The 72089-nt window shown below is 34.6% G+C and overlaps 10 non-coding genes across 10 annotated transcripts; all 10 read right to left on the bottom strand.

Moving 5' to 3' along the window:
* Window positions 1–8159: 8159 nt before the first annotated feature.
* On the bottom strand, window positions 8160–8233 carry TRNAN-AUU (transfer RNA asparagine (anticodon AUU)). Its single transcript has one exon. It is a non-coding gene; the product is annotated as a tRNA-Asn (tRNA).
* A 4595-nt stretch (window positions 8234–12828) lies between these two features.
* On the bottom strand, window positions 12829–12902 carry TRNAN-AUU (transfer RNA asparagine (anticodon AUU)). The gene has a single exon. It is a non-coding gene; the product is annotated as a tRNA-Asn (tRNA).
* A 9278-nt stretch (window positions 12903–22180) lies between these two features.
* TRNAN-AUU (transfer RNA asparagine (anticodon AUU)) lies at window positions 22181–22254 on the bottom strand. Its single transcript has one exon. It is a non-coding gene; the product is annotated as a tRNA-Asn (tRNA).
* Window positions 22255–23346: 1092 nt separating this feature from the next.
* On the bottom strand, window positions 23347–23420 carry TRNAN-AUU (transfer RNA asparagine (anticodon AUU)). Its single transcript has one exon. It is a non-coding gene; the product is annotated as a tRNA-Asn (tRNA).
* Window positions 23421–26850: 3430 nt separating this feature from the next.
* Window positions 26851–26924, bottom strand: TRNAN-AUU (transfer RNA asparagine (anticodon AUU)). The gene has a single exon. It is a non-coding gene; the product is annotated as a tRNA-Asn (tRNA).
* Window positions 26925–32691: 5767 nt separating this feature from the next.
* On the bottom strand, window positions 32692–32765 carry TRNAN-AUU (transfer RNA asparagine (anticodon AUU)). The gene has a single exon. It is a non-coding gene; the product is annotated as a tRNA-Asn (tRNA).
* Window positions 32766–42044: 9279 nt separating this feature from the next.
* TRNAN-AUU (transfer RNA asparagine (anticodon AUU)) lies at window positions 42045–42118 on the bottom strand. The gene has a single exon. It is a non-coding gene; the product is annotated as a tRNA-Asn (tRNA).
* An 8109-nt stretch (window positions 42119–50227) lies between these two features.
* On the bottom strand, window positions 50228–50301 carry TRNAN-AUU (transfer RNA asparagine (anticodon AUU)). The gene has a single exon. It is a non-coding gene; the product is annotated as a tRNA-Asn (tRNA).
* A 1096-nt stretch (window positions 50302–51397) lies between these two features.
* On the bottom strand, window positions 51398–51471 carry TRNAN-AUU (transfer RNA asparagine (anticodon AUU)). Its single transcript has one exon. It is a non-coding gene; the product is annotated as a tRNA-Asn (tRNA).
* Window positions 51472–56068: 4597 nt separating this feature from the next.
* On the bottom strand, window positions 56069–56142 carry TRNAN-AUU (transfer RNA asparagine (anticodon AUU)). Its single transcript has one exon. It is a non-coding gene; the product is annotated as a tRNA-Asn (tRNA).
* Between the last annotated feature and the right edge of the window lie 15947 nt (window positions 56143–72089).

Here is a 72089-nt window from a genome sequence, read left to right as displayed (position 1 = left end):
ATTGAACCACCAACCTTTTGGTTAATAGCCGTACACACTAACTGATTGCGCCACAGAGACACTTTGCTAAACGTACATACTGACAAATGCTAATAAGCATTCATCTAAAACGTTTCCTAGAAAAACTTAAAAAAGTCAATAATCTGGAGAGTTTTTGTAAGATGTTTCTTCTATCAACCAACGAAGAAACACATTGGTACTTTCCCATGATGAGTGAGTGCTTCAGGATCTCTTGCACTTACATGTGCAGCAGAGTACAGCAATGGAAGCATGCTGGGCCCATAACCCAGAGGTAGGCAGATTGAAACTATCCTCTGCTATATGCATTTTTTTGTTTGTTAATTAAAGTAATCCAAAACTGGGATTGATATTTTGGCTCTTTTATTTTTACTTAAAGTACAATAACTTTTACCATTTTAATTTGTTTTAATAGTATATTGACAGTATTGTTTTCTTTCAAAAATCCACTTAATTTTCTTTACCCTATTATTAAAATGGTAATTGACAAAAACAAACTACATTGTCACCAGAAGAGCAATACAAAATGTACAAGTGATATATTAAAATCATCTTTCCAGCTTGAATTTCAATGATGCATTGGGGCAACGATTTTGTGAGAAACATCTTCACCCTTAAATAAAGATTTTCTTAATTCCTTACCTGTGTGCTAATTAGATATCACCTTGTTTTCACATTAAACAGACTTCCACATGAGAAAGCAGCAAGGATGCAGTGGCGTTAATGTTTCCTGGTGTCAACCTGTATTATTTCAGTAGACATTGAAATGAGGATGCATCTTGCTGCCTTTCCAATGAAGCAAGTTTAATTTAGTAATAGGTGAAAAACCATCCTTACAAAGGTGTTAATCAGAGACTTGGCTTTGTGGACACTTTTCAGAGAACAAATTTGTTAGCATAAAAATAAAGCCAGAAAATAAAGAGCTGTTTAATCACTCAATTGGATTTTTCTGCCAGCATATTTTTTTTCTCTGCAACCCACTGCTAAATTGTGCTTCCTAGCTGTTTTTATAAAATCACTGAATCAAATCTAACTCTGATAACATCAGAGAAGGCCAGGTACCCTTCACCATAACAGGGGGTTTGAAATTTTGACTTGTCTACTTAAAGATCACCAAAATCTGATAACAAGGTCAATTAGGTCCCTGGGTGGGATTGAACCACCAACCTTTTGGTTAATAGCCATACATACTAACTGATTGCGCCACAGAGACACTTTGCAAAAGTACGTACTGACAAAGGCTAATAAGCATTCATCTAAAACGTTTCCTAGAAAAACTTTAAAAAGTCAATAATCTGGAGAGTTTTTGTAAGATGTTTCTTCCATCAACCAACGAAGAAACACATTGGTACTTTCCCATGATGAGTGAGTGCTTCAGGATCTCTTGCACTTACATGTGCAGCAGAGTACTGCAATGGAAGCATGCTGGGCCCATAACCCAGAGGTAGGCAGATTGAAACTATCCTCTGCTATATGCATTTTTTTTGTTAATTAAAGTAATCCAAAACTGGGATTGATATTTTGTCTCTTTTATTTTTACTTAAAGTACAATAACTTTTACCATTTTAATTTGTTTTAATAGTATATTGACAGTATTGTTTTCTTTCAAAAATCCACTTCATTTTCTTTACCCTATTATTAAAATGGTAATTGACAAAAAAACTACATTGTCACCAGAAGAGCAATACAAAATGTACAAGTGATATATTAAAATCATCTTTCCAGCTTGAATTTCAATGATGCATTGGGGCAACAATTTTGTGAGAAACATCTTCACCCTTAAATAAAGATTTTCGTAATTCCTTACCTGTGTGCTAATTAGATATCACCTTGTTTTCACATTAAACAGACTTCCACATGAGAAAGCAGCAAGGATGCAGTGGCGTTTATGTTTCCTGGTGTCAACCTGTATTATTTCAGTAGACATTGAAATGAGGATGCATCTTGCTGCCTTTCCAATGAAGCAAGTTTAATTTAGTAATAGGTGAAAAACCATCCTTACAAAGGTGTTAATCAGAGACTTGGCTTTGTGGACACTTTTCAGAGAACAAATTTGTTAGCATAAAAATAAAGCCAGAAAATGAAGAGCTGTTTAATCACTCAATTGGATTTTTCTGCCAGCATATTTTTTTTCTCTGCAACCCACTGCTAAATTGTGCTTCCTAGCTGTTTTTTATAAAATCACTGAATCAAATCTAACTCTGATTACATCAGAGAAGGCCAGGTACCCTACACAATAAGAGGGGGTTTGAAATTTTGACTTGTCTACTTAAATATCACCAAAATGTGATCACAAGGTCAATTATGTCCCTGGGTGGGATTGAACCACCAACCTTTTGGTTAATAGCCGAACACACTAACCGATTGCGCCACCGAGACACTTTGCAAACAGTACATACTGACAAAGGCTAATAAGCATACATCTAGAACGTTTCCTAGAAAAACATTAAAAAATCAATAATCTGGAGAGTTTTTGTAAGATGTTTCTTCCATCAACCAATGAATAAACACATTGGTACTTTCCCATGATGAGTGAGTGCTTCAGGATCTCTTGCACTTACATGTGCAGCAGAGTACTGCAATGGAAGCATGCTGGACCCATAACCCAGAGGTAGGCAGATTGAAACTATCCTTTGCTATATGCATTTTTTTTTGTTAATTTAAGTAATCAAAACTGGGATTGATATTTTTGCTCTTTTATTTTTACTTAAAGTACAATAACTTTTACCATTTTAATTTGTTTTAATAGTATATTGACAGTATAGTTTTCTTTCAAAAATCCACTTAATTTTCTTTACCCTATTATTAAAATGGTAATTGACAAAAAAAACTACATTGTCACCAGAAGAGCAATACAAAATGTACAAGTGATATATTAAAATCATCTTTCCAGCTTGAATTTCAATGATGCATTGGGTCAACAATTTTGTGAGAAACATCTTCACCCTTAAATAAAGATTTTCTTAATTCCTTACCTGTGTGCTAATTAGATATCACCTTGTTTTCACATTAAACAGACTTCCACATGAGAAAGCAGCAAGGATGCAGTGGCGTTAATGTTTCCTGGTGTCAACCTGTATTATTTCAGTAGACATTGAAATGAGGATGCATCTTGCTGCCTTTCCAATGAAGCAAGTTTAATTTAGTAATAGGTGAAAAACCATCCCTACAAAGGTGTTAATCAGAGACTTGGCTTTGTGGACACTTTTCAGAGAACAAATTTGTTAGCATAAAAATAAAGCCAGAAAATAAAGAGCTGTTTAATCACGCAATTTGATTTTTTTGCCAGCATATTTCTTTTTCTCTGCAACCCACTGCTAAATTGTGCTTCCTAGATGTTTTTATAAAATCACTGAATCAAATCTAACTCTGATTACATCAGAGAAGGCCAGGTACCCTACACCATAACAGGGGGTATGAAATTTGACTTGTCTACTTAAAGATCACCAAAATCTGATAACAAGGTCAATTAGGTCCCTGGGTGGGATTGAACCACCAACCTTTTAGTTAATAGCCGTACATACTAACTGATTGCGCCACAGAGACACTTTGCAAAAGTTCATACTGACAAAGGCTAATAAGCATTCATCTAAAACGTTTCCTAGAAAAACTTTAAAAAGTCAATAATCTGGAGAGTTTTTGTAAGATGTTTCTTCCATCAACCAACGAAGAAACACATTGGTACTTTCCCATGATGAGTGAGTGCTTCAGGATCTCTTGCACTGACATGGGCAGCAGAGTACTGCAATGGAAGCATGCTGGACCCATAACCCAGAGGTAGGCAGATTGAAACTATCCTTTGCTATATGCATTTTTTTTTGTTAATTTAAGTAATCAAAACTGGGATTGATATTTTTGCTCTTTTATTTTTACTTAAAGTACAAAAACTTTTACCATTTTAATTTGTTTTAATAGTATATTGACAGTATAGTTTTCTTTCAAAAATCCACTTAATTTTCTTTACCCTGTTATTAAAATGGTAATTGACAAAAAAACTACATTGTCACCAGAAGAGCAATACAAAATGTACAAGTGATATATTAAAATCATCTTTCCAGCTTGAATTTCAATGATGCATTGGGGCAACAATTTTGTGAGAAACATCTTCACCCTTAAATAAAGATTTTCGTAATTCCTTACCTGTGTGCTAATTAGATATCACCTTGTTTTCACATTAAACAGACTTCCACATGAGAAAGCAGCAAGGATGCAGTGGCGTTTATGTTTCCTGGTGTCAACCTGTATTATTTCAGTAGACATTGAAATGAGGATGCATCTTGCTGCCTTTCCAATGAAGCAAGTTTAATTTAGTAATAGGTGAAAAACCATCCTTACAAAGGTGTTAATCAGAGACTTGGCTTTGTGGACACTTTTCAGAGAACAAATTTGTTAGCATAAAAATAAAGCCAGAAAATGAAGAGCTGTTTAATCACTCAATTGGATTTTTCTGCCAGCATATTTTTTTTCTCTGCAACCCACTGCTAAATTGTGCTTCCTAGCTGTTTTTTATAAAATCACTGAATCAAATCTAACTCTGATTACATCAGAGAAGGCCAGGTACCCTACACAATAAGAGGGGGTTTGAAATTTTGACTTGTCTACTTAAATATCACCAAAATGTGATCACAAGGTCAATTATGTCCCTGGGTGGGATTGAACCACCAACCTTTTGGTTAATAGCCGAACACACTAACCGATTGCGCCACCGAGACACTTTGCAAACAGTACATACTGACAAAGGCTAATAAGCATACATCTAGAACGTTTCCTAGAAAAACATTAAAAAATCAATAATCTGGAGAGTTTTTGTAAGATGTTTCTTCCATCAACCAATGAATAAACACATTGGTACTTTCCCATGATGAGTGAGTGCTTCAGGATCTCTTGCACTTACATGTGCAGCAGAGTACTGCAATGGAAGCATGCTGGACCCATAACCCAGAGGTAGGCAGATTGAAACTATCCTTTGCTATATGCATTTTTTTTTTGTTAATTTAAGTAATCAAAACTGGGATTGATATTTTTGCTCTTTTATTTTTACTTAAAGTACAATAACTTTTACCATTTTAATTTGTTTTAATAGTATATTGACAGTATAGTTTTCTTTCAAAAATCCACTTAATTTTCTTTACCCTATTATTAAAATGGTAATTGACAAAAAAAACTACATTGTCACCAGAAGAGCAATACAAAATGTACAAGTGATATATTAAAATCATCTTTCCAGCTTGAATTTCAATGATGCATTGGGTCAACAATTTTGTGAGAAACATCTTCACCCTTAAATAAAGATTTTCTTAATTCCTTACCTGTGTGCTAATTAGATATCACCTTGTTTTCACATTAAACAGACTTCCACATGAGAAAGCAGCAAGGATGCAGTGGCGTTAATGTTTCCTGGTGTCAACCTGTATTATTTCAGTAGACATTGAAATGAGGATGCATCTTGCTGCCTTTCCAATGAAGCAAGTTTAATTTAGTAATAGGTGAAAAACCATCCCTACAAAGGTGTTAATCAGAGACTTGGCTTTGTGGACACTTTTCAGAGAACAAATTTGTTAGCATAAAAATAAAGCCAGAAAATAAAGAGCTGTTTAATCACGCAATTTGATTTTTTTGCCAGCATATTTCTTTTTCTCTGCAACCCACTGCTAAATTGTGCTTCCTAGATGTTTTTATAAAATCACTGAATCAAATCTAACTCTGATTACATCAGAGAAGGCCAGGTACCCTACACCATAACAGGGGGTATGAAATTTGACTTGTCTACTTAAAGATCACCAAAATCTGATAACAAGGTCAATTAGGTCCCTGGGTGGGATTGAACCACCAACCTTTTAGTTAATAGCCGTACATACTAACTGATTGCGCCACAGAGACACTTTGCAAAAGTTCATACTGACAAAGGCTAATAAGCATTCATCTAAAACGTTTCCTAGAAAAACTTTAAAAAGTCAATAATCTGGAGAGTTTTTGTAAGATGTTTCTTCCATCAACCAACGAAGAAACACATTGGTACTTTCCCATGATGAGTGAGTGCTTCAGGATCTCTTGCACTTACATGTGCAGCAGAGTACTGCAATGGAAGCATGCTGGGCCCATAACCCAGAGGTAGGCAGATTGAAACTATCCTCTGCTATATGCATTTTTTTTTGTTAATTAAAGTAATCCAAAACTGGGATTGATATTTTGGCTCTTTTATTTTTACTTAAAGTACAATAACTTTTACCATTTTAATTTGTTTTAATAGTATATTGACAGTATTGTTTTCTTTCAAAAATCCACTTCATTTTCTTTACCCTATTATTAAAATGGTAATTGACAAAAACAAACTACATTGTCACCAGAAGAGCAATACAAAATGTACAAGTGATATATTAAAATCATCTTTCCAGCTTGAATTTCAATGATGCATTGGGGCAACGATTTTGTGAGAAACATCTTCACCCTTAAATAAAGATTTTCTTAATTCCTTACCTGTGTGCTAATTAGATATCACCTTGTTTTCATATTAAACAGACTTCCACATGAGAAAGCAGCAAGGATGCAGTGGCGTTAATGTTTCCTGGTGTCAACCTGTATTATTTCAGTAGACATTGAAATGAGGATGCATCTTGCTGCCTTTCCAATGAAGCAAGTTTAATTTAGTAATAGGTGAAAAACCATCCTTACAAAGGTGTTAATCAGAGACTTGGCTTTGTGGACACTTTTCAGAGAACAAATTTGTTAGCATAAAAATAAAGCCAGAAAATAAAGAGCTGTTTAATCACTCAATTGGATTTTTCTGCCAGCATGTTTTTTTTCTCTGCAACCCACTGCTAAATTGTGCTTCCTAGCTGTTTTTATAAAATCACTGAATCAAATCTAACTCTGATTACATCAGAGAAGGCCAAGTACCCTACACCATAACAGGGGGTTTGAAATTTTGACTTGTCTACTTAAAGATCACCAAAATCTGATAACAAGGTCAATTAGGTCCCTGGGTGGGATTGAACCACCAACCTTTTGGTTAATAGCCGTACATACTAACTGATTGCGCCACAGAGACACTTTGCAAAAGTCCATACTGACAAAGGCTAATAAGCATTCATCTAAAACGTTTCCTAGCAAAACTTTAAAAAGTCAATAATCTGGAGAGTTTTTGTAAGATGTTTCTTCCATCAACCAACGAAGAAACACATTGGTACTTTCCCGTGATGAGTGAGTGCTTCAGGATCTCTTGCACTTACATGTGCAGCAGAGTACAGCAATGGAAGCATGCTGGACCCATAACCCAGAGGTAGACAGATTGAAACTATCTTCTGCTGTATGCTTTTTTTGTTGTTAATTAAAGTAATCCAAAACTGGGATTGATATTTTGGCTCTTTTATTTTTACTTAAAGTACAATAACTTTTACCATTTTAATTTGTTTTAATAGTATATTGACAGTATTGTTGTCTTTCAAAAATCCACTTAATTTTCTTTACCCTATTATTAAATGGTAATTGACAAAAACAAACTACATTGTCACCAGAAGAGCAATACAAAATGTACAAGTGATATATTAAAATCATCTTTCCAGCTTGAATTTCAATGATGCATTGGGGCAACGATTTTGTGAGAAACATCTTCACCCTTAAATAAAGATTTTCTTAATTCCTTACCTGTGTGCTAATTAGATATCACCTTGTTTTCACATTAAACAGACTTCCACATGAGAAAGCAGCAAGGATGCAGTGGCGTTAATGTTTCCTGGTGTCAACCTGTATTATTTCAGTAGACATTGAAATGAGGATGCATCTTGCTGCCTTTCCAATGAAGCAAGTTTAATTTAGTAATAGGTGAAAAACCATCCTTACAAAGGTGTTAATCAGAGACTTGGCTTTGTGGACACTTTTCAGAGAACAAATTTGTTAGCATAAAAATAAAGCCAGAAAATAAAGAGCTGTTTAATCACTCAATTGGATTTTTCTGCCAGCATATTTTTTTTCTCTGCAACCCACTGCTAAATTGTGCTTCCTAGCTGTTTTTATAAAATCACTGAATCAAATCTAACTCTGATTACATCAGAGAAGGCCAGGTACCCTACACCATCACACGGGGTTTGAAATTTTGACTTGTCTACTTAAATATCACCAAGATCTGATCACAAGGTTAATTACGTCCCTGGGTGGGATTGAACCACCAACCTTTTGGTTAATAGCCAAACACACTAACCGATTGCGCCACAGAGACACTTTGCAAAAAGTACATACTGACAAAGGCTAATAAGCATACATCTAGAACGTTTCCTAGAAAAACATTAAAAAATCAATAATCTGGAGAGTTTTTGTAAGATGTTTCTTCCATCAACCAACGAATAAACACATTGGTACTTTCCCATGATGAGTGAGTGCTTCAGGATCTCTTGCACTGACATGGGCAGCAGAGTACTGCAATGGAAGCATGCTGGACCCATAACCCAGAGGTAGGCAGATTGAAACTATCCTTTGCTATATGCATTTTTTTTGTTAATTTAAGTAATCAAAACTGGGATTGATATTTTTGCTCTTTTATTTTTACTTAAAGTACAAAAACTTTTACCATTTTAATTTGTTTTAATAGTATATTGACAGTATAGTTTTCTTTCAAAAATCCACTTAATTTTCTTTACCCTGTTATTAAAATGGTAATTGACAAAAAAACTACATTGTCACCAGAAGAGCAATACAAAATGTACAAGTGATATATTAAAATCATCTTTCCAGCTTGAATTTCAATGATGCATTGGGGCAACAATTTTGTGAGAAACATCTTCACCCTTAAATAAAGATTTTCGTAATTCCTTACCTGTGTGCTAATTAGATATCACCTTGTTTTCACATTAAACAGACTTCCACATGAGAAAGCAGCAAGGATGCAGTGGCGTTTATGTTTCCTGGTGTCAACCTGTATTATTTCAGTAGACATTGAAATGAGGATGCATCTTGCTGCCTTTCCAATGAAGCAAGTTTAATTTAGTAATAGGTGAAAAACCATCCTTACAAAGGTGTTAATCAGAGACTTGGCTTTGTGGACACTTTTCAGAGAACAAATTTGTTAGCATAAAAATAAAGCCAGAAAATGAAGAGCTGTTTAATCACTCAATTGGATTTTTCTGCCAGCATATTTTTTTTCTCTGCAACCCACTGCTAAATTGTGCTTCCTAGCTGTTTTTTATAAAATCACTGAATCAAATCTAACTCTGATTACATCAGAGAAGGCCAGGTACCCTACACAATAAGAGGGGGTTTGAAATTTTGACTTGTCTACTTAAATATCACCAAAATGTGATCACAAGGTCAATTATGTCCCTGGGTGGGATTGAACCACCAACCTTTTGGTTAATAGCCGAACACACTAACCGATTGCGCCACCGAGACACTTTGCAAACAGTACATACTGACAAAGGCTAATAAGCATACATCTAGAACGTTTCCTAGAAAAACATTAAAAAATCAATAATCTGGAGAGTTTTTGTAAGATGTTTCTTCCATCAACCAATGAATAAACACATTGGTACTTTCCCATGATGAGTGAGTGCTTCAGGATCTCTTGCACTTACATGTGCAGCAGAGTACTGCAATGGAAGCATGCTGGACCCATAACCCAGAGGTAGGCAGATTGAAACTATCCTTTGCTATATGCATTTTTTTTTGTTAATTTAAGTAATCAAAACTGGGATTGATATTTTTGCTCTTTTATTTTTACTTAAAGTACAATAACTTTTACCATTTTAATTTGTTTTAATAGTATATTGACAGTATAGTTTTCTTTCAAAAATCCACTTAATTTTCTTTACCCTATTATTAAAATGGTAATTGACAAAAAAAACTACATTGTCACCAGAAGAGCAATACAAAATGTACAAGTGATATATTAAAATCATCTTTCCAGCTTGAATTTCAATGATGCATTGGGTCAACAATTTTGTGAGAAACATCTTCACCCTTAAATAAAGATTTTCTTAATTCCTTACCTGTGTGCTAATTAGATATCACCTTGTTTTCACATTAAACAGACTTCCACATGAGAAAGCAGCAAGGATGCAGTGGCGTTAATGTTTCCTGGTGTCAACCTGTATTATTTCAGTAGACATTGAAATGAGGATGCATCTTGCTGCCTTTCCAATGAAGCAAGTTTAATTTAGTAATAGGTGAAAAACCATCCCTACAAAGGTGTTAATCAGAGACTTGGCTTTGTGGACACTTTTCAGAGAACAAATTTGTTAGCATAAAAATAAAGCCAGAAAATAAAGAGCTGTTTAATCACGCAATTTGATTTTTTTGCCAGCATATTTCTTTTTCTCTGCAACCCACTGCTAAATTGTGCTTCCTAGATGTTTTTATAAAATCACTGAATCAAATCTAACTCTGATTACATCAGAGAAGGCCAGGTACCCTACACCATAACAGGGGGTATGAAATTTGACTTGTCTACTTAAAGATCACCAAAATCTGATAACAAGGTCAATTAGGTCCCTGGGTGGGATTGAACCACCAACCTTTTAGTTAATAGCCGTACATACTAACTGATTGCGCCACAGAGACACTTTGCAAAAGTTCATACTGACAAAGGCTAATAAGCATTCATCTAAAACGTTTCCTAGAAAAACTTTAAAAAGTCAATAATCTGGAGAGTTTTTGTAAGATGTTTCTTCCATCAACCAACGAAGAAACACATTGGTACTTTCCCATGATGAGTGAGTGCTTCAGGATCTCTTGCACTTACATGTGCAGCAGAGTACTGCAATGGAAGCATGCTGGGCCCATAACCCAGAGGTAGGCAGATTGAAACTATCCTCTGCTATATGCATTTTTTTTTGTTAATTAAAGTAATCCAAAACTGGGATTGATATTTTGGCTCTTTTATTTTTACTTAAAGTACAATAACTTTTACCATTTTAATTTGTTTTAATAGTATATTGACAGTATTGTTTTCTTTCAAAAATCCACTTCATTTTCTTTACCCTATTATTAAAATGGTAATTGACAAAAACAAACTACATTGTCACCAGAAGAGCAATACAAAATGTACAAGTGATATATTAAAATCATCTTTCCAGCTTGAATTTCAATGATGCATTGGGGCAACGATTTTGTGAGAAACATCTTCACCCTTAAATAAAGATTTTCTTAATTCCTTACCTGTGTGCTAATTAGATATCACCTTGTTTTCATATTAAACAGACTTCCACATGAGAAAGCAGCAAGGATGCAGTGGCGTTAATGTTTCCTGGTGTCAACCTGTATTATTTCAGTAGACATTGAAATGAGGATGCATCTTGCTGCCTTTCCAATGAAGCAAGTTTAATTTAGTAATAGGTGAAAAACCATCCTTACAAAGGTGTTAATCAGAGACTTGGCTTTGTGGACACTTTTCAGAGAACAAATTTGTTAGCATAAAAATAAAGCCAGAAAATAAAGAGCTGTTTAATCACTCAATTGGATTTTTCTGCCAGCATGTTTTTTTTCTCTGCAACCCACTGCTAAATTGTGCTTCCTAGCTGTTTTTATAAAATCACTGAATCAAATCTAACTCTGATTACATCAGAGAAGGCCAAGTACCCTACACCATAACAGGGGGTTTGAAATTTTGACTTGTCTACTTAAAGATCACCAAAATCTGATAACAAGGTCAATTAGGTCCCTGGGTGGGATTGAACCACCAACCTTTTGGTTAATAGCCGTACATACTAACTGATTGCGCCACAGAGACACTTTGCAAAAGTCCATACTGACAAAGGCTAATAAGCATTCATCTAAAACGTTTCCTAGCAAAACTTTAAAAAGTCAATAATCTGGAGAGTTTTTGTAAGATGTTTCTTCCATCAACCAACGAAGAAACACATTGGTACTTTCCCGTGATGAGTGAGTGCTTCAGGATCTCTTGCACTTACATGTGCAGCAGAGTACAGCAATGGAAGCATGCTGGACCCATAACCCAGAGGTAGACAGATTGAAACTATCTTCTGCTGTATGCTTTTTTTGTTGTTAATTAAAGTAATCCAAAACTGGGATTGATATTTTGGCTCTTTTATTTTTACTTAAAGTACAATAACTTTTACCATTTTAATTTGTTTTAATAGTATATTGACAGTATTGTTGTCTTTCAAAAATCCACTTAATTTTCTTTACCCTATTATTAAATGGTAATTGACAAAAACAAACTACATTGTCACCAGAAGAGCAATACAAAATGTACAAGTGATATATTAAAATCATCTTTCCAGCTTGAATTTCAATGATGCATTGGGGCAACGATTTTGTGAGAAACATCTTCACCCTTAAATAAAGATTTTCTTAATTCCTTACCTGTGTGCTAATTAGATATCACCTTGTTTTCACATTAAACAGACTTCCACATGAGAAAGCAGCAAGGATGCAGTGGCGTTAATGTTTCCTGGTGTCAACTTGTATTATTTCAGTAGACATTGAAATGAGGATGCATCTTGCTGCCTTTCCAATGAAGCAAGTTTAATTTAGTAATAGGTGAAAAACCATCCTTACAAAGGTGTTAATCAGAGACTTGGCTTTGTGGACACTTTTCAGAGAACAAATTTGTTAGCATAAAAATAAAGCCAGAAAATGAAGAGCTGTTTAATCACTCAATTGGATTTTTCTGCCAGCATATTTTTTTTCTCTGCAACCCACTGCTAAATTGTGCTTCCTAGCTGTTTTTTATAAAATCACTGTATCAAATCTAACTCTGATTACATCAGAGAAGGCCATGTACCCTACACCATAAGAGGAGGTTTGAAATTTTGACTTGTCTACTTAAATATCACCAAAATCTGATCACAAGGTTAATTACGTCCCTGGGTGGGATTGAACCACCAACCTTTTGGTTAATAGCCAAACACACTAACCGATTGCGCCACAGAGACACTTTGCAAAAAGTACATACTGACAAAGGCTAATAAGCATACATCTAGAACGTTTCCTAGAAAAACATTAAAAAATCAATAATCTGGAGAGTTTTTGTAAGATGTTTCTTCCATCAACCAACGAATAAACACATTGGTACTTTCCCATGATGAGTGAGTGCTTCAGGATCTCTTGCACTTACATGGGCAGCAGAGTACTGCAATGGAAGCATGCTGGGCCCATAACCCAGAGGTAGGCAGATTGAAACTATCCTCTGCTATATGCATTTTTTTTGTTAATTAAAGTAATCCAAAACTGGGATTGATATTATTGCTCTTTTATTTTTACTTAAAGTACAATAACTTTTACCATTTTAATTTGTTTTAATAGTATATTGACAGTATTGTTTTCTTTCAAAAATCCACTTCATTTTCTTTACCCTATTATTAAAATGGTAATTGACAAAAACAAACTACATTGTCACCAGAAGAGCAATACAAAATGTACAAGTGATATATTAAAATCATCTTTCCAGCTTGAATTTCAATGATGCATTGGGGCAACGATTTTGTGAGAAACATCTTCACCCTTAAATAAAGATTTTCTTAATTCCTTACCTGTGTGCTAATTAGATATCACCTTGTTTTCATATTAAACAGACTTCCACATGAGAAAGCAGCAAGGATGCAGTGGCGTTAATGTTTCCTGGTGTCAACTTGTATTATTTCAGTAGACATTGAAATGAGGATGCATCTTGCTGCCTTTCCAATGAAGCAAGTTTAATTTAGTAATAGGTGAAAAACCATCCTTACAAAGGTGTTAATCAGAGACTTGGCTTTGTGGACACTTTTCAGAGAACAAATTTGTTAGCATAAAAATAAAGCCAGAAAATGAAGAGCTATTTAATCACTCAATTGGATTTTTCTGCCAGCATATTTTTTTTCTCTGCAACCCACTGCTAAATTGTGCTTCCTAGCTGTTTTTATAAAATCACTGAATAAAATCTAACTCTGATTACATCAGAGAAGGCCAGGTACCCTACACCATAACAGGGGGTTTGAAATTTTGACTTGTCTACTTAAAGATCACCAAAATCTGATAACAAGGTCAATTAGGTCCCTGGGTGGGATTGAACCACCAATCTTATGGTTAATAGCCGTACATACTAACTGATTGCGCCACAGAGACACTTTGCAAAAGTCCATACTGACAAAGGCTAATAAGCATTCATCTAAAACGTTTCCTAGAAAAACTTTAAAAAGTCAATAATCTGGAGAGTTTTTGTAAGATGTTTCTTCCATCAACCAACGAAGAAACACATTGGTACTTTCCCATGATGAGTGAGTGCTTCAGGATCTCTTGCACTTACATGTGCAGCAGAGTACTACAATGGAAGCATGCTGGGCCCATAACCCAGAGGTAGGCAGATTGAAACTATCCTCTGCTATATGCATTTTTTTTTGTTAATTAAAGTAATCCAAAACTGGGATTGATATTTTGTCTCTTTTATTTTTACTTAAAGTACAATAACTTTTACCATTTTAATTTGTTTTAATAGTATATTGACAGTATTGTTTTCTTTCAAAAATCCACTTCATTTTCTTTATCCTATTATTAAAATGGTAATTGACAAAAACAAACTACATTGTCACCAGAAGAGCAATACAAAATGTACAAGTGATATATTAAAATCATCTTTCCAGCTTGAATTTCAATGATGCATTGGGGCAACGATTTTGTGAGAAACATCTTCACCCTTAAATAAAGATTTTCTTAATTCCTTACCTGTGTGCTAATTAGATATCACCTTGTTTTCACATTAAACAGACTTCCACATGAGAAAGCAGCAAGGGTGCAGTGGCATTAATGTTTCCTGGTGTCAACCTGTATTATTTCTGTAGACATTGAAATGAGGATACATCTTGCTGCCTTTCCAATGAAGCAAGTTTAATTTAGTAATAGGTGAAAAACCATCCCTACAAAGGTGTTAATCAGAGACTTGGCTTTGTGGACACTTTTCAGAGAACAAATTTGTTAGCATAAAAATAAAGCCAGAAAATGAAGAGCTGTTTAATCACGCAATTTGGTTTTTTTGCCAGCATATTTCTTTTTCTCTGCAACCCACTGCTAAATTGTGCTTCCTAGATGTTTTTATAAAATCACTGAATCAAATCTAACTCTGATTACATCAGAGAAGGCCAGGTACCCTACACCATAACAGGGGGTATGAAATTTGACTTGTCTACTTAAAGATCACCAAAATCTGATAACAAGGTCAATTACGTCCCTGGGTGGGATTGAACCACCAACCTTTTGGTTAATAGCCGTACACACTAACTGATTGCGCCACAGAGACACTTTGCTAAAAGTACATACTGACAAATGCTAATAAGCATTCATCTAAAACGTTTCCTAGAAAAACTTAAAAAAGTCAATAATCTGGAGAGTTTTTGTAAGATGTTTCTTCTATCAACCAACGAAGAAACACATTGGTACTTTCCCATGATGAGTGAGTGCTTCAGAATCTCTTGCACTTACATGTGCAGCAGAGTACAGCAATGGAAGCATGCTGGGCCCATAACCCAGAGGTAGGCAGATTGAAACTATCCTCTGCTATATGCATTTTTTTGTTTGTTAATTAAAGTAATCCAAAACTGGGATTGATATTTTGGCTCTTTTATTTTTACTTAAAGTACAATAACTTTTACCATTTTAATTTGTTTTAATAGTATATTGACAGTATTGTTTTCTTTCAAAAATCCACTTAATTTTCTTTACCCTATTATTAAAATGGTAATTGACAAAAACAAACTACATTGTCACCAGAAGAGCAATACAAAATGTACAAGTGATATATTAAAATCATCTTTCCAGCTTGAATTTCAATGATGCATTGGGGCAACGATTTTGTGAGAAACACCTTCACCCTTAAATAAAGATTTTCTTAATTCCTTACCTGTGTGCTAATTAGATATCACCTTGTTTTCACATTAAACAGACTTCCACATGAGAAAGCAGCAAGGATGCAGTGGCGTTAATGTTTCCTGGTGTCAACCTGTATTATTTCAGTAAACATTGAAATGAGGATGCATCTTGCTGCCTTTCCAATGAAGCAAGTTTAATTTAGTAATAGGTGAAAAACCATCCTTACAAAGGTGTTAATCAGAGACTTGGCTTTGTGGACACTTTTCAGAGAACAAATTTGTTAGCATAAAAATAAAGCCAGAAAATAAAGAGCTGTTTAATCACTCAATTGGATTTTTCTGCCAGCATATTTTTTTTCTCTGCAACCCACTGCTAAATTGTGCTTCCTAGCTGTTTTTATAAAATCACTGAATCAAATCTAACTCTGATTACATCAGAGAAGGCCAGGTACCCTACACCATAACAGGGGGTTTGAAATTTTGACTTGTCTACTTAAAGATCACCAAAATCTGATAACAAGGTCAATTAGGTCCCTGGGTGGGATTGAACCACCAACCTTTTGGTTAATAGCCGTACATACTAACTGATTGCGCCACAGAGACACTTTGCAAAAGTCCATACTGACAAAGGCTAATAAGCATTCATCTAAAACGTTTCCTAGAAAAACTTTAAAAAGTCAATAATCTGGAGAGTTTTTGTAAGATGTTTCTTCCATCAACCAACGAAGAAACACATTGGTACTTTCCCATGATGAGTGAGTGCTTCAGGATCTCTTGAACTTACATGTGCAGCAGAGTACTGCAATGGAAGCATGCTGGGCCCATAACCCAGAGGTAAGCAGATTGAAACTATCCTCTGCTATATGCATTTTTTTTTTGTTAATTAAAGTAATCCAAAACTGGGATTGATATTTTGTCTCTTTTATTTTTACTTAAAGTACAATAACTTTTACCATTTTAATTTGTTTTAATAGTATATTGACAGTATTGTTTTCTTTCAAAAATCCACTTCATTTTCTTTACCCTATTATTAAAATGGTAATTGACAAAAACAAACTACATTGTCACCAGAAGAGCAATACAAAATGTACAAGTGATATATTAAAATCATCTTTCCAGCTTGAATTTCAATGATGCATTGGGGCAACGATTTTGTGAGAAACATCTTCACCCTTAAATAAAGATTTTCTTAATTCCTTACCTGTGTGCTAATTAGATATCACCTTGTTTTCATATTAAACAGACTTCCACATGAGAAAGCAGCAAGGATGCAGTGGCGTTAATGTTTCCTGGTGTCAACCTGTATTATTTCAGTAGACATTGAAATGAGGATGCATCTTGCTGCCTTTCCAATGAAGCAAGTTTAATTTAGTAATAGGTGAAAAACCATCCTTACAAAGGTGTTAATCAGAGACTTGGCTTTGTGGACACTTTTCAGAGAACAAATTTGTTAGCATAAAAATAAAGCCAGAAAATGAAGAGCTATTTAATCACTCAATTGGATTTTTCTGCCAGCATATTTTTTTTCTCTGCAACCCACTGCTAAATTGTGCTTCCTAGCTGTTTTTATAAAATCACTGAATCAAATCTAACTCTGATTACATCAGAGAAGGCCAGGTACCCTACACCATAACAGGGGGTTTGAAATTTTGACTTGTCTACTTAAAGATCACCAAAATCTGATAACAAGGTCAATTAGGTCCCTGGGTGGGATTGAACCACCAACCTTATGGTTAATAGCCGTACATACTAACTGATTGCGCCACAGAGACACTTTGCAAAAGTCTATACTGACAAAGGCTAATAAGCATTCATCTAAAACGTTTCCTAGAAAAACTTTAAAAAGTCAATAATCTGGAGAGTTTTTGTAAGATGTTTCTTCCATCAACCAACGAAGAAACACATTGGTACTTTCCCATGATGAGTGAGTGCTTCAGGATCTCTTGCACTTACATGTGCAGCAGAGTACTACAATGGAAGCATGCTGGGCCCATAACCCAGAGGTAGGCAGATTGAAACTATCCTCTGCTATATGCATTTTTTTTTGTTAATTAAAGTAATCCAAAACTGGGATTGATATTTTGTCTCTTTTATTTTTACTTAAAGTACAATAACTTTTACCATTTTAATTTGTTTTAATAGTATATTGACAGTATTGTTTTCTTTCAAAAATCCACTTCATTTTCTTTACCCTATTATTAAAATGGTAATTGACAAAAACAAACTACATTGTCACCAGAAGAGCAATACAAAATGTACAAGTGATATATTAAAATCATCTTTCCAGCTTGAATTTCAATGATGCATTGGGGCAACGATTTTGTGAGAAACATCTTCACCCTTAAATAAAGATTTTCTTAATTCCTTACCTGTGTGCTAATTAGATATCACCTTGTTTTCACATTAAACAGACTTCCACATGAGAAAGCAGCAAGGGTGCAGTGGCATTAATGTTTCCTGGTGTCAACCTGTATTATTTCTGTAGACATTGAAATGAGGATACATCTTGCTGCCTTTCCAATGAAGCAAGTTTAATTTAGTAATAGGTGAAAAACCATCCCTACAAAGGTGTTAATCAGAGACTTGGCTTTGTGGACACTTTTCAGAGAACAAATTTGTTAGCATAAAAATAAAGCCAGAAAATGAAGAGCTGTTTAATCACGCAATTTGGTTTTTTTGCCAGCATATTTCTTTTTCTCTGCAACCCACTGCTAAATTGTGCTTCCTAGATGTTTTTATAAAATCACTGAATCAAATCTAACTCTGATTACATCAGAGAAGGCCAGGTACCCTACACCATAACAGGGGGTATGAAATTTGACTTGTCTACTTAAAGATCACCAAAATCTGATAACAAGGTCAATTACGTCCCTGGGTGGGATTGAACCACCAACCTTTTGGTTAATAGCCGTACACACTAACTGATTGCGCCACAGAGACACTTTGCTAAAAGTACATACTGACAAATGCTAATAAGCATTCATCTAAAACGTTTCCTAGAAAAACTTAAAAAAGTCAATAATCTGGAGAGTTTTTGTAAGATGTTTCTTCTATCAACCAACGAAGAAACACATTGGTACTTTCCCATGATGAGTGAGTGCTTCAGGATCTCTTGCACTTACATGTGCAGCAGAGTACAGCAATGGAAGCATGCTGGGCCCATAACCCAGAGGTAGGCAGATTGAAACTATCCTCTGCTATATGCATTTTTTTGTTTGTTAATTAAAGTAATCCAAAACTGGGATTGATATTTTGGCTCTTTTATTTTTACTTAAAGTACAATAACTTTTACCATTTTAATTTGTTTTAATAGTATATTGACAGTATTGTTTTCTTTCAAAAATCCACTTAATTTTCTTTACCCTATTATTAAAATGGTAATTGACAAAAACAAACTACATTGTCACCAGAAGAGCAATACAAAATGTACAAGTGATATATTAAAATCATCTTTCCAGCTTGAATTTCAATGATGCATTGGGGCAACGATTTTGTGAGAAACACCTTCACCCTTAAATAAAGATTTTCTTAATTCCTTACCTGTGTGCTAATTAGATATCACCTTGTTTTCACATTAAACAGACTTCCACATGAGAAAGCAGCAAGGATGCAGTGGCGTTAATGTTTCCTGGTGTCAACCTGTATTATTTCAGTAAACATTGAAATGAGGATGCATCTTGCTGCCTTTCCAATGAAGCAAGTTTAATTTAGTAATAGGTGAAAAACCATCCTTACAAAGGTGTTAATCAGAGACTAGGCTTTGTGGACACTTTTCAGAGAACAAATTTGTTAGCATAAAAATAAAGCCAGAAAATAAAGAGCTGTTTAATCACTCAATTGGATTTTTCTGACAGCATATTTTTTTTCTCTGCAACCCACTGCTAAATTGTGCTTCCTAGCTGTTTTTATAAAATCACTGAATCAAATCTAACTCTGATTACATCAGAGAAGGCCAGGTACCCTACACCATAACAGGGGGTTTGACATTTTGACTTGTCTACTTAAAGATCACCAAAATCTGATAACAAGGTCAATTAGGTCCCTGGGTGGGATTGAACCACCAACCTTTTGGTTAATAGCCATACATACTAACTGATTGCGCCACAGAGACACTTTGCAAAAGTCCATACTGACAAAGGCTAATAAGCATTCATCTAAAACGTTTCCTAGAAAAACTTTAAAAAGTCAATAATCTGGAGAGTTTTTGTAAGATGTTTCTTCCATCAACCAACGAAGAAACACATTGGTACTTTCCCATGATGAGTGAGTGCTTCAGGATCTCTTGAACTTACATGTGCAGCAGAGTACTGCAATGGAAGCATGCTGGACCCATAACCCAGAGGTAAGCAGATTGAAACTATCTTCTGCTATATGCATTTTTTTTTGTTAATTAAAGTAATCCAAAACTGGGATTGATATTTTGTCTCTTTTATTTTTACTTAAAGTACAATAACTTTTACCATTTTAATTTGTTTTAATAGTATATTGACAGTATTGTTTTCTTTCAAAAATCCACTTCATTTTCTTTACCCTATTATTAAAATGGTAATTGACAAAAACAAACTACATTGTCACCAGAAGAGCAATACAAAATGTACAAGTGATATATTAAAATCATCTTTCCAGCTTGAATTTCAATGATGCATTGGGGCAACGATTTTGTGAGAAACATCTTCACCCTTAAATAAAGATTTTCTTAATTCCTTACCTGTGTGCTAATTAGATATCACCTTGTTTTCATATTAAACAGACTTCCACATGAGAAAGCAGCAAGGATGCAGTGGCGTTAATGTTTCCTGGTGTCAACCTGTATTATTTCAGTAGACATTGAAATGAGGATGCATCTTGCTGCCTTTCCAATGAAGCAAGTTTAATTTAGTAATAGGTGAAAAACCATCCTTACAAAGGTGTTAATCAGAGACTTGGCTTTGTGGACACTTTTCAGAGAACAAATTTGTTAGCATAAAAATAAAGCCAGAAAATAAAGAGCTGTTTAATCACTCAATTGGATTTTTCTGCCAGCATATTTTTTTTCTCTGCAACCCACTGCTAAATTGTGCTTCCTAGATGTTTTTATAAAATCACTGAATCAAATCTAACTCTGTTTACATCAGAGAAGGCCAAGTACCCTACACCATAACAGGGGGTTTGAAATTTTGACTTGTCTACTTAAAGATCACCAAAATCTGATAACAAGGTCAATTAGGTCCCTGGGTGGGATTGAACCACCAACCTTTTGGTTAATAGCCGTACATACTAACTGATTGCGCCACAGAGACACTTTGCAAAAGTCCATACTGACAAAGGCTAATAAGCATTCATCTAAAACGTTTCCTAGCAAAACTTTAAAAAGTCAATAATCTGGAGAATTTTTGTAAGATGTTTCTTCCATCAACCAACGAAGAAACACATTGGTACTTTCCCGTGATGAGTGAGTGCTTCAGGATCTCTTGCACTTACATGTGCAGCAGAGTACAGCAATGGAAGCATGCTGGACCCATAACCCAGAGGTAGGCAGATTGAAACTATCCTCTGCTGTATGCTTTTTTTTTTTGTTAATTAAAGTAATCCAAAACTGGGATTGATATTTTGGCTCTTTTATTTTTACTTAAAGTACAATAACTTTTACCATTTTAATTTGTTTTAATAGTATATTGACAGTATTGTTGTCTTTCAAAAATCCACTTAATTTTCTTTACCCTATTATTAAATGGTAATTGACAAAAACAAACTACATTGTCACCAGAAGAGCAATACAAAATGTACAAGTGATATATTAAAATCATCTTTCCAGCTTGAATTTCAATGATGCATTGGGGCAACGATTTTGTGAGAAACATCTTCACCCTTAAATAAAGATTTTCTTAATTCCTTACCTGTGTGCTAATTAGATATCACCTTGTTTTCACATTAAACAGACTTCCACATGAGAAAGCAGCAAGGATGCAGTGGCGTTAATGTTTCCTGGTGTCAACTTGTATTATTTCAGTAGACATTGAAATGAGGATGCATCTTGCTGCCTTTCCAATGAAGCAAGTTTAATTTAGTAATAGGTGAAAAACCATCCTTACAAAGGTGTTAATCAGAGACTTGGCTTTGTGGACACTTTTCAGAGAACAAATTTGTTAGCATAAAAATAAAGCCAGAAAATGAAGAGCTGTTTAATCACTCAATTGGATTTTTCTGCCAGCATATTTTTTTTCTCTGCAACCCACTGCTAAATTGTGCTTCCTAGCTGTTTTTTATAAAATCACTGAATCAAATCTAACTCTGATTACATCAGAGAAGGCCATGTACCCTACACCATAAGAGGAGGTTTGAAATTTTGACTTGTCTACTTAAATATCACCAAAATCTGATCACAAGGTTAATTACGTCCCTGGGTGGGATTGAACCACCAACCTTTTGGTTAATAGCCAAACACACTAACCGATTGCGCCACAGAGACACTTTGCAAAAAGTACATACTGACAAAGGCTAATAAGCATACATCTAGAACGTTTCCTAGAAAAACATTAAAAAATCAATAATCTGGAGAGTTTTTGTAAGATGTTTCTTCCATCAACCAACGAATAAACACATTGGTACTTTCCCTTGATGAGTGAGTGCTTCAGGATCTCTTGCACTTAAATGGGCAGCAGAGTACTGCAATGGAAGCATGCTGGACCCATAACCCAGAGGTAGGCAGATTGAAACTATCCTTTGCTATATGCATTTTTTTGGTTAATTTAAGTAATCAAAACTGGGATTGATATTTTTGCTCTTTTATTTTTACTTAAAGTACAATAACTTTTACCATTTTAATTTGTTTTAATAGTATATTGACAGTATAGTTTTCTTTCAAAAATCCACTTAATTTTCTTTACCCTGTTATTAAAATGGTAATTGACAAAAAAACTACATTGTCACCAGAAGAGCAATACAAAATGTACAAGTGATATATTAAAATCATCTTTCCAGCTTGAATTTCAATGATGCATTGGGGCAACGATTTTGTGAGAAACATCTTCACCCTTAAATAAAGATTTTCTTAATTCCTTACCTGTGTGCTAATTAGATATCACCTTGTTTTCACATTAAACAGACTTCCACATGAGAAAGCAGCAAGGATGCAGTGGCGTTAATGTTTCCTGGTGTCAACTTGTATTATTTCAGTAGACATTGAAATGAGGATGCATCTTGCTGCCTTTCCAATGAAGCAAGTTTAATTTAGTAATAGGTGAAAAACCATCCTTACAAAGGTGTTAATCAGAGACTTGGCTTTGTGGACACTTTTCAGAGAACAAATTTGTTAGCATAAAAATAAAGCCAGAAAATGAAGAGCTGTTTAATCACTCAATTGGATTTTTCTGCCAGCATATTTTTTTTCTCTGCAACCCACTGCTAAATTGTGCTTCCTAGCTGTTTTTTATAAAATCACTGAATCAAATCTAACTCTGATTACATCAGAGAAGGCCATGTACCCTACACCATAAGAGGAGGTTTGAAATTTTGACTTGTCTACTTAAATATCACCAAAATCTGATCACAAGGTTAATTACGTCCCTGGGTGGGATTGAACCACCAACCTTTTGGTTAATAGCCAAACACACTAACCGATTGCGCCACAGAGACACTTTGCAAAAAGTACATACTGACAAAGGCTAATAAGCATACATCTAGAACGTTTCCTAGAAAAACATTAAAAAATCAATAATCTGGAGAGTTTTTGTAAGATGTTTCTTCCATCAACCAACGAATAAACACATTGGTACTTTCCCATGATGAGTGAGTGCTTCAGGATCTCTTGCACTTACATGGGCAGCAGAGTACTGCAATGGAAGCATGCTGGACCCATAACCCAGAGGTAGGCAGATTGAAACTATCCTTTGCTATATGCATTTTTTTTGTTAATTTAAGTAATCAAAACTGGGATTGATATTTTTGCTCTTTTATTTTTACTTAAAGTACAATAACTTTTACCATTTTAATTTGTTTTAATAGTATATTGACAGTATAGTTTTCTTTCAAAAATCCACTTAATTTTCTTTACCCTGTTATTAAAATGGTAATTGACAAAAAAACTACATTGTCACCAGAAGAGCAATACAAAATGTACAAGTGATATATTAAAATCATCTTTCCAGCTTGAATTTCAATGATGCATTGGGGCAACGATTTTGTGAGAAACATCTTCACCCTTAAATAAAGATTTTCTTAATTCCTTACCTGTGTGCTAATTAGATATCACCTTGTTTTCATATTAAACAGACTTCCACATGAGAAAGCAGCAAGGATGCAGTGGCGTTAATGTTTCCTGGTGTCAACCTGTATTATTTCAGTAGACATTGAAATGAGGATGCATCTTGCTGCCTTTCCAATGAAGCAAGTTTAATTTAGTAATAGGTGAAAAACCATCCTTACAAAGGTGTTAATCAGAGACTTGGCTTTGTGGACACTTTTCAGAGAACAAATTTGTTAGCATAAAAATAAAGCCAGAAAATGAAGAGCTGTTTAATCACTCGATTGGATTTTTCTGCCAGCATATTTTTTTTCTCTGCAACCCACTGCTAAATTGTGCTTCCTAGCTGTTTTTATGAAATCACTGAATCAAATCTAACTCTGATTACATCAGAGAAGGCCAGGTACCCTACACCATAACAGGGAGTTTGAAATTTTGACTTGTCTACTTAAAGATCACCAAAATCTGATAACAAGGTCAATTAGGTCCCTGGGTGGGATTGAACCACCAACCTTATGGTTAATAGCCGTACAAACTAACTGATTGCGCCACAGAGACACTTTGCAAAAGTCCATACTGACAAAGGCTAATAAGCATTCATCTAAAACGTTTCCTAGAAAAACTTTAAAAAGTCAATAATCTGGAGAGTTTTTGTAAGATGTTTCTTCCATCAACCAACGAAGAAACACATTGGTACTTTCCCATGATGATTGAGTGCTTCAGGATCTCTTGCACTTACATGTGCAGCAGAGTACTGCAATGGAAGCATGCTGGGCCCATAACCCAGAGGTAGGCAGATTGAAACTATCCTCTGCTATATGCATTTTTTTTGTTAATTAAAGTAATCCAAAACTGGGATTGATATTTTGTCTCTTTTATTTTTACTTAAAGTACAATAACTTTTACCATTTTAATTTGTTTTAATAGTATATTGACAGTATTGTTTTCTTTCAAAAATCCACTTCATTTTCTTTACCCTATTATTAAAATGGTAATTGACAAAAACAAACTACATTGTCACCAGAAGAGCAATACAAAATGTACAAGTGATATATTAAAATCATCTTTCCAGCTTGAATTTAAATGATGCATTGGGGCAACGATTTTGTGAGAAACATCTTCACCCTTAAATAAAGATTTTCTTAATTCCTTACCTGTGTGCTAATTAGATATCACCTTGTTTTCATATTAAACAGACTTCCACATGAGAAAGCAGCAAGGATGCAGTGGCGTTAATGTTTCCTGGTGTCAACTTGTATTATTTCAGTAGACATTGAAATGAGGATGCATCTTGCTGCCTTTCCAATGAAGCAAGTTTAATTTAGTAATAGGTGAAAAACCATCCTTACAAAGGTGTTAATCAGAGACTTGGCTTTGTGGACACTTTTCAGAGAACAAATTTGTTAGCATAAAAATAAAGCCAGAAAATGAAGAGCTGTTTAATCACGCAATTTGGTTTTTTTGCCAGCATATTTCTTTTTTTCTGCAACCCACTGCTAAATTGTGCTTCCTAGATGTTTTTATAAAATCACTGAATCAAATCTAACTCTGATTACATCAGAGAAGGCCAGGTACCCTACACCATAACAGGGGGTATGAAATTTGACTTGTCTACTTAAAGATCACCAAAATCTGATAACAAGGTCAATTACGTCCCTGGGTGGGATTGAACCACCAACCTTTTGGTTAATAGCCGTACACACTAACTGATTGCGCCACAGAGACACTTTGCTAAAAGTACATACTGACAAATGCTAATAAGCATTCATCTAAAACGTTTCCTAGAAAAACTTAAAAAAGTCAATAATCTGGAGAGTTTTTGTAAGATGTTTCTTCTATCAACCAACGAAGAAACACATTGGTACTTTCCCATGATGAGTGAGTGCTTCAGGATCTCTTGCACTTACATGTGCAGCAGAGTACAGCAATGGAAGCATGCTGGGCCCATAACCCAGAGGTAGGCAGATTGAAACTATCCTCTGCTATATGCATTTTTTTGTTTGTTAATTAAAGTAATCCAAAACTGGGATTGATATTTTGGCTCTTTTATTTTTACTTAAAGTACAATAACTTTTACCATTTTAATTTGTTTTAATAGTATATTGACAGTATTGTTTTCTTTCAAAAATCCACTTAATTTTCTTTACCCTATTATTAAAATGGTAATTGACAAAAACAAACTACATTGTCACCAGAAGAGCAATACAAAATGTACAAGTGATATATTAAAATCATCTTTCCAGCTTGAATTTCAATGATGCATTGGGGCAACGATTTTGTGAGAAACACCTTCACCCTTAAATAAAGATTTTCTTAATTCCTTACCTGTGTGCTAATTAGATATCACCTTGTTTTCACATTAAACAGACTTCCACATGAGAAAGCAGCAAGGATGCAGTGGCGTTAATGTTTCCTGGTGTCAACTTGTATTATTTCAGTAGACATTGAAATGAGGATGCATCTTGCTGCCTTTCCAATGAAGCAAGTTTAATTTAGTAATAGGTGAAAAACCATCCTTACAAAGGTGTTAATCAGAGACTTGGCTTTGTGGACACTTTTCAGAGAACAAATTTGTTAGCATAAAAATAAAGCCAGAAAATAAAGAGCTGTTTAATCACTCAATTGGATTTTTCTGCCAGCATATTTTTTTTCTCTGCAACCCACTGCTAAATTGTGCTTCCTAGCTGTTTTTTATAAAATCACTGAATCAAATCTAACTCTGATTACATCAGAGAAGGCCATGTACCCTACACCATAAGAGGAGGTTTGAAATTTTGACTTGTCTACTTAAATATCACCAAAATCTGATCACAAGGTTAATTACATCCCTGGGTGGGATTGAACCACCAACCTTTTGGTTAATAGCCAAACACACTAACCGATTGCGCCACAGAGACACTTTGCAAAAAGTACATCCTGACAAAGGCTAATAAGCATACATCTAGAACGTTTCCTAGAAAAACATTAAAAAATCAATAATCTGGAGAGTTTTTGTAAGATGTTTCTTCCATCAACCAACGAATAAACACATTGGTACTTTCCCATGATGAGTGAGTGCTTCAGGATCTCTTGCACTTACATGGGCAGCAGAGTACTGCAATGGAAGCATGCTGGACCCATAACCCAGAGGTAGGCAGATTGAAACTATCCTTTGCTATATGCATTTTTTTTGTTAATTTAAGTAATCAAAACTGGGATTGATATTTTTGCTCTTTTATTTTTACTTAAAGTACAATAACTTTTACCATTTTAATTTGTTTTAATAGTATATTGACAGTATAGTTTTCTTTCAAAAATCCACTTAATTTTCTTTACCCTGTTATTAAAATGGTAATTGACAAAAAAACTACATTGTCACCAGAAGAGCAATACAAAATGTACAAGTGATATATTAAAATCATCTTTCCAGCTTGAATTTCAATGATGCATTGGGGCAACAATTTTGTGAGAAACATCTTCACCCTTAAATAAAGATTTTCGTAATTCCTTACCTGTGTGCTAATTAGATATCACCTTGTTTTCACATTAAACAGACTTCCACACGAGAAAGCAGCAAGGATGCAGTGGCGTTAATGTTTCCTGGTGTCAACCTGTATTATTTCAGTAGACATTGAAATGAGGATGCATCTTGCTGCCTTTCCAATGAAGCAAGTTTAATTTAGTAATAGGTGAAAAACCATCCTTACAAAGGTGTTAATCAGAGACTTGGCTTTGTGGACACTTTTCAGAGAACAAATTTGTTAGCATAAAAATAAAGCCAGAAAATGAAGAGCTGTTTAATCACTCAATTGGATTTTTCTGCCAGCATATTTTTTTTCTCTGCAACCCACTGCTAAATTGTGCTTCCTAGCTGTTTTTTATAAAATCACTGAATCAAATCTAACTCTGATTACATCAGAGAAGGCCAGGTACCCTACACAATAAGAGGGGGTTTGAAATTTTGACTTGTCTACTTAAATATCACCAAAATGTGATCACAAGGTCAATTATGTCCCTGGGTGGGATTGAACCACCAAACTTTTGGTTAATAGCCGAACACACTAACCGATTGCGCCACCGAGACACTTTGCAAACAGTACATACTGACAAAGGCTAATAAGCATACATCTAGAACGTTTCCTAGAAAAACATTAAAAAATCAATAATCTGGAGAGTTTTTGTAAGATGTTTCTTCCATCAACCAATGAATAAACACATTGGTACTTTCCCATGATGAGTGAGTGCTTCAGGATCTCTTGCACTTACATGTGCAGCAGAGTACTGCAATGGAAGCATGCTGGACCCATAACCCAGAGGTAGGCAGATTGAAACTATCCTTTGCTATATGCATTTTTTTTTGTTAATTTAAGTAATCAAAACTGGGATTGATATTTTTTCTCTTTTATTTTTACTTAAAGTACAATAACTTTTACCATTTTTAATTTGTTTTAATAGTATATTGACAGTATAGTTTTCTTTCAAAAATCCACTTAATTTTCTTTACCCTATTATTAAAATGGTAATTGACAAAAAAAACTACATTGTCACCAGAAGAGCAATACAAAATGTACAAGTGATATATTAAAATCATCTTTCCAGCTTGAATTTCAATGATGCATTGGGTCAACAATTTTGTGAGAAACATCTTCACCCTTAAATAAAGATTTTCTTAATTCCTTACCTGTGTGCTAATTAGATATCACCTTGTTTTCACATTAAACAGACTTCCACATGAGAAAGCAGCAAGGATGCAGTGGCGTTAATGTTTCCTGGTGTCAACCTGTATTATTTCAGTAGACATTGAAATGAGGATGCATCTTGCTGCCTTTCCAATGAAGCAAGTTTAATTTAGTAATAGGTGAAAAACCATCCTTACAAAGGTGTTAATCAGAGACTTGGCTTTGTGGACACTTTTCAGAGAACAAATTTGTTAGCATAAAAATAAAGCCAGAAAATAAAGAGCTGTTTAATCACGCAATTTGATTTTTTTGCCAGCATATTTCTTTTTCTCTGCAACCCACTGCTAAATTGTGCTTCCTAGATGTTTTTATAAAATCACTGAATCAAATCTAACTCTGATTACATCAGAGAAGGCCAGGTACCCTACACCATAACAGGGGGTATGAAATTTGACTTGTCTACTTAAAGATCACCAAAATCTGATAACAAGGTCAATTAGGTCCCTGGGTGGGATTGAACCACCAACCTTTTGGTTAATAGCCGTACATACTAACTGATTGCGCCACAGAGACACTTTGCAAAAGTTCATACTGCAAAGGCTAATTAGCATTCATCTAAAACGTTTCCTAGAAAAACTTTAAAAAGTCAATAATCTGGAGAGTTTTTGTAAGATGTTTCTTCCATCAACCAACGAAGAAACACATTGGTACTTTCCCATGATGAGTGAGTGCTTCAGGATCTCTTGCACTTACATGTGCAGCAGAGTACTGCAATGGAAGCATGCTGGGCCCATAACCCAGAGGTAGGCAGATTGAAACTATCCTCTGCTATATGCATTTTTTTTGTTAATTAAAGTAATCCAAAACTGGGATTGATATTTTGTCTCTTTTATTTTTACTTAAAGTACAATAACTTTTACCATTTTAATTTGTTTTAATAGTATATTGACAGTATTGTTTTCTTTCAAAAATCCACTTCATTTTCTTTACCCTATTATTAAAATGGTAATTGACAAAAACAAACTACATTGTCACCAGAAGAGCAATACAAAATGTACAAGTGATATATTAAAATCATCTTTCCAGCTTGAATTTCAATGATGCATTGGGGCAACGATTTTGTGAGAAACATCTTCACCCTTAAATAAAGATTTTCTTAATTCCTTACCTGTGTGCTAATTAGATATCACCTTGTTTTAATATTAAACAGACTTCCACATGAGAAAGCAGCAAGGATGCAGTGGCGTTAATGTTTCCTGGTGTCAACTTGTATTATTTCAGTAGACATTGAAATGAGGATGCATCTTGCTGCCTTTCCAATGAAGCAAGTTTAATTTAGTAATAGGTGAAAAACCATCCTTACAAAGGTGTTAATCAGAGACTTGGCTTTGTGGACACTTTTCAGAGAACAAATTTGTTAGCATAAAAATAAAGCCAGAAAATGAAGAGCTGTTTAATCACGCAATTTGGTTTTTTTGCCAGCATATTTCTTTTTCTCTGCAACCCACTGCTAAATTGTGCTTCCTAGATGTTTTTATAAAATCACTGAATCAAATCTAACTCTGATTACATCAGAGAAGGCCAGGTACCCTACACCATAACAGGGGGTATGAAATTTGACTTGTCTACTTAAAGATCACCAAAATCTGATAACAAGGTCAATTACGTCCCTGGGTGGGATTGAACCACCAACCTTTTGGTTAATAGCCGTACACACTAACTGATTGCGCCACAGAGACACTTTGCTAAAAGTACATACTGACAAATGCTAATAAGCATTCATCTAAAACGTTTCCTAGAAAAACTTAAAAAAGTCAATAATCTGGAGAGTTTTTGTAAGATGTTTCTTCTATCAACCAACGAAGAAACACATTGGTACTTTCCCATGATGAGTGAGTGCTTCAGGATCTCTTGCACTTACATGTGCAGCAGAGTACAGCAATGGAAGCATGCTGGGCCCATAACCCAGAGGTAGGCAGATTGAAACTATCCTCTGCTATATGCATTTTTTTGTTTGTTAATTAAAGTAATCCAAAACTGGGATTGATATTTTGGCTCTTTTATTTTTACTTAAAGTACAATAACTTTTACCATTTTAATTTGTTTTAATAGTATATTGACAGTATTGTTTTCTTTCAAAAATCCACTTAATTTTCTTTACCCTATTATTAAAATGGTAATTGACAAAAACAAACTACATTGTCACCAGAAGAGCAATACAAAATGTACAAGTGATATATTAAAATCATCTTTCCAGCTTGAATTTCAATGATGCATTGGGGCAACGATTTTGTGAGAAACACCTTCACCCTTAAATAAATATTTTCTTAATTCCTTACCTGTGTGCTAATTAGATATCACCTTGTTTTCACATTAAACAGACTTCCACATGAGAAAGCAGCAAGGATGCAGTGGCGTTAATGTTTCCTGGTGTCAACCTGTATTATTTCAGTAGACATTGAAATGAGGATGCATCTTGCTGCCTTTCCAATGAAGCAAGTTTAATTTAGTAATAGGTGAAAAACCATCCTTACAAAGGTGTTAATCAGAGACTTGGCTTTGTGGACACTTTTCAGAGAACAAATTTGTTAGCATAAAAATAAAGCCAGAAAATAAAGAGCTGTTTAATCACTCAATTGGATTTTTCTGCCAGCATATTTTTTTTCTCTGCAACCCACTGCTAAATTGTGCTTCCTAGCTGTTTTTATAAAATCACTGAATCAAATCTAACTCTGATTACATCAGAGAAGGCCAGGTACCCTACACCATAACAGGGGGTTTGAAATTTTGACTTGTCTACTTAAAGATCACCAAAATCTGATAACAAGGTCAATTAGGTCCCTGGGTGGGATTGAACCACCAACCTTTTGGTTAATAGCCGTACATACTAACTGATTGCGCCACAGAGACACTTTGCAAAAGTCCATACTGACAAAGGCTAATAAGCATTCATCTAAAACGTTTCCTAGAAAAACTTTAAAAAGTCAATAATCTGGAGAGTTTTTGTAAGATGTTTCTTCCATCAACCAACGAAGAAACACATTGGTACTTTCCCATGATGAGTGAGTGCTTCAGGATCTCTTGAACTTACATGTGCAGCAGAGTACTGCAATGGAAGCATGCTGGGCCCATAACCCAGAGGTAAGCAGATTGAAACTATCCTCTGCTATATGCATTTTTTTTTTGTTAATTAAAGTAATCCAAAACTGGGATTGATATTTTGTCTCTTTTATTTTTACTTAAAGTACAATAACTTTTACCATTTTAATTTGTTTTAATAGTATATTGACAGTATTGTTTTCTTTCAAAAATCCACTTAATTTTCTTTACCCTATTATTAAAATGGTAATTGACAAAAACAAACTACATTGTCACCAGAAGAGCAATACAAAATGTACAAGTGATATATTAAAATCATCTTTCCAGCTTGAATTTCAATGATGCATTGGGTCAACAATTTTGTGAGAAACATCTTCACCCTTAAATAAAGATTTTCTTAATTCCTTACCTGTGTGCTAATTATATATCACCTTGTTTTCACATTAAACAGACTTCCACATGAGAAAGCAGCAAGGATGCAGTGGCGTTAATGTTTCCTGGTGTCAACTTGTATTATTTCAGTAGACATTGAAATGAGGATGCATCTTGCTGCCTTTCCAATGAAGCAAGTTTAATTTAGTAATAGGTGAAAAACCATCCTTACAAAGGTGTTAATCAGAGACTTGGCTTTGTGGACACTTTTCAGAGAACAAATTTGTTAGCATAAAAATAAAGCCAGAAAATGATGAGCTGTTTAATCACTCGATTGGATTTTTCTGCCAGCATATTTTTTTTCTCTGCAACCCACTGCTAAATTGTGCTTTCTAGCTGTTTTTTATAAAATCACTGAATCAAATCTAACTCTGATTACATCAGAGAAGGCCATGTACCCTACACCATAAGAGGAGGTTTGAAATTTTGACTTGTCTACTTAAATATCACCAAAATCTGATCACAAGGTTAATTACATCCCTGGGTGGGATTGAACCACCAACCTTTTGGTTAATAGCCAAACACACTAACCGATTGCGCCACAGAGACACTTTGCAAAAAGTCCATCCTGACAAAGGCTAATAAGCATACATCTAGAACGTTTCCTAGAAAAACATTAAAAAATCAATAATCTGGAGAGTTTTTGTAAGATGTTTCTTCCATCAACCAACGAATAAACACATTGGTACTTTCCCATGATGAGTGAGTGCTTCAGGATCTCTTGCACTTACATGGGCAGCAGAGTACTGCAATGGAAGCATGCTGGACCCATAACCCAGAGGTAGGCAGATTGAAACTATCCTTTGCTATATGCATTTTTTTTGTTAATTTAAGTAATCAAAACTGGGATTGATATTTTTGCTCTTTTATTTTTACTTAAAGTACAATAACTTTTACCATTTTAATTTGTTTTAATAGTATATTGACAGTATAGTTTTCTTTCAAAAATCCACTTAATTTTCTTTACCCTGTTATTAAAATGGTAATTGACAAAAAAACTACATTGTCACCAGAAGAGCAATACAAAATGTACAAGTGATATATTAAAATCATCTTTCCAGCTTGAATTTCAATGATGCATTGGGGCAACAATTTTGTGAGAAACATCTTCACCCTTAAATAAAGATTTTCGTAATTCCTTACCTGTGTGCTAATTAGATATCACCTTGTTTTCACATTAAACAGACTTCCACACGAGAAAGCAGCAAGGATGCAGTGGCGTTAATGTTTCCTGGTGTCAACCTGTATTATTTCAGTAGACATTGAAATGAGGATGCATCTTGCTGCCTTTCCAATGAAGCAAGTTTAATTTAGTAATAGGTGAAAAACCATCCTTACAAAGGTGTTAATCAGAGACTTGGCTTTGTGGACACTTTTCAGAGAACAAATTTGTTAGCATAAAAATAAAGCCAGAAAATGAAGAGCTGTTTAATCACTCAATTGGATTTTTCTGCCAGCATATTTTTTTTCTCTGCAACCCACTGTAAAATTGTGCTTCCTAGCTGTTTTTTATAAAATCACTGAATCAAATCTAACTCTGATTACATCAGAGAAGGCCAGGTACCCTACACCATAACAGGGGGTATGAAATTTGACTTGTCTACTTAAAGATCACCAAAATCTGATAACAAGGTCAATTACGTCCCTGGGTGGGATTGAACCACCAACCTTTTGGTTAATAGCCGTACACACTAACTGATTGCGCCACAGAGACACTTTGCTAAAAGTACATACTGACAAATGCTAATAAGCATTCATCTAAAACGTTTCCTAGAAAAACTTAAAAAAGTCAATAATCTGGAGAGTTTTTGTAAGATGTTTCTTCTATCAACCAACGAAGAAACACATTGGTACTTTCCCATGATGAGTGAGTGCTTCAGGATCTCTTGCACTTACATGTGCAGCAGAGTACAGCAATGGAAGCATGCTGGGCCCATAACCCAGAGGTAGGCAGATTGAAACTATCCTCTGCTATATGCATTTTTTTGTTTGTTAATTAAAGTAATCCAAAACTGGGATTGATATTTTGGCTCTTTTATTTTTACTTAAAGTACAATAACTTTTACCATTTTAATTTGTTTTAATAGTATATTGACAGTATTGTTTTCTTTCAAAAATCCACTTAATTTTCTTTACCCTATTATTAAAATGGTAATTGACAAAAACAAACTACATTGTCACCAGAAGAGCAATACAAAATGTACAAGTGATATATTAAAATCATCTTTCCAGCTTGAATTTCAATGATGCATTGGGGCAACGATTTTGTGAGAAACACCTTCACCCTTAAATAAAGATTTTCTTAATTCCTTACCTGTGTGCTAATTAGATATCACCTTGTTTTCACATTAAACAGACTTCCACATGAGAAAGCAGCAAGGATGCAGTGGCGTTAATGTTTCCTGGTGTCAACCTGTATTATTTCAGTAAACATTGAAATGAGGATGCATCTTGCTGCCTTTCCAATGAAGCAAGTTTAATTTAGTAATAGGTGAAAAACCATCCTTACAAAGGTGTTAATCAGAGACTTGGCTTTGTGGACACTTTTCAGAGAACAAATTTGTTAGCATAAAAATAAAGCCAGAAAATAAAGAGCTGTTTAATCACTCAATTGGATTTTTCTGCCAGCATATTTTTTTTCTCTGCAACCCACTGCTAAATTGTGCTTCCTAGCTGTTTTTATAAAATCACTGAATCAAATCTAACTCTGATTACATCAGAGAAGGCCAGGTACCCTACACCATAACAGGGGGTTTGAAATTTTGACTTGTCTACTTAAAGATCACCAAAATCTGATAACAAGGTCAATTAGGTCCCTGGGTGGGATTGAACCACCAACCTTTTGGTTAATAGCCGTACATACTAACTGATTGCGCCACAGAGACACTTTGCAAAAGTCTATACTGACAAAGGCTAATAAGCATTCATCTAAAACGTTTCCTAGAAAAACTTTAAAAAGTCAATAATCTGGAGAGTTTTTGTAAGATGTTTCTTCCATCAACCAACGAAGAAACACATTGGTACTTTCCCATGATGAGTGAGTGCTTCAGGATCTCTTGAACTTACATGTGCAGCAGAGTACTGCAATGGAAGCATGCTGGGCCCATAACCCAGAGGTAAGCAGATTGAAACTATCCTCTGCTATATGCATTTTTTTTTTGTTAATTTAAGTAATCCAAAACTGGGATTGATATTTTGTCTCTTTTATTTTTACTTAAAGTACAATAACTTTTACCATTTTAATTTGTTTTAATAGTATATTGACAGTATTGTTTTCTTTCAAAAATCCACTTCATTTTCTTTACCCTATTATTAAAATGGTAATTGACAAAAACAAACTACATTGTCACCAGAAGAGCAATACAAAATGTACAAGTGATATATTAAAATCATCTTTCCATCTTGAATTTCAATGATGCATTGGGGCAACGATTTTGTGAGAAACACCTTCACCCTTAAATAAAGATTTTCTTAATTCCTTACCTGTGTGCTAATTAGATATCACCTTGTTTTCACATTAAACAGACTTCCACATGAGAAAGCAGCAAGGATGCAGTGGCGTTAATGTTTCCTGGTGTCAACCTGTATTATTTCAGTAAACATTGAAATGAGGATGCATCTTGCTGCCTTTCCAATGAAGCAAGTTTAATTTAGTAATAGGTGAAAAACCATCCTTACAAAGGTGTTAATCAGAGACTTGGCTTTGTGGACACTTTTCAGAGAACAAATTTGTTAGCATAAAAATAAAGCCAGAAAATAAAGAGCTGTTTAATCACTCAATTGGATTTTTCTGCCAGCATATTTTTTTTCTCTGCAACCCACTGCTAAATTGTGCTTCCTAGCTGTTTTTATAAAATCACTGAATCAAATCTAACTCTGATTACATCAGAGAAGGCCAGGTACCCTACACCATAACAGGGGGTTTGAAATTTTGACTTGTCTACTTAAAGATCACCAAAATCTGATAACAAGGTCAATTAGGTTCCTGGGTGGGATTGAACCACCAACCTCTTGGTTAATAGCCGTACATACTAACTGATTGCGCCACAGAGACACTTTGCAAAAGTCCATACTGACAAAGGCTAATAAGCATTCATCTAAAACGTTTCCTAGAAAAACTTTAAAAAGTCAATAATCTGGAGAGTTTTTGTAAGATGTTTCTTCCATCAACCAACGAAGAAACACATTGGTACTTTCCCATGATGAGTGAGTGCTTCAGGATCTCTTGAACTTACATGTGCAGCAGAGTACTGCAATGGAAGCATGCTGGGCCCATAACCCAGAGGTAAGCAGATTGAAACTATCCTCTGCTATATGCATTTTTTTTTTGTTAATTAAAGTAATCCAAAACTGGGATTGATATTTTGTCTCTTTTATTTTTACTTAAAGTACAATAACTTTTACCATTTTAATTTGTTTTAATAGTATATTGACAGTATTGTTTTCTTTCAAAAATCCACTTCATTTTCTTTACCCTATTATTAAAATGGTAATTGACAAAAACAAACTACATTGTCACCAGAAGAGCAATACAAAATGTACAAGTGATATATTAAAATCATCTTTCCAGCTTGAATTTCAATGATGCATTGGGGCAACGATTTTGTGAGAAACACCTTCACCCTTAAATAAAGATTTTCTTAATTCCTTACCTGTGTGCTAATTAGATATCACCTTGTTTTCATATTAAACAGACTTCCACATGAGAAAGCAGCAAGGATGCAGTGGCGTTAATGTTTCCTGGTGTCAACCTGTATTATTTCAGTAGACATTGAAATGAGGATGCATCTTGCTGCCTTTCCAATGAAGCAAGTTTAATTTAGTAATAGGTGAAAAACCATCCTTACAAAGGTGTTAATCAGAGACTTGGCTTTGTGGACACTTTTCAGAGAACAAATTTGTTAGCATAAAAATAAAGCCAGAAAATGAAGAGCTATTTAATCACTCAATTGGATTTTTCTGCCAGCATATTTTTTTTCTCTGCAACCCACTGCTAAATTGTGCTTCCTAGCTGTTTTTATAAAATCACTGAATCAAATCTAACTCTGATTACATCAGAGAAGGCCAGGTACCCTACACCATAACAGGGGGTATGAAATTTAACTTGTCTACTTAAAGATCACCAAAATCTGATAACAAGGTCAATTACGTCCCTGGGTGGGATTGAACCACCAACCTTTTGGTTAATAGCCGTACACACTAACTGATTGCGCCACAGAGACACTTTGCTAAAAGTACATACTGACAAATGCTAATAAGCATTCATCTAAAACGTTTCCTAGAAAAACTTAAAAAAGTCAATAATCTGGAGAGTTTTTGTAAGATGTTTCTTCTATCAACCAACGAAGAAACACATTGGTACTTTCCCATGATGAGTGAGTGCTTCAGGATCTCTTGCACTTACATGTGCAGCAGAGTACAGCAATGGAAGCATGCTGGGCCCATAACCCAGAGGTAGGCAGATTGAAACTATCCTCTGCTATATGCATTTTTTTGTTTGTTAATTAAAGTAATCCAAAACTGGGATTGATATTTTGGCTCTTTTATTTTTACTTAAAGTACAATAACTTTTACCATTTTAATTTGTTTTAATAGTATATTGACAGTATTGTTTTCTTTCAAAAATCCACTTAATTTTCTTTACCCTATTATTAAAATGGTAATTGACAAAAACAAACTACATTGTCACCAGAAGAGCAATACAAAATGTACAAGTGATATATTAAAATCATCTTTCCAGCTTGAATTTCAATGATGCATTGGGGCAACGATTTTGTGAGAAACACCTTCACCCTTAAATAAAGATTTTCTTAATTCCTTACCTGTGTGCTAATTAGATATCACCTTGTTTTCACATTAAACAGACTTCCACATGAGAAAGCAGCAAGGATGCAGTGGCGTTAATGTTTCCTGGTGTCAACCTGTATTATTTCAGTAGACATTGAAATGAGGATGCATCTTGCTGCCTTTCCAATGAAGCAAGTTTAATTTAGTAATAGGTGAAAAACCATCCTTACAAAGGTGTTAATCAGAGACTTGGCTTTGTGGACACTTTTCAGAGAACAAATTTGTTAGCATAAAAATAAAGCCAGAAAATAAAGAGCTGTTTAATCACTCAATTGGATTTTTCTGCCAGCATATTTTTTTTCTCTGCAACCCACTGCTAAATTGTGCTTCCTAGCTGTTTTTATAAAATCACTGAATCAAATCTAACTCTGATTACATCAGAGAAGGCCAGGTACCCTACACCATAACAGGGGGTTTGAAATTTTGACTTGTCTACTTAAAGATCACCAAAATCTGATAACAAGGTCAATTAGGTCCCTGGGTGGGATTGAACCACCAACCTTTTGGTTAATAGCCGTACATACTAACTGATTGCGCCACAGAGACACTTTGCAAAAGTCCATACTGACAAAGGCTAATAAGCATTCATCTAAAACGTTTCCTAGAAAAACTTTAAAAAGTCAATAATCTGGAGAGTTTTTGTAAGATGTTTCTTCCATCAACCAACGAAGAAACACATTGGTACTTTCCCATGATGAGTGAGTGCTTCAGGATCTCTTGAACTTACATGTGCAGCAGAGTACTGCAATGGAAGCATGCTGGGCCCATAACCCAGAGGTAAGCAGATTGAAACTATCCTCTGCTATATGCATTTTTTTTTTGTTAATTAAAGTAATCCAAAACTGGGATTGATATTTTGTCTCTTTTATTTTTACTTAAAGTACAATAACTTTTACCATTTTAATTTGTTTTAATAGTATATTGACAGTATTGTTTTCTTTCAAAAATCCACTTCATTTTCTTTACCCTATTATTAAAATGGTAATTGACAAAAACAAACTACATTGTCACCAGAAGAGCAATACAAAATGTACAAGTGATATATTAAAATCATCTTTCCAGCTTGAATTTCAATGATGCATTGGGGCAACGATTTTGTGAGAAACACCTTCACCCTTAAATAAAGATTTTCTTAATTCCTTACCTGTGTGCTAATTAGATATCACCTTGTTTTCATATTAAACAGACTTCCACATGAGAAAGCAGCAAGGATGCAGTGGCGTTAATGTTTCCTGGTGTCAACCTGTATTATTTCAGTAGACATTGAAATGAGGATGCATCTTGCTGCCTTTCCAATGAAGCAAGTTTAATTTAGTAATAGGTGAAAAACCATCCTTACAAAGGTGTTAATCAGAGACTTGGCTTTGTGGACACTTTTCAGAGAACAAATTTGTTAGCATAAAAATAAAGCCAGAAAATGAAGAGCTATTTAATCACTCAATTGGATTTTTCTGCCAGCATATTTTTTTTCTCTGCAACCCACTGCTAAATTGTGCTTCCTAGCTGTTTTTATAAAATCACTGAATCAAATCTAACTCTGATTACATCAGAGAAGGCCAGGTACCCTACACCATAACAGGGGGTATGAAATTTAACTTGTCTACTTAAAGATCACCAAAATCTGATAACAAGGTCAATTACGTCCCTGGGTGGGATTGAACCACCAACCTTTTGGTTAATAGCCGTACACACTAACTGATTGCGCCACAGAGACACTTTGCTAAAAGTACATACTGACAAATGCTAATAAGCATTCATCTAAAACGTTTCCTAGAAAAACTTAAAAAAGTCAATAATCTGGAGAGTTTTTGTAAGATGTTTCTTCTATCAACCAACGAAGAAACACATTGGTACTTTCCCATGATGAGTGAGTGCTTCAGGATCTCTTGCACTTACATGTGCAGCAGAGTACAGCAATGGAAGCATGCTGGGCCCATAACCCAGAGGTAGGCAGATTGAAACTATCCTCTGCTATATGCATTTTTTTGTTTGTTAATTAAAGTAATCCAAAACTGGGATTGATATTTTGGCTCTTTTATTTTTACTTAAAGTACAATAACTTTTACCATTTTAATTTGTTTTAATAGTATATTGACAGTATTGTTTTCTTTCAAAAATCCACTTAATTTTCTTTACCCTATTATTAAAATGGTAATTGACAAAAACAAACTACATTGTCACCAGAAGAGCAATACAAAATGTACAAGTGATATATTAAAATCATCTTTCCAGCTTGAATTTCAATGATGCATTGGGGCAACGATTTTGTGAGAAACACCTTCACCCTTAAATAAAGATTTTCTTAATTCCTTACCTGTGTGCTAATTAGATATCACCTTGTTTTCACATTAAACAGACTTCCACATGAGAAAGCAGCAAGGATGCAGTGGCGTTAATGTTTCCTGGTGTCAACCTGTATTATTTCAGTAGACATTGAAATGAGGATGCATCTTGCTGCCTTTCCAATGAAGCAAGTTTAATTTAGTAATAGGTGAAAAACCATCCTTACAAAGGTGTTAATCAGAGACTTGGCTTTGTGGACACTTTTCAGAGAACAAATTTGTTAGCATAAAAATAAAGCCAGAAAATAAAGAGCTGTTTAATCACTCAATTGGATTTTTCTGCCAGCATATTTTTTTTCTCTGCAACCCACTGCTAAATTGTGCTTCCTAGCTGTTTTTATAAAATCACTGAATCAAATCTAACTCTGATTACATCAGAGAAGGCCAGGTACCCTACACCATAACAGGGGGTTTGAAATTTTGACTTGTCTACTTAAAGATCACCAAAATCTGATAACAAGGTCAATTAGGTCCCTGGGTGGGATTGAACCACCAACCTTTTGGTTAATAGCCGTACATACTAACTGATTGCGCCACAGAGACACTTTGCAAAAGTCCATACTGACAAAGGCTAATAAGCATTCATCTAAAACGTTTCCTAGAAAAACTTTAAAAAGTCAATAATCTGGAGAGTTTTTGTAAGATGTTTCTTCCATCAACCAACGAAGAAACACATTGGTACTTTCCCATGATGAGTGAGTGCTTCAGGATCTCTTGAACTTACATGTGCAGCAGAGTACTGCAATGGAAGCATGCTGGGCCCATAACCCAGAGGTAAGCAGATTGAAACTATCCTCTGCTATATGCATTTTTTTTTTGTTAATTAAAGTAATCCAAAACTGGGATTGATATTTTGTCTCTTTTATTTTTACTTAAAGTACAATAACTTTTACCATTTTAATTTGTTTTAATAGTATATTGACAGTATTGTTTTCTTTCAAAAATCCACTTAATTTTCTTTACCCTATTATTAAAATGGTAATTGACAAAAACAAACTACATTGTCACCAGAAGAGCAATACAAAATGTACAAGTGATATATTAAAATCATCTTTCCAGCTTGAATTTCAATGATGCATTGGGTCAACAATTTTGTGAGAAACATCTTCACCCTTAAATAAAGATTTTCTTAATTCCTTACCTGTGTGCTAATTATATATCACCTTGTTTTCACATTAAACAGACTTCCACATGAGAAAGCAGCAAGGATGCAGTGGCGTTAATGTTTCCTGGTGTCAACTTGTATTATTTCAGTAGACATTGAAATGAGGATGCATCTTGCTGCCTTTCCAATGAAGCAAGTTTAATTTAGTAATAGGTGAAAAACCATCCTTACAAAGGTGTTAATCAGAGACTTGGCTTTGTGGACACTTTTCAGAGAACAAATTTGTTAGCATAAAAATAAAGCCAGAAAATGATGAGCTGTTTAATCACTCGATTGGATTTTTCTGCCAGCATATTTTTTTTCTCTGCAACCCACTGCTAAATTGTGCTTTCTAGCTGTTTTTTATAAAATCACTGAATCAAATCTAACTCTGATTACATCAGAGAAGGCCATGTACCCTACACCATAAGAGGAGGTTTGAAATTTTGACTTGTCTACTTAAATATCACCAAAATCTGATCACAAGGTTAATTACATCCCTGGGTGGGATTGAACCACCAACCTTTTGGTTAATAGCCAAACACACTAACCGATTGCGCCACAGAGACACTTTGCAAAAAGTCCATCCTGACAAAGGCTAATAAGCATACATCTAGAACGTTTCCTAGAAAAACATTAAAAAATCAATAATCTGGAGAGTTTTTGTAAGATGTTTCTTCCATCAACCAACGAATAAACACATTGGTACTTTCCCATGATGAGTGAGTGCTTCAGGATCTCTTGCACTTACATGGGCAGCAGAGTACTGCAATGGAAGCATGCTGGACCCATAACCCAGAGGTAGGCAGATTGAAACTATCCTTTGCTATATGCATTTTTTTTGTTAATTTAAGTAATCAAAACTGGGATTGATATTTTTGCTCTTTTATTTTTACTTAAAGTACAATAACTTTTACCATTTTAATTTGTTTTAATAGTATATTGACAGTATAGTTTTCTTTCAAAAATCCACTTAATTTTCTTTACCCTGTTATTAAAATGGTAATTGACAAAAAAACTACATTGTCACCAGAAGAGCAATACAAAATGTACAAGTGATATATTAAAATCATCTTTCCAGCTTGAATTTCAATGATGCATTGGGGCAACAATTTTGTGAGAAACATCTTCACCCTTAAATAAAGATTTTCGTAATTCCTTACCTGTGTGCTAATTAGATATCACCTTGTTTTCACATTAAACAGACTTCCACACGAGAAAGCAGCAAGGATGCAGTGGCGTTAATGTTTCCTGGTGTCAACCTGTATTATTTCAGTAGACATTGAAATGAGGATGCATCTTGCTGCCTTTCCAATGAAGCAAGTTTAATTTAGTAATAGGTGAAAAACCATCCTTACAAAGGTGTTAATCAGAGACTTGGCTTTGTGGACACTTTTCAGAGAACAAATTTGTTAGCATAAAAATAAAGCCAGAAAATGAAGAGCTGTTTAATCACTCAATTGGATTTTTCTGCCAGCATATTTTTTTTCTCTGCAACCCACTGTAAAATTGTGCTTCCTAGCTGTTTTTTATAAAATCACTGAATCAAATCTAACTCTGATTACATCAGAGAAGGCCAGGTACCCTACACCATAACAGGGGGTATGAAATTTGACTTGTCTACTTAAAGATCACCAAAATCTGATAACAAGGTCAATTACGTCCCTGGGTGGGATTGAACCACCAACCTTTTGGTTAATAGCCGTACACACTAACTGATTGCGCCACAGAGACACTTTGCTAAAAGTACATACTGACAAATGCTAATAAGCATTCATCTAAAACGTTTCCTAGAAAAACTTAAAAAAGTCAATAATCTGGAGAGTTTTTGTAAGATGTTTCTTCTATCAACCAACGAAGAAACACATTGGTACTTTCCCATGATGAGTGAGTGCTTCAGGATCTCTTGCACTTACATGTGCAGCAGAGTACAGCAATGGAAGCATGCAGGGCCCATAACCCAGAGGTAGGCAGATTGAAACTATCCTCTGCTATATGCATTTTTTTGTTTGTTAATTAAAGTAATCCAAAACTGGGATTGATATTTTGGCTCTTTTATTTTTACTTAAAGTACAATAACTTTTACCATTTTAATTTGTTTTAATAGTATATTGACAGTATTGTTTTCTTTCAAAAATCCACTTAATTTTCTTTACCCTATTATTAAAATGGTAATTGACAAAAACAAACTACATTGTCACCAGAAGAGCAATACAAAATGTACAAGTGATATATTAAAATCATCTTTCCAGCTTGAATTTCAATGATGCATTGGGGCAACGATTTTGTGAGAAACACCTTCACCCTTAAATAAAGATTTTCTTAATTCCTTACCTGTGTGCTAATTAGATATCACCTTGTTTTCACATTAAACAGACTTCCACATGAGAAAGCAGCAAGGATGCAGTGGCGTTAATGTTTCCTGGTGTCAACCTGTATTATTTCAGTAAACATTGAAATGAGGATGCATCTTGCTGCCTTTCCAATGAAGCAAGTTTAATTTAGTAATAGGTGAAAAACCATCCTTACAAAGGTGTTAATCAGAGACTTGGCTTTGTGGACACTTTTCAGAGAACAAATTTGTTAGCATAAAAATAAAGCCAGAAAATAAAGAGCTGTTTAATCACTCAATTGGATTTTTCTGCCAGCATATTTTTTTTCTCTGCAACCCACTGCTAAATTGTGCTTCCTAGCTGTTTTTATAAAATCACTGAATCAAATCTAACTCTGATTACATCAGAGAAGGCCAGGTACCCTACACCATAACAGGGGGTTTGAAATTTTGACTTGTCTACTTAAAGATCACCAAAATCTGATAACAAGGTCAATTAGGTCCCTGGGTGGGATTGAACCACCAACCTTTTGGTTAATAGCCGTACATACTAACTGATTGCGCCACAGAGACACTTTGCAAAAGTCCATACTGACAAAGGCTAATAAGCATTCATCTAAAACGTTTCCTAGAAAAACTTTAAAAAGTCAATAATCTGGAGAGTTTTTGTAAGATGTTTCTTCCATCAACCAACGAAGAAACACATTGGTACTTTCCCATGATGAGTGAGTGCTTCAGGATCTCTTGAACTTACATGTGCAGCAGAGTACTGCAATGGAAGCATGCTGGGCCCATAACCCAGAGGTAAGCAGATTGAAACTATCCTCTGCTATATGCATTTTTTTTTTTGTTAATTTAAGTAATCCAAAACTGGGATTGATATTTTGTCTCTTTTATTTTTACTTAAAGTACAATAACTTTTACCATTTTAATTTGTTTTAATAGTATATTGACAGTATTGTTTTCTTTCAAAAATCCACTTCATTTTCTTTACCCTATTATTAAAATGGTAATTGACAAAAACAAACTACATTGTCACCAGAAGAGCAATACAAAATGTACAAGTGATATATTAAAATCATCTTTCCATCTTGAATTTCAATGATGCATTGGGGCAACGATTTTGTGAGAAACACCTTCACCCTTAAATAAAGATTTTCTTAATTCCTTACCTGTGTGCTAATTAGATATCACCTTGTTTTCACATTAAACAGACTTCCACATGAGAAAGCAGCAAGGATGCAGTGGCGTTAATGTTTCCTGGTGTCAACCTGTATTATTTCAGTAAACATTGAAATGAGGATGCATCTTGCTGCCTTTCCAATGAAGCAAGTTTAATTTAGTAATAGGTGAAAAACCATCCTTACAAAGGTGTTAATCAGAGACTTGGCTTTGTGGACACTTTTCAGAGAACAAATTTGTTAGCATAAAAATAAAGCCAGAAAATAAAGAGCTGTTTAATCACTCAATTGGATTTTTCTGCCAGCATATTTTTTTTCTCTGCAACCCACTGCTAAATTGTGCTTCCTAGCTGTTTTTATAAAATCACTGAATCAAATCTAACTCTGATTACATCAGAGAAGGCCAGGTACCCTACACCATAACAGGGGGTTTGAAATTTTGACTTGTCTACTTAAAGATCACCAAAATCTGATAACAAGGTCAATTAGGTCCCTGGGTGGGATTGAACCACCAACCTCTTGGTTAATGGCCGTACATACTAACTGATTGCGCCACAGAGACACTTTGCAAAAGTCCATACTGACAAAGGCTAATAAGCATTCATCTAAAACGTTTCCTAGAAAAACTTTAAAAAGTCAATAATCTGGAGAGTTTTTGTAAGATGTTTCTTCCATCAACCAACGAAGAAACACATTGGTACTTTCCCATGATGAGTGAGTGCTTCAGGATCTCTTGAACTTACATGTGCAGCAGAGTACTGCAATGGAAGCATGCTGGGCCCATAACCCAGAGGTAAGCAGATTGAAACTATCCTCTGCTATATGCATTTTTTTTTTGTTAATTAAAGTAATCCAAAACTGGGATTGATATTTTGTCTCTTTTATTTTTACTTAAAGTACAATAACTTTTACCATTTTAATTTGTTTTAATAGTATATTGACAGTATTGTTTTCTTTCAAAAATCCACTTCATTTTCTTTACCCTATTATTAAAATGGTAATTGACAAAAACAAACTACATTGTCACCAGAAGAGCAATACAAAATGTACAAGTGATATATTAAAATCATCTTTCCAGCTTGAATTTCAATGATGCATTGGGGCAACGATTTTGTGAGAAACACCTTCACCCTTAAATAAAGATTTTCTTAATTCCTTACCTGTGTGCTAATTAGATATCACCTTGTTTTCATATTAAACAGACTTCCACATGAGAAAGCAGCAAGGATGCAGTGGCGTTAATGTTTCCTGGTGTCAACCTGTATTATTTCAGTAGACATTGAAATGAGGATGCATCTTGCTGCCTTTCCAATGAAGCAAGTTTAATTTAGTAATAGGTGAAAAACCATCCTTACAAAGGTGTTAATCAGAGACTTGGCTTTGTGGACACTTTTCAGAGAACAAATTTGTTAGCATAAAAATAAAGCCAGAAAATGAAGAGCTATTTAATCACTCAATTGGATTTTTCTGCCAGCATATTTTTTTTCTCTGCAACCCACTGCTAAATTGTGCTTCCTAGCTGTTTTTATAAAATCACTGAATCAAATCTAACTCTGATTACATCAGAGAAGGCCAGGTACCCTACACCATAACAGGGGGTATGAAATTTAACTTGTCTACTTAAAGATCACCAAAATCTGATAACAAGGTCAATTACGTCCCTGGGTGGGATTGAACCACCAACCTTTTGGTTAATAGCCGTACACACTAACTGATTGCGCCACAGAGACACTTTGCTAAAAGTACATACTGACAAATGCTAATAAGCATTCATCTAAAACGTTTCCTAGAAAAACTTAAAAAAGTCAATAATCTGGAGAGTTTTTGTAAGATGTTTCTTCTATCAACCAACGAAGAAACACATTGGTACTTTCCCATGATGAGTGAGTGCTTCAGGATCTCTTGCACTTACATGTGCAGCAGAGTACAGCAATGGAAGCATGCTGGGCCCATAACCCAGAGGTAGGCAGATTGAAACTATCCTCTGCTATATGCATTTTTTTGTTTGTTAATTAAAGTAATCCAAAACTGGGATTGATATTTTGGCTCTTTTATTTTTACTTAAAGTACAATAACTTTTACCATTTTAATTTGTTTTAATAGTATATTGACAGTATTGTTTTCTTTCAAAAATCCACTTAATTTTCTTTACCCTATTATTAAAATGGTAATTGACAAAAACAAACTACATTGTCACCAGAAGAGCAATACAAAATGTACAAGTGATATATTAAAATCATCTTTCCAGCTTGAATTTCAATGATGCATTGGGGCAACGATTTTGTGAGAAACACCTTCACCCTTAAATAAAGATTTTCTTAATTCCTTACCTGTGTGCTAATTAGATATCACCTTGTTTTCACATTAAACAGACTTCCACATGAGAAAGCAGCAAGGATGCAGTGGCGTTAATGTTTCCTGGTGTCAACCTGTATTATTTCAGTAAACATTGAAATGAGGATGCATCTTGCTGCCTTTCCAATGAAGCAAGTTTAATTTAGTAATAGGTGAAAAACCATCCTTACAAAGGTGTTAATCAGAGACTTGGCTTTGTGGACACTTTTCAGAGAACAAATTTGTTAGCATAAAAATAAAGCCAGAAAATAAAGAGCTGTTTAATCACTCAATTGGATTTTTCTGCCAGCATATTTTTTTTCTCTGCAACCCACTGCTAAATTGTGCTTCCTAGCTGTTTTTATAAAATCACTGAATCAAATCTAACTCTGATTACATCAGAGAAGGCCAGGTACCCTACACCATAACAGGGGGTTTGAAATTTTGACTTGTCTACTTAAAGATCACCAAAATCTGATAACAAGGTCAATTAGGTCCCTGGGTGGGATTGAACCACCAACCTTTTGGTTAATAGCCGTACATACTAACTGATTGCGCCACAGAGACACTTTGCAAAAGTCCATACTGACAAAGGCTAATAAGCATTCATCTAAAACGTTTCCTAGAAAAACTTTAAAAAGTCAATAATCTGGAGAGTTTTTGTAAGATGTTTCTTCCATCAACCAACGAAGAAACACATTGGTACTTTCCCATGATGAGTGAGTGCTTCAGGATCTCTTGAACTTACATGTGCAGCAGAGTACTGCAATGGAAGCATGCTGGGCCCATAACCCAGAGGTAAGCAGATTGAAACTATCCTCTGCTATATGCATTTTTTTTTTGTTAATTAAAGTAATCCAAAACTGGGATTGATATTTTGTCTCTTTTATTTTTACTTAAAGTACAATAACTTTTACCATTTTAATTTGTTTTAATAGTATATTGACAGTATTGTTTTCTTTCAAAAATCCACTTCATTTTCTTTACCCTATTATTAAAATGGTAATTGACAAAAACAAACTACATTGTCACCAGAAGAGCAATACAAAATGTACAAGTGATATATTAAAATCATCTTTCCAGCTTGAATTTCAATGATGCATTGGGGCAACGATTTTGTGAGAAACATCTTCACCCTTAAATAAAGATTTTCTTAATTCCTTACCTGTGTGCTAATTAGATATCACCTTGTTTTCATATTAAACAGACTTCCACATGAGAAAGCAGCAAGGATGCAGTGGCGTTAATGTTTCCTGGTGTCAACCTGTATTATTTCAGTAGACATTGAAATGAGGATGCATCTTGCTGCCTTTCCAATGAAGCAAGTTTAATTTAGTAATAGGTGAAAAACCATCCTTACAAAGGTGTTAATCAGAGACTTGGCTTTGTGGACACTTTTCAGAGAACAAATTTGTTAGCATAAAAATAAAGCCAGAAAATAAAGAGCTGTTTAATCACTCAATTGGATTTTTCTGCCAGCATATTTTTTTTCTCTGCAACCCACTGCTAAATTGTGCTTCCTAGATGTTTTTATAAAATCACTGAATCAAATCTAACTCTGTTTACATCAGAGAAGGCCAAGTACCCTACACCATAACAGGGGGTTTGAAATTTTGACTTGTCTACTTAAAGATCACCAAAATCTGATAACAAGGTCAATTAGGTCCCTGGGTGGGATTGAACCACCAACCTTTTGGTTAATAGCCGTACATACTAACTGATTGCGCCACAGAGACACTTTGCAAAAGTCCATACTGACAAAGGCTAATAAGCATTCATCTAAAACGTTTCCTAGCAAAACTTTAAAAAGTCAATAATCTGGAGAATTTTTGTAAGATGTTTCTTCCATCAACCAACGAAGAAACACATTGGTACTTTCCCGTGATGAGTGAGTGCTTCAGGATCTCTTGCACTTACATGTGCAGCAGAGTACTGCAATGGAAGCATGCTGGACCCATAACCCAGAGGTAGGCAGATTGAAACTATCCTCTGCTGTATGCTTTTTTTTTTTGTTAATTAAAGTAATCCAAAACTGGGATTGATATTTTGGCTCTTTTATTTTTACTTAAAGTACAATAACTTTTACCATTTTAATTTGTTTTAATAGTATATTGACAGTATTGTTGTCTTTCAAAAATCCACTTAATTTTCTTTACCCTATTATTAAATGGTAATTGACAAAAACAAACTACATTGTCACCAGAAGAGCAATACAAAATGTACAAGTGATATATTAAAATCATCTTTCCAGCTTGAATTTCAATGATGCATTGGGGCAACGATTTTGTGAGAAACATCTTCACCCTTAAATAAAGATTTTCTTAATTCCTTACCTGTGTGCTAATTAGATATCACCTTGTTTTCACATTAAACAGACTTCCACATGAGAAAGCAGCAAGGATGCAGTGGCGTTAATGTTTCCTGGTGTCAACTTGTATTATTTCAGTAGACATTGAAATGAGGATGCATCTTGCTGCCTTTCCAATGAAGCAAGTTTAATTTAGTAATAGGTGAAAAACCATCCTTACAAAGGTGTTAATCAGAGACTTGGCTTTGTGGACACTTTTCAGAGAACAAATTTGTTAGCATAAAAATAAAGCCAGAAAATGAAGAGCTGTTTAATCACTCAATTGGATTTTTCTGCCAGCATATTTTTTTTCTCTGCAACCCACTGCTAAATTGTGCTTCCTAGCTGTTTTTTATAAAATCACTGAATCAAATCTAACTCTGATTACATCAGAGAAGGCCATGTACCCTACACCATAAGAGGAGGTTTGAAATTTTGACTTGTCTACTTAAATATCACCAAAATCTGATCACAAGGTTAATTACGTCCCTGGGTGGGATTGAACCACCAACCTTTTGGTTAATAGCCAAACACACTAACCGATTGCGCCACAGAGACACTTTGCAAAAAGTACATACTGACAAAGGCTAATAAGCATACATCTAGAACGTTTCCTAGAAAAACATTAAAAAATCAATAATCTGGAGAGTTTTTGTAAGATGTTTCTTCCATCAACCAACGAATAAACACATTGGTACTTTCCCATGATGAGTGAGTGCTTCAGGATCTCTTGCACTTACATGGGCAGCAGAGTACTGCAATGGAAGCATGCTGGACCCATAACCCAGAGGTAGGCAGATTGAAACTATCCTCTGCTGTATGCTTTTTTTTTTTGTTAATTAAAGTAATCCAAAACTGGGATTGATATTTTGGCTCTTTTATTTTTACTTAAAGTACAATAACTTTTACCATTTTAATTTGTTTTAATAGTATATTGACAGTATTGTTGTCTTTCAAAAATCCACTTAATTTTCTTTACCCTATTATTAAATGGTAATTGACAAAAACAAACTACATTGTCACCAGAAGAGCAATACAAAATGTACAAGTGATATATTAAAATCATCTTTCCAGCTTGAATTTCAATGATGCATTGGGGCAACGATTTTGTGAGAAACATCTTCACCCTTAAATAAAGATTTTCTTAATTCCTTACCTGTGTGCTAATTAGATATCACCTTGTTTTCACATTAAACAGACTTCCACATGAGAAAGCAGCAAGGATGCAGTGGCGTTAATGTTTCCTGGTGTCAACTTGTATTATTTCAGTAGACATTGAAATGAGGATGCATCTTGCTGCCTTTCCAATGAAGCAAGTTTAATTTAGTAATAGGTGAAAAACCATCCTTACAAAGGTGTTAATCAGAGACTTGGCTTTGTGGACACTTTTCAGAGAACAAATTTGTTAGCATAAAAATAAAGCCAGAAAATGAAGAGCTGTTTAATCACTCAATTGGATTTTTCTGCCAGCATATTTTTTTTCTCTGCAACCCACTGCTAAATTGTGCTTCCTAGCTGTTTTTTATAAAATCACTGAATCAAATCTAACTCTGATTACATCAGAGAAGGCCATGTACCCTACACCATAAGAGGAGGTTTGAAATTTTGACTTGTCTACTTAAATATCACCAAAATCTGATCACAAGGTTAATTACGTCCCTGGGTGGGATTGAACCACCAACCTTTTGGTTAATAGCCAAACACACTAACCGATTGCGCCACAGAGACACTTTGCAAAAAGTACATACTGACAAAGGCTAATAAGCATACATCTAGAACGTTTCCTAGAAAAACATTAAAAAATCAATAATCTGGAGAGTTTTTGTAAGATGTTTCTTCCATCAACCAACGAATAAACACATTGGTACTTTCCCATGATGAGTGAGTGCTTCAGGATCTCTTGCACTTACATGGGCAGCAGAGTACTGCAATGGAAGCATGCTGGACCCATAACCCAGAGGTAGGCAGATTGAAACTATCCTTTGCTATATGCATTTTTTTTGTTAATTTAAGTAATCAAAACTGGGATTGATATTTTTGCTCTTTTATTTTTACTTAAAGTACAATAACTTTTACCATTTTAATTTGTTTTAATAGTATATTGACAGTATAGTTTTCTTTCAAAAATCCACTTAATTTTCTTTACCCTGTTATTAAAATGGTAATTGACAAAAAAACGACATTGTCACCAGAAGAGCAATACAAAATGTACAAGTGATATATTAAAATCATCTTTCCAGCTTGAATTTCAATGATGCATTGGGGCAACGATTTTGTGAGAAACATCTTCACCCTTAAATAAAGATTTTCTTAATTCCTTACCTGTGTGCTAATTAGATATCACCTTGTTTTCATATTAAACAGACTTCCACATGAGAAAGCAGCAAGGATGCAGTGGCGTTAATGTTTCCTGGTGTCAACCTGTATTATTTCAGTAGACATTGAAATGAGGATGCATCTTGCTGCCTTTCCAATGAAGCAAGTTTAATTTAGTAATAGGTGAAAAACCATCCTTACAAAGGTGTTAATCAGAGACTTGGCTTTGTGGACACTTTTCAGAGAACAAATTTGTTAGCATAAAAATAAAGCCAGAAAATGAAGAGCTGTTTAATCACTCGATTGGATTTTTCTGCCAGCATATTTTTTTTCTCTGCAACCCACTGCTAAATTGTGCTTCCTAGCTGTTTTTATGAAATCACTGAATCAAATCTAACTCTGATTACATCAGAGAAGGCCAGGTACCCTACACCATAACAGGGAGTTTGAAATTTTGACTTGTCTACTTAAAGATCACCAAAATCTGATAACAAGGTCAATTAGGTCCCTGGGTGGGATTGAACCACCAACCTTATGGTTAATAGCCGTACATACTAACTGATTGCGCCACAGAGACACTTTGCAAAAGTCCATACTGACAAAGGCTAATAAGCATTCATCTAAAACGTTTCCTAGAAAAACTTTAAAAAGTCAATAATCTGGAGAGTTTTTGTAAGATGTTTCTTCCATCAACCAACGAAGAAACACATTGGTACTTTCCCATGATGAGTGAGTGCTTCAGGATCTCTTGCACTTACATGTGCAGCAGAGTACTGCAATGGAAGCATGCTGGGCCCATAACCCAGAGGTAGGCAGATTGAAACTATCCTCTGCTATATGCATTTTTTTTGTTAATTAAAGTAATCCAAAACTGGGATTGATATTTTGTCTCTTTTATTTTTACTTAAAGTACAATAACTTTTACCATTTTAATTTGTTTTAATAGTATATTGACAGTATTGTTTTCTTTCAAAAATCCACTTCATTTTCTTTACCCTATTATTAAAATGGTAATTGACAAAAACAAACTACATTGTCACCAGAAGAGCAATACAAAATGTACAAGTGATATATTAAAATCATCTTTCCAGCTTGAATTTCAATGATGCATTGGGGCAACGATTTTGTGAGAAACATCTTCACCCTTAAATAAAGATTTTCTTAATTCCTTACCTGTGTGCTAATTAGATATCACCTTGTTTTCATATTAAACAGACTTCCACATGAGAAAGCAGCAAGGATGCAGTGGCGTTAATGTTTCCTGGTGTCAACTTGTATTATTTCAGTAGACATTGAAATGAGGATGCATCTTGCTGCCTTTCCAATGAAGCAAGTTTAATTTAGTAATAGGTGAAAAACCATCCTTACAAAGGTGTTAATCAGAGACTTGGCTTTGTGGACACTTTTCAGAGAACAAATTTGTTAGCATAAAAATAAAGCCAGAAAATGAAGAGCTGTTTAATCACGCAATTTGGTTTTTTTGCCAGCATATTTCTTTTTCTCTGCAACCCACTGCTAAATTGTGCTTCCTAGATGTTTTTATAAAATCACTGAATCAAATCTAACTCTGATTACATCAGAGAAGGCCAGGTACCCTACACCATAACAGGGGGTATGAAATTTGACTTGTCTACTTAAAGATCACCAAAATCTGATAACAAGGTCAATTACGTCCCTGGGTGGGATTGAACCACCAACCTTTTGGTTAATAGCCGTACACACTAACTGATTGCGCCACAGAGACACTTTGCTAAAAGTACATACTGACAAATGCTAATAAGCATTCATCTAAAACGTTTCCTAGAAAAACTTAAAAAAGTCAATAATCTGGAGAGTTTTTGTAAGATGTTTCTTCTATCAACCAATGAAGAAACACATTGGTACTTTCCCATGATGAGTGAGTGCTTCAGGATCTCTTGCACTTACATGTGCAGCAGAGTACAGCAATGGAAGCATGCTGGGCCCATAACCCAGAGGTAGGCAGATTGAAACTATCCTCTGCTATATGCATTTTTTTGTTTGTTAATTAAAGTAATCCAAAACTGGGATTGATATTTTGGCTCTTTTATTTTTACTTAAAGTACAATAACTTTTACCATTTTAATTTGTTTTAATAGTATATTGACAGTATTGTTTTCTTTCAAAAATCCACTTAATTTTCTTTACCCTATTATTAAAATGGTAATTGACAAAAACAAACTACATTGTCACCAGAAGAGCAATACAAAATGTACAAGTGATATATTAAAATCATCTTTCCAGCTTGAATTTCAATGATGCATTGGGGCAACGATTTTGTGAGAAACACCTTCACCCTTAAATAAAGATTTTCTTAATTCCTTACCTGTGTGCTAATTAGATATCACCTTGTTTTCACATTAAACAGACTTCCACATGAGAAAGCAGCAAGGATGCAGTGGCGTTAATGTTTCCTGGTGTCAACCTGTATTATTTCAGTAGACATTGAAATGAGGATGCATCTTGCTGCCTTTCCAATGAAGCAAGTTTAATTTAGTAATAGGTGAAAAACCATCCTTACAAAGGTGTTAATCAGAGACTTGGCTTTGTGGACACTTTTCAGAGAACAAATTTGTTAGCATAAAAATAAAGCCAGAAAATAAAGAGCTGTTTAATCACTCAATTGGATTTTTCTGCCAGCATATTTTTTTTCTCTGCAACCCACTGCTAAATTGTGCTTCCTAGCTGTTTTTATAAAATCACTGAATCAAATCTAACTCTGATTACATCAGAGAAGGCCAGGTACCCTACACCATAACAGGGGGTTTGAAATTTTGACTTGTCTACTTAAAGATCACCAAAATCTGATAACAAGGTCAATTAGGTCCCTGGGTGGGATTGAACCACCAACCTTTTGGTTAATAGCCGTACATACTAACTGATTGCGCCACAGAGACACTTTGCAAAAGTCCATACTGACAAAGGCTAATAAGCATTCATCTAAAACGTTTCCTAGAAAAACTTTAAAAAGTCAATAATCTGGAGAGTTTTTGTAAGATGTTTCTTCCATCAACCAACGAAGAAACACATTGGTACTTTCCCATGATGAGTGAGTGCTTCAGGATCTCTTGAACTTACATGTGCAGCAGAGTACTGCAATGGAAGCATGCTGGGCCCATAACCCAGAGGTAAGCAGATTGAAACTATCCTCTGCTATATGCATTTTTTTTGTTAATTAAAGTAATCCAAAACTGGGATTGATATTTTGTCTCTTTTATTTTTACTTAAAGTACAATAACTTTTACCATTTTAATTTGTTTTAATAGTATATTGACAGTATTGTTTTCTTTCAAAAATCCACTTAATTTTCTTTACCCTATTATTAAAATGGTAATTGACAAAAACAAACTACATTGTCACCAGAAGAGCAATACAAAATGTACAAGTGATATATTAAAATCATCTTTCCAGCTTGAATTTCAATGATGCATTGGGTCAACAATTTTGTGAGAAACATCTTCACCCTTAAATAAAGATTTTCTTAATTCCTTACCTGTGTGCTAATTATATATCACCTTGTTTTCACATTAAACAGACTTCCACATGAGAAAGCAGCAAGGATGCAGTGGCGTTAATGTTTCCTGGTGTCAACTTGTATTATTTCAGTAGACATTGAAATGAGGATGCATCTTGCTGCCTTTCCAATGAAGCAAGTTTAATTTAGTAATAGGTGAAAAACCATCCTTACAAAGGTGTTAATCAGAGACTTGGCTTTGTGGACACTTTTCAGAGAACAAATTTGTTAGCATAAAAATAAAGCCAGAAAATGATGAGCTGTTTAATCACTCGATTGGATTTTTCTGCCAGCATATTTTTTTTCTCTGCAACCCACTGCTAAATTGTGCTTCCTAGCTGTTTTTTATAAAATCACTGAATCAAATCTAACTCTGATTACATCAGAGAAGGCCATGTACCCTACACCATAAGAGGAGGTTTGAAATTTTGACTTGTCTACTTAAATATCACCAAAATCTGATCACAAGGTTAATTACATCCCTGGGTGGGATTGAACCACCAACCTTTTGGTTAATAGCCAAACACACTAACCGATTGCGCCACAGAGACACTTTGCAAAAAGTACATCCTGACAAAGGCTAATAAGCATACATCTAGAACGTTTCCTAGAAAAACATTAAAAAATCAATAATCTGGAGAGTTTTTGTAAGATGTTTCTTCCATCAACCAACGAATAAACACATTGGTACTTTCCCATGATGAGTGAGTGCTTCAGGATCTCTTGCACTTACATGGGCAGCAGAGTACTGCAATGGAAGCATGCTGGACCCATAACCCAGAGGTAGGCAGATTGAAACTATCCTTTGCTATATGCATTTTTTTTGTTAATTTAAGTAATCAAAACTGGGATTGATATTTTTGCTCTTTTATTTTTACTTAAAGTACAATAACTTTTACCATTTTAATTTGTTTTAATAGTATATTGACAGTATAGTTTTCTTTCAAAAATCCACTTAATTTTCTTTACCCTGTTATTAAAATGGTAATTGACAAAAAAACTACATTGTCACCAGAAGAGCAATACAAAATGTACAAGTGATATATTAAAATCATCTTTCCAGCTTGAATTTCAATGATGCATTGGGGCAACAATTTTGTGAGAAACATCTTCACCCTTAAATAAAGATTTTCGTAATTCCTTACCTGTGTGCTAATTAGATATCACCTTGTTTTCACATTAAACAGACTTCCACACGAGAAAGCAGCAAGGATGCAGTGGCGTTAATGTTTCCTGGTGTCAACCTGTATTATTTCAGTAGACATTGAAATGAGGATGCATCTTGCTGCCTTTCCAATGAAGCAAGTTTAATTTAGTAATAGGTGAAAAACCATCCTTACAAAGGTGTTAATCAGAGACTTGGCTTTGTGGACACTTTTCAGAGAACAAATTTGTTAGCATAAAAATAAAGCCAGAAAATGAAGAGCTGTTTAATCACTCAATTGGATTTTTCTGCCAGCATATTTTTTTTCTCTGCAACCCACTGCTAAATTGTGCTTCCTAGCTGTTTTTTATAAAATCACTGAATCAAATCTAACTCTGATTACATCAGAGAAGGCCAGGTACCCTACACAATAAGAGGGGGTTTGAAATTTTGACTTGTCTACTTAAATATCACCAAAATGTGATCACAAGGTTAATTATGTCCCTGGGTGGGATTGAACCACCAAACTTTTGGTTAATAGCCGAACACACTAACCGATTGCGCCACCGAGACACTTTGCAAACAGTACATACTGACAAAGGCTAATAAGCATACATCTAGAACGTTTCCTAGAAAAACATTAAAAAATCAATAATCTGGAGAGTTTTTGTAAGATGTTTCTTCCATCAACCAATGAATAAACACATTGGTACTTTCCCATGATGAGTGAGTGCTTCAGGATCTCTTGCACTTACATGTGCAGCAGAGTACTGCAATGGAAGCATGCTGGACCCATAACCCAGAGGTAGGCAGATTGAAACTATCCTTTGCTATATGCATTTTTTTTTGTTAATTTAAGTAATCAAAACTGGGATTGATATTTTTTCTCTTTTATTTTTACTTAAAGTACAATAACTTTTACCATTTTTAATTTGTTTTAATAGTATATTGACAGTATAGTTTTCTTTCAAAAATCCACTTAATTTTCTTTACCCTATTATTAAAATGGTAATTGACAAAAAAAACTACATTGTCACCAGAAGAGCAATACAAAATGTACAAGTGATATATTAAAATCATCTTTCCAGCTTGAATTTCAATGATGCATTGGGTCAACAATTTTGTGAGAAACATCTTCACCCTTAAATAAAGATTTTCTTAATTCCTTACCTGTGTGCTAATTAGATATCACCTTGTTTTCACATTAAACAGACTTCCACATGAGAAAGCAGCAAGGATGCAGTGGCGTTAATGTTTCCTGGTGTCAACCTGTATTATTTCAGTAGACATTGAAATGAGGATGCATCTTGCTGCCTTTCCAATGAAGCAAGTTTAATTTAGTAATAGGTGAAAAACCATCCCTACAAAGGTGTTAATCAGAGACTTGGCTTTGTGGACACTTTTCAGAGAACAAATTTGTTAGCATAAAAATAAAGCCAGAAAATAAAGAGCTGTTTAATCACGCAATTTGATTTTTTTGCCAGCATATTTCTTTTTCTCTGCAACCCACTGCTAAATTGTGCTTCCTAGATGTTTTTATAAAATCACTGAATCAAATCTAACTCTGATTACATCAGAGAAGGCCAGGTACCCTACACCATAACAGGGGGTATGAAATTTGACTTGTCTACTTAAAGATCACCAAAATCTGATAACAAGGTCAATTAGGTCCCTGGGTGGGATTGAACCACCAACCTTTTGGTTAATAGCCGTACATACTAACTGATTGCGCCACAGAGACACTTTGCAAAAGTTCATACTGCAAAGGCTAATTAGCATTCATCTAAAACGTTTCCTAGAAAAACTTTAAAAAGTCAATAATCTGGAGAGTTTTTGTAAGATGTTTCTTCCATCAACCAACGAAGAAACACATTGGTACTTTCCCATGATGAGTGAGTGCTTCAGGATCTCTTGAACTTACATGTGCAGCAGAGTACTGCAATGGAAGCATGCTGGACCCATAACCCAGAGGTAAGCAGATTGAAACTATCCTCTGCTATATGCATTTTTTTTTTGTTAATTAAAGTAATCCAAAACTGGGATTGATATTTTGTCTCTTTTATTTTTACTTAAAGTACAATAACTTTTACCATTTTAATTTGTTTTAATAGTATATTGACAGTATTGTTTTCTTTCAAAAATCCACTTCATTTTCTTTACCCTATTATTAAAATGGTAATTGACAAAAACAAACTACATTGTCACCAGAAGAGCAATACAAAATGTACAAGTGATATATTAAAATCATCTTTCCAGCTTGAATTTCAATGATGCATTGGGTCAACAATTTTGTGAGAAACATCTTCACCCTTAAATAAAGATTTTCTTAATTCCTTACCTGTGTGCTAATTATATATCACCTTGTTTTCACATTAAACAGACTTCCACATGAGAAAGCAGCAAGGATGCAGTGGCGTTAATGTTTCCTGGTGTCAACTTGTATTATTTCAGTAGACATTGAAATGAGGATGCATCTTGCTGCCTTTCCAATGAAGCAAGTTTAATTTAGTAATAGGTGAAAAACCATCCTTACAAAGGTGTTAATCAGAGACTTGGCTTTGTGGACACTTTTCAGAGAACAAATTTGTTAGCATAAAAATAAAGCCAGAAAATGAAGAGCTGTTTAATCACTCAATTGGATTTTTCTGCCAGCATATTTTTTTTCTCTGCAACCCACTGCTAAATTGTGCTTCCTAGCTGTTTTTTATAAAATCACTGAATCAAATCTAACTCTGATTACATCAGAGAAGGCCAGGTACCCTACACAATAAGAGGGGGTTTGAAATTTTGACTTGTCTACTTTAATATCACCAAAATCTGATCACAAGGTCAATTACGTCCCTGGGTGGGATTGAACCACCAACCTTTTGGTTAATAGCCGAACACACTAACCGATTGCGCCACCGAGACACTTTGCAAACAGTGCTTTTGGTTAATAGCCGTACATACTAACTGATTGCGCCACAGAGACACTTTGCAAAAGTCCATACTGACAAAGGCTAATAAGCATTCATCTAAAACGTTTCCTAGCAAAACTTTAAAAAGTCAATAATCTGGAGAGTTTTTGTAAGATGTTTCTTCCATCAACCAACGAAGAAACACATTGGTACTTTCCCATGATGAGTGAGTGCTTCAGGATCTCATGCACTTACATGTGCAGCAGAGTACTGCAATGGAAGCATGCTGGACCCATAACCCAGAGGTAGGCAGATTGAAACTATCCTTTGCTATATGCATTTTTTTTGTTAATTTAAGTAATCAAAACTGGGATTGATATTTTTGCTCTTTTATTTTTACTTAAAGTACAATAACTTTTACCATTTTAATTTGTTTTAATAGTATATTGACAGTATAGTTTTCTTTCAAAAATCCACTTAATTTTCTTTACCCTGTTATTAAAATGGTAATTGACAAAAAAACTACATTGTCACCAGAAGAGCAATACAAAATGTACAAGTGATATATTAAAATCATCTTTCCAGCTTGAATTTCAATGATGCATTGGGGCAACAATTTTGTGAGAAACATCTTCACCCTTAAATAAAGATTTTCGTAATTCCTTACCTGTGTGCTAATTAGATATCACCTTGTTTTCACATTAAACAGACTTCCACACGAGAAAGCAGCAAGGATGCAGTGGCGTTAATGTTTCCTGGTGTCAACCTGTATTATTTCAGTAGACATTGAAATGAGGATGCATCTTGCTGCCTTTCCAATGAAGCAAGTTTAATTTAGTAATAGGTGAAAAACCATCCTTACAAAGGTGTTAATCAGAGACTTGGCTTTGTGGACACTTTTCAGAGAACAAATTTGTTAGCATAAAAATAAAGCCAGAAAATGAAGAGCTGTTTAATCACTCAATTGGATTTTTCTGCCAGCATATTTTTTTTCTCTGCAACCCACTGTAAAATTGTGCTTCCTAGATGTTTTTATAAAATCACTGAATCAAATCTAACTCTGATTACATCAGAGAAGGCCAGGTACCCTACACCATAACAGGGGGTATGAAATTTGACTTGTCTACTTAAAGATCACCAAAATCTGATAAAAAGGTCAATTAGGTCCCTGGGTGGGATTGAACCACCAACCTTTTAGTTAATAGCCGTACATACTAACTGATTGCGCCACAGAGACACTTTGCAAAAGTTCATACTGCAAAGGCTAATTAGCATTCATCTAAAACGTTTCCTAGAAAAACTTTAAAAAGTCAATAATCTGGAGAGTTTTTGTAAGATGTTTCTTCCATCAACCAACGAAGAAACACATTGGTACTTTCCCATGATGAGTGAGTGCTTCAGGATCTCTTGCACTTACATGTGCAGCAGAGTACTGCAATGGAAGCATGCTGGGCCCATAACCCAGAGGTAGGCAGATTGAAACTATCCTCTGCTATATGCATTTTTTTTGTTAATTAAAGTAATCCAAAACTGGGATTGATATTTTGTCTCTTTTATTTTTACTTAAAGTACAATAACTTTTACCATTTTAATTTGTTTTAATAGTATATTGACAGTATTGTTTTCTTTCAAAAATCCACTTCATTTTCTTTACCCTATTATTAAAATGGTAATTGACAAAAACAAACTACATTGTCACCAGAAGAGCAATACAAAATGTACAAGTGATATATTAAAATCACCTTTCAGCTTGAATTTCAATGATGCATTGGGGCAACAATTTTGTGAGAAACATCTTCACCCTTAAATAAAGATTTTCTTAATTCCTTACCTGTGTGCTAATTAGATATCACCTTGTTTTCATATTAAACAGACTTCCACATGAGAAAGCAGCAAGGATGCAGTGGCGTTAATGTTTCCTGGTGTCAACCTGTATTATTTCAGTAGACATTGAAATGAGGATGCATCTTGCTGCCTTTCCAATGAAGCAAGTTTAATTTAGTAATAGGTGAAAAACCATCCTTACAAAGGTGTTAATCAGAGACTTGGCTTTGTGGACACTTTTCAGAGAACAAATTTGTTAGCATAAAAATAAAGCCAGAAAATGAAGAGCTGTTTAATCACTCAATTGGATTTTTCTGCCAGCATATTTTTTTTCTCTGCAACCCACTGTAAAATTGTGCTTCCTAGCTGTTTTTTATAAAATCACTGAATCAAATCTAACTCTGATTACATCAGAGAAGGCCAGGTACCCTACACAATAAGAGGGGGTTTGAAATTTTGACTTGTCTACTTAAATATCACCAAAATGTGATCACAAGGTCAATTATGTCCCTGGGTGGGATTGAACCACCAAACTTTTGGTTAATAGCCGAACACACTAACCGATTGCGCCACCGAGACACTTTGCAAACAGTACATACTGACAAAGGCTAATAAGCATACATCTAGAACGTTTCCTAGAAAAACATTAAAAAATCAATAATCTGGAGAGTTTTTGTAAGATGTTTCTTCCATCAACCAATGAATAAACACATTGGTACTTTCCCATGATGAGTGAGTGCTTCAGGATCTCTTGCACTTACATGTGCAGCAGAGTACTGCAATGGAAGCATGCTGGACCCATAACCCAGAGGTAGGCAGATTGAAACTATCCTTTGCTATATGCATTTTTTTTTGTTAATTTAAGTAATCAAAACTGGGATTGATATTTTTTCTCTTTTATTTTTACTTAAAGTACAATAACTTTTACCATTTTTAATTTGTTTTAATAGTATATTGACAGTATAGTTTTCTTTCAAAAATCCACTTAATTTTCTTTACCCTATTATTAAAATGGTAATTGACAAAAAAAACTACATTGTCACCAGAAGAGCAATACAAAATGTACAAGTGATATATTAAAATCATCTTTCCAGCTTGAATTTCAATGATGCATTGGGTCAACAATTTTGTGAGAAACATCTTCACCCTTAAATAAAGATTTTCTTAATTCCTTACCTGTGTGCTAATTAGATATCACCTTGTTTTCACATTAAACAGACTTCCACATGAGAAAGCAGCAAGGATGCAGTGGCGTTAATGTTTCCTGGTGTCAACCTGTATTATTTCAGTAGACATTGAAATGAGGATGCATCTTGCTGCCTTTCCAATGAAGCAAGTTTAATTTAGTAATAGGTGAAAAACCATCCCTACAAAGGTGTTAATCAGAGACTTGGCTTTGTGGACACTTTTCAGAGAACAAATTTGTTAGCATAAAAATAAAGCCAGAAAATAAAGAGCTGTTTAATCACGCAATTTGATTTTTTTGCCAGCATATTTCTTTTTCTCTGCAACCCACTGCTAAATTGTGCTTCCTAGATGTTTTTATAAAATCACTGAATCAAATCTAACTCTGATTACATCAGAGAAGGCCAGGTACCCTACACCATAACAGGGGGTATGAAATTTGACTTGTCTACTTAAAGATCACCAAAATCTGATAAAAAGGTCAATTAGGTCCCTGGGTGGGATTGAACCACCAACCTTTTAGTTAATAGCCGTACATACTAACTGATTGCGCCACAGAGACACTTTGCAAAAGTTCATACTGCAAAGGCTAATTAGCATTCATCTAAAACGTTTCCTAGAAAAACTTTAAAAAGTCAATAATCTGGAGAGTTTTTGTAAGATGTTTCTTCCATCAACCAACGAAGAAACACATTGGTACTTTCCCATGATGAGTGAGTGCTTCAGGATCTCTTGCACTTACATGTGCAGCAGAGTACTGCAATGGAAGCATGCTGGGCCCATAACCCAGAGGTAGGCAGATTGAAACTATCCTCTGCTATATGCATTTTTTTTTGTTAATTAAAGTAATCCAAAACTGGGATTGATATTTTGTCTCTTTTATTTTTACTTAAAGTACAATAACTTTTACCATTTTAATTTGTTTTAATAGTATATTGACAGTATTGTTTTCTTTCAAAAATCCACTTCATTTTCTTTACCCTATTATTAAAATGGTAATTGACAAAAACAAACTACATTGTCACCAGAAGAGCAATACAAAATGTACAAGTGATATATTAAAATCACCTTTCAGCTTGAATTTCAATGATGCATTGGGGCAACAATTTTGTGAGAAACATCTTCACCCTTAAATAAAGATTTTCTTAATTCCTTACCTGTGTGCTAATTAGATATCACCTTGTTTTCATATTAAACAGACTTCCACATGAGAAAGCAGCAAGGATGCAGTGGCGTTAATGTTTCCTGGTGTCAACCTGTATTATTTCAGTAGACATTGAAATGAGGATGCATCTTGCTGCCTTTCCAATGAAGCAAGTTTAATTTAGTAATAGGTGAAAAACCATCCTTACAAAGGTGTTAATCAGAGACTTGGCTTTGTGGACACTTTTCAGAGAACAAATTTGTTAGCATAAAAATAAAGCCAGAAAATAAAGAGCTGTTTAATCACTCAATTGGATTTTTCTGCCAGCATATTTTTTTTCTCTGCAACCCACTGCTAAATTGTGCTTCCTAGCTGTTTTTATAAAATCACTGAATCAAATCTAACTCTGATTACATCAGAGAAGGCCAAGTACCCTACACCATAACAGGGGGTTTGAAATTTTGACTTGTCTACTTAAAGATCAGCAAAATCTGATAACAAGGTCAATTAGGTCCCTGGGTGGGATTGAACCACCAACCTTTTGGTTAATAGCCGTACATACTAACTGATTGCGCCACAGAGACACTTTGCAAAAGTCCATACTAACAAAGGCTAATAAGCATTCATCTAAAACGTTTCCTAGCAAAACTTTAAAAAGTCAATAATCTGGAGAGTTTTTGTAAGATGTTTCTTCCATCAACCAACGAAGAAACACATTGGTACTTTCCCATGATGAGTGAGTGCTTCAGGATCTCTTGCACTTACATGTGCAGCAGAGTACAGCAATGGAAGCATGCTGGACCCATAACCCAGAGGTAGGCAGATTGAAACTATCCTCTGCTGTATGCTTTTTTTTTTGTTAATTAAAGTAATCCAAAACTGGGATTGATATTTTGTCTCTTTTATTTTTACTTAAAGTACAATAACTTTTACCATTTTAATTTGTTTTAATAGTATATTGACAGTATTGTTTTCTTTCAAAAATCCACTTAATTTTCTTTACCCTATTATTAAATGGTAATTGACAAAAACAAACTACATTGTCACCAGAAGAGCAATACAAAATGTACAAGTGATATATTAAAATCATCTTTCCAGCTTGAATTTCAATGATGCATTGGGGCAACGATTTTGTGAGAAACATCTTCACCCTTAAATAAAGATTTTCTTAATTCCTTACATGTGTGCTAATTAGATATCACCTTGTTTTCACATTAAACAGACTTCCACATGAGAAAGCAGCAAGGATGCAGTGGCGTTAATGTTTCCTGGTGTCAACTTGTATTATTTCAGTAGACATTGAAATGAGGATGCATCTTGCTGCCTTTCCAATGAAGCAAGTTTAATTTAGTAATAGGTGATAAACCATCCTTACAAAGGTGTTAATCAGAGACTTGGCTTTGTGGACACTTTTCAGAGAACAAATTTGTTAGCATAAAAATAAAGCCAGAAAATAAAGAGCTGTTTAATCACTCAATTGGATTTTTCTGCCAGCATATTTTTTTTCTCTGCAACCCACTGCTAAATTGTGCTTCCTAGCTGTTTTTATAAAATCACTGAATCAAATCTAACTCTGATTACATCAGAGAAGGCCAGGTACCCTACACCATAACAGGGGGTTTGAAATTTTGACTTGTCTACTTAAAGATCACCAAAATCTGATAACAATGTCAATTAGGTCCCTGGGTGGGATTGAACCACCAACCTTTTGGTTAATAGCCGTACATACTAACTGATTGCGCCACAGAGACACTTTGCAAAAGTCCATACTGACAAAGGCTAATAAGCATTCATCTAAAACGTTTCCTAGAAAAACTTTAAAAAGTCAATAATCTGGAGAGTTTTTGTAAGATGTTTCTTCCATCAACCAACGAAGAAACACATTGGTACTTTCCCATGATGAGTGAGTGCTTCAGGATCTCTTGAACTTACATGTGCAGCAGAGTACTGCAATGGAAGCATGCTGGGCCCATAACCCAGAGGTAGGCAGATTGAAACTATCCTTTGCTATATGCATTTTTTTTTGTTAATTTAAGTAATCAAAACTGGGATTGATATTTTTGCTCTTTTATTTTTACTTAAAGTACAATAACTTTTACCATTTTAATTTGTTTTAATAGTATATTGACAGTATAGTTTTCTTTCAAAAATCCACTTAATTTTCTTTACCCTATTATTAAAATGGTAATTGACAAAAAAAACTACATTGTCACCAGAAGAGCAATACAAAATGTACAAGTGATATATTAAAATCATCTTTCCAGCTTGAATTTCAATGATGCATTGGGTCAACAATTTTGTGAGAAACATCTTCACCCTTAAATAAAGATTTTCTTAATTCCTTACCTGTGTGCTAATTAGATATCACCTTGTTTTCACATTAAACAGACTTCCACATGAGAAAGCAGCAAGGATGCAGTGGCGTTAATGTTTCCTGGTGTCAACCTGTATTATTTCAGAAGACATTGAAATGAGGATGCATCTTGCTGCCTTTCCAATGAAGCAAGTTTAATTTAGTAATAGGTGAAAAACCATCCCTACAAAGGTGTTAATCAGAGACTTGGCTTTGTGGACACTTTTCAGAGAACAAATTTGTTAGCATAAAAATAAAGCCAGAAAATTAAGAGCTGTTTAATCACGCAATTTGATTTTTTTGCCAGCATATTTCTTTTTCTCTGCAACCCACTGCTAAATTGTGCTTCCTAGATGTTTTTATAAAATCACTGAATCAAATCTAACTCTGATTACATCAGAGAAGGCCAGGTACCCTACACCATAACAGGGGGTATGAAATTTGACTTGTCTACTTAAAGATCACCAAAATCTGATAACAAGGTCAATTAGGTCCCTGGGTGGGATTGAACCACCAACCTTTTGGTTAATAGCTGTACATACTAACTGATTGCGCCACAGAGACACTATGCAAAAGTTCATACTGCAAAGGCTAATAAGCATTCATCTAAAACGTTTCCTAGCAAAACTTTAAAAAGTCAATAATCTGGAGAGTTTTTGTAAGATGTTTCTTCCATCAACCAACGAAGAAACACATTGGTACTTTCCCATGATGAGTGAGTGCTTCAGGATCTCTTGCACTTACATGTGCAGCAGAGTACTGCAATGGAAGCATGCTGGGCCCATAACCCAGAGGTAGGCAGATTGAAACTATCCTCTGCTATATGCATTTTTTTTTGTTAATTAAAGTAATCCAAAACTGGGATTGATATTTTGTCTCTTTTATTTTAACTTAAAGTACAATAACTTTTACCATTTTAATTTGTTTTAATAGTATATTGACAGTATTGTTTTCTTTCAAAAATCCACTTCATTTTCTTTACCCTATTATTAAAATGGTAATTGACAAAAACAAACTACATTGTCACCAGAAGAGCAATACAAAATGTACAAGTGATATATTAAAATCATCTTTCCAGCTTGAATTTCAATGATGCATTGGGGCAACGATTTTGTGAGAAACATCTTCACCCTTAAATAAAGATTTTCGTAATTTCTTACCTGTGTGCTAATTAGATATCACCTTGTTTTCACATTAAACAGACTTCCACATGAGAAAGCAGCAAGGATGCAGTGGCGTTAATGTTTCCTGGTGTCAACCTGTATTATTTCAGTAGACATTGAAATGAGGATGCATCTTGCTGCCTTTCCAATGAAGCAAGTTTAATTTAGTAATAGGTGAAAAACCATCCTTACAAAGGTGTTAATCAGAGACTTGGCTTTGTGGACACTTTTCAGAGAACAAATTTGTTAGCATAAAAATAAAGCCAGAAAATGAAGAGCTGTTTAATCACTCAATTGGATTTTTTTTGCCAGCATATTTTTTTTCTCTGCAACCCACTGCTAAATTGTGCTTCCTAGCTGTTTTTTATAAAATCACTGAATCAAATCTAACTCTGATTACATCAGAGAAGGCCATGTACCCTAAACCATAAGAGGAGGTTTGAAATTTTGACTTGTCTACTTAAATATCACCAAAATCTGATCACAAGGTTAATTACGTCCCTGGGTGGGATTGAACCACCAACCTTTTGGTTAATAGCCAAACACACTAACCGATTGCGACACAGAGACACGTTGCAAAAAGTATATACTGACAAAGGCTAATAAGCATACATCTAGAACGTTTCCTAGAAAAACATTAAAAAATCAATAATCTGGAGAGTTTTTGTAAGATGTTTCTTCCATCAACCAACGAATAAACACATTGGTACTTTCCCATGATGAGTGAGTGCTTCAGGATCTCTTGCACTTACATGGGCAGCAGAGTACTGCAATGGAAGCATGCTGGACCCATAACCCAGAGGTAGGCAGATTGAAACTATCCTTTGCTATATGCATTTTTTTTGTTAATTTAAGTAATCAAAACTGGGATTGATATTTTGCTCTTTTATTTTTACTTAAAGTACAATAACTTTTACCATTTTAATTTGTTTTAATAGTATATTGACAGTATAGTTTTCTTTCAAAAATCCACTTAATTTTCTTTACCCTGTTATTAAAATGGTAATTGACAAAAAAACTACATTGTCACCAGAAGAGCAATACAAAATGTACAAGTGATATATTAAAATCATCTTTCCAGCTTGAATTTCAATGATGCATTGGGGCAACAATTTTGTGAGAAACATCTTCACCCTTAAATAAAGATTTTCGTAATTCCTTACCTGTGTGCTAATTAGATATCACCTTGTTTTCACATTAAACAGACTTCCACATGAGAAAGCAGCAAGCATGCAGTGGCGTTAATGTTTCCTGGTGTCAACCTGTATTATTTCAGTAGACATTGAAATGAGGATGCATCTTGCTGCCTTTCCAATGAAGCAAGTTTAATTTAGTAATAGGTGAAAAACCATCCTTACAAAGGTGTTAATCAGAGACTTGGCTTTGTGGACACATTTCAGAGAACAAATTTGTTAGCATAAAAATAAAGCCAGAAAATGAAGAGCTGTTTAATCACTCAATTGGATTTTTCTGCCAGCATATTTTTTTTCTCTGCAACCCACTGCTAAATTGTGCTTCCTAGCTGTTTTTTATAAAATCACTGAATCAAATCTAACTCTGATTACATCAGAGAAGGCCAGGTACCCTACACAATAAGAGGGGGTTTGAAATTTTGACTTGTCTACTTAAATATCACCAAAATGTGATCACAAGGTCAATTATGTCCCTGGGTGGTATTGAACCACCAACCTTTTGGTTAATAGCCGAACACACTAACCGATTGCGCCACCGAGACACTTTGCAAACAGTACATACTGACAAAGGCTAATAAGCATACATCTAGAACGTTTCCTAGAAAAACATTAAATAATCAATAATCTGGAGAGTTTTTGTAAGATGTTTCTTCCATCAACCAATGAATAAACACATTGGTACTTTCCCATGATGAGTGAGTGCTTCAGGATCTCTTGCACTTACATGTGCAGCAGAGTACTGCAATGGAAGCATGCTGGACCCATAACCCAGAGGTAGGCAGATTGAAACTATCCTTTGCTATATGCATTTTTTTTTGTTAATTTAAGTAATCAAAACTGGGATTGATATTTTTGCTCTTTTATTTTTACTTAAAGTACAATAACTTTTACCATTTTAATTTGTTTTAATAGTATATTGACAGTATAGTTTTCTTTCAAAAATCCACTTAATTTTCTTTACCCTATTATTAAAATGGTAATTGACAAAAAAAACTACATTGTCACCAGAAGAGCAATACAAAATGTACAAGTGATATATTAAAATCATCTTTCCAGCTTGAATTTCAATGATGCATTGGGTCAACAATTTTGTGAGAAACATCTTCACCCTTAAATAAAGATTTTCTTAATTCCTTACCTGTGTGCTAATTAGATATCACCTTGTTTTCACATTAAACAGACTTCCACATGAGAAAGCAGCAAGGATGCAGTGGCGTTAATGTTTCCTGGTGTCAACCTGTATTATTTCAGTAGACATTGAAATGAGGATGCATCTTGCTGCCTTTCCAATGAAGCAAGTTTAATTTAGTAATAGGTGAAAAACCATCCCTACAAAGGTGTTAATCAGAGACTTGGCTTTGTGGACACTTTTCAGAGAACAAATTTGTTAGCATAAAAATAAAGCCAGAAAATAAAGAGCTGTTTAATCACGCAATTTGATTTTTTTGCCAGCATATTTCTTTTTCTCTGCAACCCACTGCTAAATTGTGCTTCCTAGATGTTTTTATAAAATCACTGAATCAAATCTAACTCTGATTACATCAGAGAAGGCCAGGTACCCTACACCATAACAGGGGGTATGAAATTTGACTTGTCTACTTAAAGATCACCAAAATCTGATAACAAGGTCAATTAGGTCCCTGGGTGGGATTGAACCACCAACCTTTTGGTTAATAGCCGTACACACTAACTGATTGCGCCACAGAGACACTTTGCAAAAGTTCATACTGCAAAGGCTAATAAGCATTCATCTAAAACGTTTCCTAGAAAAACTTTAAAAAGTCAATAATCTGGAGAGTTTTTGTAAGATGTTTCTTCCATCAACCAACGAAGAAACACATTGGTACTTTCCCATGATGAGTGAGTGCTTCAGGATCTCTTGCACTTACATGTGCAGCAGAGTACTGCAATGGAAGCATGCTGGGCCTATAACCCAGAGGTAGGCAGATTGAAACTATCCTCTGCTATATGCATTTTTTTTTGTTAATTAAAGTAATCCAAAACTGGGATTGATATTTTGTCTCTTTTATTTTTACTTAAAGTACAATAACTTTTACCATTTTAATTTGTTTTAATAGTATATTGACAGTATTGTTGTCTTTCAAAAATCCACTTAATTTTCTTTACCCTATTATTAAAATGGTAATTGACAAAAACAAACTACATTGTCACCAGAAGAGCAATACAAAATGTACAAGTGATATATTAAAATCACCTTTCAGCTTGAATTTCAATGATGCATTGGGGCAACGATTTTGTGAGAAACATCTTCACCCTTAAATAAAGATTTTCTTAATTCCTTACCTGTGTGCTAATTAGATATCACCTTGTTTTCATATTAAACAGACTTCCACATGAGAAAGCAGCAAGGATGCAGTGGCGTTAATGTTTCCTGGTGTCAACCTGTATTATTTCAGTAGACATTGAAATGAGGATGCATCTTGCTGCCTTTCCAATGAAGCAAGTTTAATTTAGTAATAGGTGAAAAACCATCCTTACAAAGGTGTTAATCAGAGACTTGGCTTTGTGGACACTTTTCAGAGAACAAATTTGTTAGCATAAAAATAAAGCCAGAAAATAAAGAGCTGTTTAATCACTCAATTGGATTTTTCTGCCAGCATATTTTTTTTCTCTGCAACCCACTGCTAAATTGTGCTTCCTAGCTGTTTTTATAAAATCACTGAATCAAATCTAACTCTGATTACATCAGAGAAGGCCAAGTACCCTACACCATAACAGGGGGTTTGAAATTTTGACTTGTCTACTTAAAGATCAGCAAAATCTGATAACAAGGTCAATTAGGTCCCTGGGTGGGATTGAACCACCAACCTTTTGGTTAATAGCCGTACATACTAACTGATTGCGCCACAGAGACACTTTGCAAAAGTTCATACTGCAAAGGCTAATAAGCATTCATCTAAAACGTTTCCTAGAAAAACTTTAAAAAGTCAATAATCTGGAGAGTTTTTGTAAGATGTTTCTTCCATCAACCAACGAAGAAACACATTGGTACTTTCCCATGATGAGTGAGTGCTTCAGGATCTCTTGCACTTACATGTGCAGCAGAGTACTGCAATGGAAGCATGCTGGGCCTATAACCCAGAGGTAGGCAGATTGAAACTATCCTCTGCTATATGCATTTTTTTTTGTTAATTAAAGTAATCCAAAACTGGGATTGATATTTTGTCTCTTTTATTTTTACTTAAAGTACAATAACTTTTACCATTTTAATTTGTTTTAATAGTATATTGACAGTATTGTTTTCTTTCAAAAATCCACTTCATTTTCTTTACCCTATTATTAAAATGGTAATTGACAAAAACAAACTACATTGTCACCAGAAGAGCAATACAAAATGTACAAGTGATATATTAAAATCACCTTTCAGCTTGAATTTCAATGATGCATTGGGGCAACGATTTTGTGAGAAACATCTTCACCCTTAAATAAAGATTTTCTTAATTCCTTACCTGTGTGCTAATTAGATATCACCTTGTTTTCATATTAAACAGACTTCCACATGAGAAAGCAGCAAGGATGCAGTGGCGTTAATGTTTCCTGGTGTCAACCTGTATTATTTCAGTAGACATTGAAA

This window comes from Pseudophryne corroboree, unplaced genomic scaffold (assembly GCF_028390025.1).
Source record: "Pseudophryne corroboree isolate aPseCor3 unplaced genomic scaffold, aPseCor3.hap2 scaffold_192, whole genome shotgun sequence".
NCBI classification, from domain to species: Eukaryota; Metazoa; Chordata; class Amphibia; order Anura; family Myobatrachidae; genus Pseudophryne; species Pseudophryne corroboree.
Note: the sequence above shows the minus strand (reverse complement) of the source record. Positions and strands in the feature narration are given on the sequence as shown.